The following is a 67,451-nucleotide window of genomic DNA, read 5'->3' as shown; positions in this document are numbered from 1 at the left end:
GTGCTGTGAAGACTGGGTGCCTGCTTGTTTTGTTAGCCCCAGGAAGACTGAAAGGCTTACCTTGGGTCCCGTGGCCCCAGTGGCTGGGGATAGGGGCAGAAGCTGCAGTTAATATCTCTGTGGGGGGACCAGGACACATTCAGCACAAAAGCAGGGCCTGTCACTATGCAGCAGGGGCCACGAGACTCAGGACACCCCTCGCAGGGCCTACTCCCTGATGTCACTCAGGATTTGGGCGACTTGATTGGTGATTGGGTTAAAGGGAAGAGTCAGCCTGATTGGCACCTGCCACTCTGGCTGTCTGTCCTGATCTCAGGGATGGGGGCAGCACCTGGGCAACACTAGCCAGGCTGTTGTAGGACACTAGTCAGCAAATATGAGAGAAACTCAAGTCCCAGGCTCCTTGCTGGGGCTCAGGGGCTCTAGCCCACCTGAGGACGGCTGCTGGGGCCGGAGGGGGGGCAGTCCCCCACGGGCAGGGCAAGCAGGCTCTAGCCCCCCCCTAACCCCAACCCAGGGCTTCTGGTGAGCCCCTAGGCATTCATTGTCCAAGCAAGTGAGGGTCTCCAGAGTGTGAGCCCAGGAGAGCAGCATGGCACACTTACTGAGCACACCCTCTTGTGAGCTGATGAGGCAGAGCTGGAGAGATGAGCCTGAGAGCACGGGAGACCAAGGCAGGGGAGGGACCCATACCAGGCATCCACACATCCCACTGGCATCTGGGACAGGAGTGGACAAGGGTGGAGGGACACAGATTCAATGCCCAGAAAAGGCAAAAGTGGTGGATGGTTGGCCCCGAGGCAGCCAAGGAGCCATGACTCAGCCCTGAGGCGCCTTCTGGGCCCTCTGAACTCAGCTTCTCCAACTCCATGTCACCTACAGACCTGCGCATGGTCAGCAAGGGGACCAGGCCATGGAGGGGACCTGCCTGGCTGGCTCCACCGAGCCATCACCCAGAGCAAGGTAACCAAGACACCCACCCTGGCCTTGGACTGGCGGGTCAGCACATAGCCCCTTCTTAGGCTTCTGCCCTGCCCAGGCCTAGCGGGTTGAAGAACTTGTACAGGAGGGGCTGTTGACAGGACTGCTGGGCCTGCCCTGGCCTCCCTGCCAAGGCCCTGTGTGGGGGAGGGAGCCCTGCTGTCCTGCCCTGGGGATTCACCTCCCAGCAGATGGCACACTGGGACTCTGCTCAGCAACACCTGCCAGGTAAACAGCTGAGCCTGCTGGGCCAGCAGGCAAGCAGTTCAGGCTTTCTCTCCACTTCTCCTTTCGAAGTACCCTTGTGCTGGCCCTCAGCCCCAGTCACTAGTTTACACTCATGGAATTCTCCTCCCCACTGCCCTCAGGTTTAGATTCTGCACTTGAGAGAGAATATGTGATATTTGTCTTTCTGAGTCTGTGTTTTATTTCATATAACATGATTTTATGTTATTGTCCTGCAAAGAGCATGATTTCATTCTTGTTTATGGCCAGATAATCCTCCTTTGTGTGCAGATGCTAATTTTTCTTTATCCATTCGTCACTTGATGGACACCTAAGCTGATTCCATGACATGTACATATTGTAATAAAACAAGTGTACAACTACCTTTATTGTGAGTAGGTCTGCATTCCTTCAGAATCCGGTCAGTGATCCAGTCTTGCAGTTTTGTCGAGGTTTAGAAATTATAAAGTATCAGTTAGTTATTTGTTTATTTGCAGTCCGGGGGCTTGAACACAGGCTCTGAACACTATCCCTGAAGTTTTGTGTCCAAGGCAAATGCTTTGGACAGCTCCAGCTCCACTTCCGATTTTCTGATGGTTAATTGGAGACAAGAGTCTCGGGGGCTTTCCTGCCCAAGATCCTTATGTCTGAGCCTCCTGAGTACCCAGGATTTCAGGTGTGATCCACCAGTGCCCAGCTGTTTATCTGTTTTCTTTCTTTGGGCCAGCCCTGGGCTTGAACCCAGGGCCTAGGCACTATTCTTGGGCTTCCTTCAAGGTTAGAGTTCTACCACTTGAGCCACAGCACCACTTCTGGCTTTTCTGTGTATTTGGTTCTGAGGAATTGAACTTGGTTTTTCATGGAGGCTAGACAAGCACTCTACCACTAGACCAAACTCCTGACCCTGCTTTTTTGTTTTGTTTTGTTATTCTTTTTTTGGGGGGGGTCAGTTCTGGGGCTTGAACTCAGGGCCTAGGTGCTATACCTTAGCTTTTTTTTGTTCAGGGTTAGCCCTCTACCACTTGAACCACAGCACTACTTCCAGCTTTTTCTGTGAATGTAGAACTCAGTTAAGCCCAGGGCTTCATGTATGCTAGGGAAGCACTCTACTACTAAGCCACATTCCCAGCCTGGCTTTTCCATTTCTTCAAGAAAAAAAGGCCCCAGGTATTCATTAACTGTTGGTGTGTGCACATCGGTGCCTGTGCGTGTGCATGCGAGTGTGTGTGTGTGTGTGTATGTATGTGTTGCTGAGCTTCAAATCCAGGCTTGTATGTGCTAAGCAAGTGCTCTACCACTAGGTAACACCCATAACCCAAGTATTCTTTTTTGCTAGTCCTGCCCTTGGGCTTTCTCAAGGCTAGAGCTCCACCACTTGAGCCTCAGCACCACTTCTGGCTTTTTCAGTGTATGTGGTTGAAGGAATTGAACCCAGGGCTTCATGCATGTCAGGCAGGCACTCAACCACTAGACCACACTCCTGGTTCCAAGTATGTTTTTTTAAAAATTTAGAAAGGAGGGCTGGGAGTTTGGCCTAGTGGTAGAGTGTTTGCTTAGCATGCATGAAGACCCAGGTTCAATTCCTCAGTACCACATACCTAGAAAAAGAAAAGCCAGAAGTCATGCTATGGCTCAAGTGGTAGAGCTCTAGCCTTGAGAAAGCCCAAGGACAGGGCTCAGGCCCTGAAAAACAAAACAAAAAATAAAAAAAATTCAGAAAGGAGGCCAGGAGAAGAGTGTGGCAGGGTAGTACTCTTCCATTCTGTCAGGACAGAGATGGCGGCCAGTGAGCTGGGCCCTCAGAGAGCCTGTGGCATAGTGTTGAGGAGGAAGGGGGGCCGGGGGGAGGGCAGTGATGGGTCCTGAGTGGGACCCAATACCCTCTGAGGGGCAGGCAGGGCCAGGGAGGAGAAGGGGAGTGCGGGGGGAGCTCCGAGGCTGAGCAGGGCCAGCTTGGTGGCCCAGTGGAGGACATGAAGCATCTACAGTGACTCAAGTCTTTGTCCAGAGCTGGGAGGACAAGAAGGGACAGCCAGGGAGGGCTGTGGTAGGTAGGGACAGGAGGAAACACCCTCTGGGGACCTTTCTAGTCTGAGGTGCTTCTTGGGAACCACTAGGCTGGTAGGGCTCCAGGCCACTGGCAGGATATCCAGGGGGAGGGGTGTAGCCAAGGCCATCCTAGCCCTTCCAGAGGGGTGGGAGAAGCATGTGGGGAGGGGGTACAGCAGAAGTGCGTGGGTGGGTGTCAGCCTGGGCACTGGGAAGGTGGGGACATGACATGCAGGCCAGCTTGGCCAGCTGTGAGGCTCTGTGAGTGGCCACGATGGGGAGAGCCTCTGTGGGCTCCTGGAGGGGACAGCCATAAGGGGGGGAGAGCCTCTATGGGGTCCTGGAGGGGACAGCCACGAGTGGGGGAGACTCTGTGGGCTCCTGGAGGGGACGGCCACGAGGGGGAGAGCCTCTGTGGGGTCCTAGAGCCAATGGGCCTTGGCTTGAGGGGCCCAGTTACACAGGGCCAGGCCGAGCTGTGGGCTTCTGGGGGGCCAGGCAGGGGGCTAACCCTGGAGCCTGGAACAAGCATAGTGCAGGCAGCCTGGGGGAGGGGCGGGGCCTGACTGTCCAGCCCTAGGAGTCAGGATGGCCACAGCACCAGGGGCCAGGCCCAGGGGTGGAGGAGCTGTGGGGTCCAGGGGTGGGCCTTAAAGGGGCCAGGCTGGGCATGAGTGAATGCAGACAGATGGCAGGAAGGCTGGACCTGGGGGGCTGCAAAAGGAAGCTGGAGGGCTCTGCCTGTCCCTGGAAGTACCTCCTCCCCGAATAAGTGTTTACTGGATCCTCTGTCTAGGGAGGCTGAACGCCTCTTACTTATGACTGAGCGGGAGGGGCAGGGAATGAGTGCAGCCCAGGCGAGCTGCTGCCAGTCCAGCTGGGTGTCGTGCAGTGTTGGAGGGCCTCAGACGCCAGTCCCACTGTGCCCCTATGTGCACCAAGCCCTAATGCCGACTTCCAGGTTTGTCTTCAGCTCTGGCCTGGGGAGAGGGCTGAAAGGTGGCTGGCACTGCAGTCTCCCTTGGTAGGTATCTCTCGTCCCCGCAGGCTGGCAAAGGACCAGAACCTTCCAAAGTGGTCCCAAGAGCAGCCCTGCACCTTTAGAACTGGGCGGCGGGAGGGGCTGAGGACGCTGGCCTTCCCCACCCGCCTGCCCGGCGGAGGCTGGGATCCCATCCTGTGAGCCCCCAGGCAGGAGGGACGCAGCCACAGCCCCTGGCGGGGCGGCCCGGAGAGCTCAGCCCAAGACCTGAACAACACCACCTGGGGCGAAGCCGCACCTGGATCCCGCGGTTCCGCTCCCTCGGGGGTGTGGCCCGGGCTCCGTCCCCGAGGCTCGGTCGGGCCGCCGGGGAGATGATGCAAGGAGCGCCTGACGCGGACCCCCCAGGCCAGGACACAGGCCAGGACACAGGCCAGGACCCAGGCCAGGGCAGCGGGAGGACCCAAGCCAGGACCCAGGCCAGGGCCCACGAGGGCCGGGCCCCGGCTGGAGGGCCGCAGAGCAAGCCTGGGCCGCGGCCCAGCCGCGGGGTACCGGGAGCCCGGCCCTCGTGGGAGGGCCGAGCAAAGGCCCGTGGCAGGTGTTTTGGAAAGGAGCCGCGGTGGGAGCCAGGTCCCGGGAGCCTCCTGCCGTGACGCGCCCCGTCCCCCGGTCCCCGGTCCCCGGGCCCAGCCTGCCAGTCACTCATTAAGGTTGTTTTTCAATGCTGGAGGCGGCGGGGCCTGGGTCCCCGCGGCCTGCGGAGCGGAGGGAGTCCTCCAGAGGGGAGGCCCCGGCCCGGCAGGGCGAGGACGGCGCCCGCTCCGCAGCCCGCTGCAGGCCCAGCTCTCAGTTCCTTCAGCCCAAATGCTGCTTGCTTCAGCACTCAAGGAGCCAGCCTGCAGAGGAGGGGAGGGGAGAGGGAGGGGGAGAGGGAGGGGGCAGGAGGAGAGGGAGGGAGGGAGAGGAAGGGGGAAGGGGGAAGAAGGGCAGGGAGGGAGGCGACCCCTCCCCCCGCTCCCGTCCGCCCCCGGCAGGGGGCTGCTCCCGCTGGGGCGGAGTGTTCCGGGCGGCCGCAGGCCCGGGAGGGGTCCCGGAAGCGGAGGAGGCCGGAGGCGGGGCCTGGGCGCCGGGAACTGGAAGCTGCGGAGGGAGGCGAGGCCTCCGAGCCCGCTGGAAACTGGGACGCGTAGCGGCCGTGGAGGACCCGCAGGACGCTCCCAGCCAGGACGAATCCAAGCCCGGCAGCCTCCCAGGGGCGCGGGTGCCCGGTGGCGGGCGGGGCGTCACCCAGGAGGGAGGGCGACTCCCGCCTCCCGGCCCCGCCCGCTCCGCGGCGCCCCCTGTGGGCCGCGCGGAGTGGACGCCGGGCAGCTTGGCTTCAGGGACCCCACTGGGGGGGGAGGCGTGGCGGGCCCCGAGGGGCGTGGCGAGGCCAGGGCGGGCGTCCAGTGGGCCTTGGGGGGCGTGGCCAGGGCGGGCGTCCAGTGGGCCTTGGGGGGCGTGGCCAGGGCGGACGTCCAATGGGCCTTGGGGGGCGTGGCCAGGGCGGACGTCCAATGGGCCTTGGGGGGGCGTGGCGGAGCTCGATGGGCGGGGCGGGGCCAGGGCGGATGTCCAATGGGTCCTGGGGGGCGTGCCGGAGCTCGAGGGGGCGGGGCCAGAGCGGATGTCCAGTTGGGCCTGGGGGGCGTGGCGGAGCTCGAGGGGCGGGGCAGGGCCAGGGCGGATGTCCAGTGGGGCCTGGGGGGCGTGGCGGGCCCCCCCCCCGAGGGTCGTGGCGTGGCCAGGGCGGACGTCCAATGGGCCTTGGGGGGCGTGGTGGAGCTCGAGGGGCGGGGCGGGGCCAGGGCGGATGTCCAGTGGAGTCTGGGTGGCGTGGCGGAGCTCGATGGGCGGGGCGGGGCCAGGGCGGATGTCCAATGGGTCCTGGGGGGCGTGCCGGAGCTCGAGGGGGCGGGGCCAGAGCGGATGTCCAGCGGGTCCTGGGGGGCGTGGCGGAGTTCGAGGGGCGGGGCGGGGCCAGGGCGGATGTCCAGTGGGCCCTGGGGGGCGTGGCGGGCCCCGGGGGGCGTGGCGGGGCCAGGGCGGATGTCCAGTGGGTCCTGGGGGCGTGGCGGGCCCCGAGGGGCGTGGCAGAGCTCGAGGGGCGGGGCCAGGGCGGATGTCCAGTGGGGCCTGGGGGGCGTGGCGGGCCCCGGGGGCGTGGCAGGGCCAGGGCGGATATCCAGTGGGGCCTAGGGGGCGAAGGCGGACATCTAGTGCAGGCCATGGCTGGAGACCCTGCCGGGCGGACCCCAGGCTTCCCGGATCACCGCCTCGCCCCGCCGACCTCACGTCCCATACCCAGGACCCAGCGGGGTGTAGCGTAGCGAATGGAATCCCGGCCGGTGGAGGCTCAGACCCAGTGGAATGGGAAACCCCCTGGGCCACCAGAAGATGGGTCTAAATGAGTGCTTACAGAAGTAGATACGGATTTTTAAATGAAAGAGGAAAAAGAGAGGCAAAGGTCAGTTACAGCTAGACACTCCTGAAAGCAGTTTCACAGGCACAGCCTGTTTGGAGCAGAGGTTCCAGGGCTCCCCGTGGTGAGGGTTTGCACCCCAGGTACCTCTCCTTTAGTTCAGGGAGAACCAACCCCTGTCAGACAAGTCTTTTTTTTTCAATGCACTTTTTTTCTTTTGTGGGTTGTGGGACTTGAACTCTGGGCCTGGGCGCCATCCCTGAGCTTTTCAGCTCAAAGCTACTGCCCTACTCCTGAGCATTGCCCCCTTCCCATTTTCTAGTAATTAATTGGAAATAAGAGTCTCATGTTTTTTAGTGCCCTGGCCTGGCTTTGGGCTGGCTTTGAACCTCAATCCTCAGATCTCAGCCTGCCGAGTAGCTAGGATTACAGGCAAGAGACACTGCACCCAGCTTTAACGCACTTCTTATAACAACCGCAGTAAGGCAGTAAGGGGTGTGTGTGTGTGTGTGTGTGTGTGTGTGTGTGTGTGTGTGTGTGTGTGTGTGTGTGTGTGTGTGTGTGTGTGTGTGTGTGTGTGTGTGTGTGTGTGTGTGTGTGTGTGTGTGTGCGCGTGCGCGCGCCAGTCTTGGGGCCTGGGCACTGTCTCTGAGTTAAAGTTAATGCCCTACCACTTGAATCACATCTCCACTTCCAGTCTTTTGGTGGTTATAGCTGGAGATAAGAGATGGCATGGCTGCTGTGAGTGTAAACTGTGAGTCCAGCAGGAAATCGAACCTCCAGTGCAACAGTGCAGGGATGTCAAGAGAGACACGTGAGGCTATAGGAAGCTGAGCCTGTTGTCCATGGATGTGAGCCACGAATGTGAGAAAGATTATGTGTGGCTGTGCAGGGCCTCAAAAGCTGCTTCCATCTTCTGGGGGTGCTGGGGTGTTGTGACTCCTTCTAATCCTGTGTTCCTTTGATCACCCCCCCCCACACACACACACACACACTTGGCAGGAAACTGAGTGCAGCCAAGACTAGGTACAAACTCACCCTCTACCCGGCAAACCCAGGGCTGGTTTCTTCTGAAGTTCCTGCACTGGACTGGGCTGAGATGGACATGCTGTTCCCTGGCTACCTTCCCCCCACCCCTGCCCTGCCCCACCGCAGCACGAATCCTCAGCCTCAGTAGCTGGCCTGAACCTGAGCAGGAACGTCCCGCAGCTCTGGGTATTCTGGCAGGCAAAGGGCTGGACTGCTAGAGGACACCCAGTGCCCTGCTCAGACCAATCAGGCAGTCACGGGCAGCATGTACATGTATGCGCAGGTAAGAGTCCTTGAGGGCCTGACAATGGGCTGGAGGAGGGGGATGAGAGGAGCCCCTGAGTCAACAGGGGCTGAGATCTGCAGGTATAGCTGTGGAGTGCAATGGCCAGGCCAGAGGCTCTCTGCCCATTGCCTGGGTTGGGGCAGTGAAGACCCTTGGGGAGCCCAGTGCTCCTTAGACCCAGGTGGGGCTAAGGAGAGCACCTGTTTGCGGGTGGGCACAGAGGGCCACCTGCTCCCTGCTGTATACCTCACTAATGACCAGCCTGGGCACGTGGCTCCCGAGGAGGCAGCTTTGCTGTTCTGAGTGGAACCGGGATCAGATTTCCCAAGAAGCCCAGAATAGCCCCTGGCTGTCTGCAGGAAGCCTGGCCTCCCAGCAGCCTCGTGGCCCCTGTCCCCGAGCGCATGTGCAGTCCATGTGCTGACCCCTGACATGTGTACCCGCAGCCTTGCAGTGCAGCTGGTGCTGGGCCTGTGATGATGGGAGGCACACCAGACTAGTTAGCACCCGTGGGCACCAGTGGGCACCAGTGGGCCCCAGCTTGCTGTGGTAGGCCTTCCAGAAGTCTCACAAATGAATGACAGGGCTGGGAGGGTGCCTTAGTGGTAGACTGCTTGCCTAGCATGCATGAAGACCTGGGTTCCATTCCTATACTGCCCTCCTGACCAGGAAGATATGGTGAGGTGGCTCCTGTACCCAATAGACAGAGTCTTTGGTGGGCTGGGTGGGTCAGAGTACAGCTGGGAGAGGCAGCGGGCAAGGCCTCCAGATGGAAAGAACGGCTAGAGCCCGTACCTGAAGATAACACAGACCTTTTACGGCCCTTCAGGAGATTGCTGGGAGAGCCAGTTGCTAGGAGGACATCTTAAGAGGGGACCAGGGGAAGCTGAGCTGAATCCCAGGCCATGCCCTCCTTCTGGAGGGGTGGAACGCCTCCAGAGGCCTCCATACAGGCAGGAGGGGAGTCCAGTGCTCCTCCTGCCCTGGCCATCCTGGTCTGTAACCTGTCTCTGGGAGTGGTGATCCTGGCCTGCCTGGGCTCCCATGCTGTCCCCAGAGCTCTTCACTGGGTCTCAACAGATGGCCTCTGCTGGCAGCCCTGCTGCTGCTTCCTCATGGGACTGGCCTGTGTCTGGCTTCTGTGTGACTCAGCCTTTATGCCCCTTTCAGAGTTGGTTTTTTGTTTTTTTTTTGGGGGGGGGGGCCTGGGTGCTGTCCCTGAGCTCCTCACCTCAAGGTTACCGCCCTACCCCTTGAGCCACCACGCCACTTCCCATTTTCTAGTGGTTAATTGGAGAGAGGAGTCTCCTGGTCTTCAGTGCCCAGGCTGCCTTCTGAGTAGGTCGTTAGGGTTACAGGCGTGAGCCACCGTGCCTGGCTCCTTTCAGAGTTTCGCTACCCAGAAATGCTACATTTCAGCTTGTATTGGGGTCCTGTTCTGCTATGGTACATCTTTTTTACAAACGATGCATCTGAAGAGCAGCTCTGGCAGACTGGGGTGGGGGTGGCCAGGAAAAGAGAGGCAGCACTGGGATTGGGTGGGCTTGAGACCCAGACAGCCCGGATTCCAGCCCTGGGGGCTGGCAAACTCCTTTCAGACAAAGGGCTTCCTGGCCCTAATGGGCATTTACCATGAGAAAGCTAAGACCCAGGAGGGTGGGGTGAGGGCAGCAGAAAGCAAGGGCGGCGTGGACTGGACTACACTGAAGTAGGGCCTGGGCCTGGTCAGTGGGGTGCTCAGAGTGGGGGAGGGCTCACTGGAAGGTCCAGCAGGCAGGTGTTCACCCCTAAATAGGTGGAGGCAGGGCAGACAACGGAGGAGGCTCGCAGGCTGGATGGAAGGGACTGTAACAGGGAGTGAGGGGAGCAGCAGGGCAGTGGGGGAGCAGCTTGCCAGGCCAGGCTGCTGACCTTGCCCATCTGTCCCCGGAATTTGTGGCCAGCTGACTGGACAGCAGGACACCTGCTGTGGCTAGGAGCCACCTGTTGGGCAGGCCACCCCGCCCCCAGCTCTGGGTCAAATGAATGCTCCAATCTGACTGGCATGCCTCACTGTCCCCATCTGGAGAAGAGGGGTGGCGATGCCTGGGGGACAGCTGCTAGCACATGGTCCTGGCCAGTTCTGCTACAACGCCTGACCTCTTCCATGGCCTAGACCTGGGCTCTGAGCACCACCCTGAGGATCGCATGGACCACTAGGTCACCAGATTGCCCTGTCTGCACCAGGCACCTGAGCACCTACAGTATAGCCCTTCCCACAGAGGCAGGGACTATGTAGATGTAAACTTTATTCTCCAAAAACCTGAGAACGTGTCAGGCCCAGAATTCCTAAGGTACAGGCCTGCGGGGCCACTTCAGGCTGAGGCCTCCTGAGCAGGGCGGGGCTGGGAGCCCTCGGGTTGGAGTGGCCCACACCGGACAGTTGGGACTGGCTGGAACTGCCCAGCAACAGGGCTGGGTCTGCAGCCATGTGCAGGATGACTGGCCTTCCCAAGGAGAGGATGTGGGATGGACAGGTGTCCTTGGCCCAGCAGCTGTGGCCGAATGGTTTAAGAGGAGCTCTCCCAGTCCCTTCAAGGGGCCCCAAGGCTACAACTGGGGCTGATGGACACTGGGGCCTGGCTCCTGGGGCTGTGGAGAGGGTCCTAGACCCACGGCCCCAGGGAGAGGCACTGTTTTCTGGACAGAAGCCTGCTCTTCCTCTCCGGCTTTTGTCATCTTGATGGCCTCGTCATAAGAGGGTGGCAGCTCAGGAGCACACAGGCTGTAGGCGGGAGGGGCCACGGTGTCAGGATCCAGCTCCCCAAAAGACAGAGGCAACAGCATGCCCAGTGGGTACTGCACAGAGCTGTACGCTGCAGGGAACCAGGGTGCGTCTGTGGAGTGAGGCTGGCATTCACCCAGCCCCCGCCCCGCCGGGAACCCCTCGCCAGCTGGGGGACCACCAGCCACTCACAGGTCACAGTGCTGTGCGCCGGGCTGTCACTGTCCACGGAGAGGATCATCTGGTCACAGGGCTGCCATGCTGGTGACAGATGGGTCTGCCTGTGTGCGCGCTTCCGGAGGCAGCAGAAACGCACGCAGCTGGCAGCGACTCCGCACAGGAGCAGCAGCAGGAGCGCGAGCAGCAGGAGCCTGGCGGGGGAGAGCGGGCCCCGCTGCTGGACTGCGGCCCGGGCGCCCGTCCTGAGCCGCCCCCCCCCCCCCGCGCGGGCAGGTGTCTGGAGTCCCCGGTGCCCTCGGCTGCCCGGCCCAGGCCCTGCGGGAGGCCCCAGGCTGCGGCGGCGTCCTGGGGTCCGGGGAGGGAGGCAGGCCGGGCGCGGGGGGCGCGGGGCGCCGGGGCCCGGGCCGCACTTACCCCACGTGCCACAGGCTGCTCCAACGGGCCTGCGGCGGGCACCTGCGGGGAGGGCGGCAGGTGGAGCGGGCGGCGGGGCCGCCGGGGCCTCCGCGCCGCCCCGCTCCGCCCCCCCGCCCCGCCCCACTTACTGGCTGGCGGAGTCGCAGGGGCCCCCGTCCTCCGAGCCCTGAGCCACCTGCGGGGAGAAGCGTGAGCCGGGCCCGGAGGGCGTGGTGGGGAGGGGCCCCGCCCGCGACCCAGCCCGCCGCCGCCCACCCACCTGTGGCAGAGGCAGTAGCGGCAGCAGCAGCAGGAAGCCCGGGGAGGAGCGTGGCGCCGCCGCCATCTTCCCGCGGACGCCGCGGCCGAGCCAGCTCGCCCGCCGCGGCGGAGGCCACGCCCCCGGAGGGAGCCACGCCCACCGGGGGCGCCGCGCGCGCCTGCGCAGTCCCGCTCCGCGGCCAGGGCCGCCCACCCTGGCGCCATGGCGGTTCTGCAACCTGGTGGCCCGGGCTCTGCCCCGCGTCCAGCCCGCCCCGCAGCCCGCGAGCCCGTTGGCTCCCAGCGTTCATTGACGGGCTGTGGTGGGTGTGAGGCGAGGGCCCGTGCGGGTGCGGGGGGCCCGGAGGGCCTGGGGGGTCCCGGGGGGCACTGGGGAGCAGGCCCCGGGGGCACTGTCCGGGCGCGGGGTCCCGCGCAGGTTCCGGGCAGGGGTCTCTGTCACAAGGCTGGCCCCGAAGATGGTCTTGTAGGTCTCCTTCACGTCCCCTCTGAGCTGCGGGAGGGCCACGCCACGCGAGGGGGTCCACGCGAGGGGGAGGAGGGGACCTTCAGGCAGCAGCTCCCTGACCCGCCCTGTCCCAGGGGCCCTGACGGCCCCCCCTCCACATGGGGTGGGGTTGCCCCAAGCCGCCACCTGCCCAGCTGGGGTCTCTGGCACCCGGGAGAGGCTGACGTGTTGGTCTGTGGCCAGGTGCGGCTGTGGGGTGAACTCTGCTGTCTGAAGGGCCCTGTGAGGCTGGAGGCTGCAGTCTGCCACACCACCAGGGCGTAGGGGTGGTGGTGGTGGGAGAAGAGGAAGGTGCCCAGCGCCAGCGACCCTGAGCTTCTTTGACTCAAGGCTAACACTCTACTACTTGAGCCACAGTGCCACCTCCAGCTTGTTCTGATTTATGCATGCTAGGAAAGCACTGTACCACTAAAATAAATTCCCTGATCAGATCTACCCCACTAGAGGGCTCGATGGCTCCAAGGCCCGTCTGGTCCTGCCCTGGGAGCTGTCACACAGGCCGGATTTGGGTTTCCCGCACCCCTTGGTGTCAGCCATCTCCTACTGCTGCTTCCCCAGGCTCAGGCCAGGTCTGTGCCCCCATCTGCCCTTCAGAGCCCCAGAGCTGACCCCACATCCCCACCCAGGCCCTCCCTGCCCTCGCTTCCTTCTCCAGAGCGCCCATCCTGGGTCATCGGTTCAGAACCCTCCTCAGGCGGGCAGGGGACCTGAGCTTGCTCAGAGGAGAGCCAGCAGATCCACACGAGGCTGGCAGCCTGTGCCTCCCCTGGCCCCAGAGACTGGCCAGGCCCAGGACACAGGGCACCTTGAAGCTGGAGGACACAGACTCTCTGGCAACGACGTAGCCCATGTCGAGGAGGTCCCCCTCGATGGAGCAGGTGATCATGGATGCCACGCCAGTGCCCAGGAGGGTGAGGGTGAGCGTGCCTCTCTTGGTGATGACGTTCAGCTTCTCTTGAGCCTGAGGAGCAGATGCTGTGGGGCCCGGAGCTCTGGCCCCGAGTGCTGGGCCATGGCACTCTGCTCCCCACAGGGCACTGGAGGCCAGGCTGGTGCACATGCGGGCACAGTGAGTGTCTGGAGGTGTCTGGAGTCCCCTGTGCCCTCTGCTGTCGTGTCCAGGCCCTGCTTGAGGCCCCAGGGCTGCCGGCGGGGCGCGGGGAGCCTGGGGCCCTGGCCACACTTACCCGACGTGCCACAGGCTGCTCCAACGGGCCTGCGGCAGGCACCTGCGGGGAGGGCGGCGGGTGGAGCCGGCGGCGGGGCCGCCGGGGCCTCCGGGCCGCGCCCCGCTCCGCTCTCCCCCCTCCTCCCCCCACCCCGCCCCGCCCCACTTACCGGCTGGCAGAGCTGCAGGCCCTGGCTCAGGTGTGACATGGGCCGCGAAGACGTGGCCGCGGGAGGCCCCTCCCCGCCCCGCGAGCCTAACCGCATGCCCGGCCCAACTCGACGAGGCCACGCCCACGCCCGCCCGCGCACCAATAAGAAGCGCCGCGCGCCGCGGCCCCGCCCTGCCGGCCCCGCCCCTCCACCCAGGCCCCGCCCCGCCCCGCGGGGCTCCCGCCGTGGCTGCTCAAACCAGGTCCCCGGGAGCCCTGGGGAGAGGCGGGGCCGGCGACCGCACCCCGGGACCCGCCCGCCCGCAGGGCCTCCCGGCCTCACGCCGTCGGGGACGACCCCGGGTCCCCCGCTCCTCCCCGGCAGGCGTCCCTGACGAGGGGCGGCGGAGGCAGCCTGCCCCCGGCCTCGCTTCGCGAATCCACCCGCAGGCGCCCCGTCCTCCGCCGGAGCAGCCTGCGCTCGGCTTCCCAGGCCTTGCCTGCCTGCCCTGCACCGCAGCCCGGCCGCTAGCGTTGGCTGCCGCCCCCTCTCTCTTCCCCACTGCCCCGGCTTAGCCCTGGTTTTGAGGGAGCAGCGTGGAAGCAGCAAGGAGGGGAGACCACACCAGTGGCCCAGCCTGGAGCCTGTAGGAGCGGGTGGGCAGCCAGGGTGGGTAGCCAGGGTGGGTTTGGCTGGGCGTGGCTGACCGTCCGGCCAGGCCTCCCGGGAAGCCACGCCCAGCCTGTTCCTTTCCTTGGGCCTGCAAGCCAGCCAGCCCCAGTGCGGGCAGCAAGGTGGCCCTGCCAGGCCAGGGGCCGCTGCCTGGTCTCTACTGGTGCTTGGACCAGACGGGTGAGCTGTACTAACTGGAGGGCCAAGGCAGGCGGGCCCTCCTCCAGGTGTCCAGCAGACTCAAAGGCAGTGTTGGGCGGTGGTGGTGCAGGGTACTGCAGGGTACTGCAGGTACTGTGCAGTCTTCCCTGGAGGGTGAATTCTGGCCCAGGAAGCGGCACCCAGGCTTCTCAGAGAAGTGAGAACTGCAGCTTGTAAGCCAAACTGCACCTTGGCCTCTACTTAGCTCTGAGACAGGCAGGCAGGACTGAGCTGGGCCTTGAGTTTTGCCCCTCTCTTGCCCTTGCTTGGGGCCTCAGGGGTCTTTTGAGTTGAGAGGAGCCAGGGGCCTTCAGGGTCTCTGGGCTTTGAAAGCTTTGGGCCTCTTCTGCTTCCTCCCAGCATCTCCTTGTCTGGCCCAACCTCCACCAACACCTGCCTCCTGGCTCCCTGCATGGCAGACTCAGCCCCCCACTGGTGCAGGTCAGAAACGCCCCCTCCAGGAAGTCCTTACCATGCAGACCCCACAAGCCATGCCTGTGTGCTTCCTGAGCATGCATGCGTGGGCACAGGGGCTGCTTCTCCCCCCCCCCCCCCGCTCTGTCCCGTGTCCAGCCCACCCCAGCCGGCACCACAGTCTGCGAGTCCATTGGCTCACAGTGTTTATTGACGGGCTGTGGTGGCTGTGAGGGTTGGGCCCCTGCGGGTGGGGGAGGGCCTGGAGGGCCCGGAGGGCCCTGAGTGGGGCACTGGGGAGCAGGCCTCTGGGGGCTGAGTGTTGGCCTGGCCCACTGTCTGGGGCGCTGGGGTCCCTGCTGCAGGTTCAGTGCAGGGGTCTCTGTGAGAGCGCTTTGTGTCCTAGGGTCCAGTCACAACGCTGGCCACAAAGACGATCTTGTAGGTCTCCTTCACGTCCCCTCTGAGCTGCAGGAAGGCCCACGCTATGAGAGGGCGGTCTGGCTGGAGGGGGCAAGGAAGGGGACCTTCAGGCAGCAGGCTCCTGGGGTGGCTGGGCTGCCCTGCCTGCCCTGTCCCAGGAGCCCTGACAGCCACCCCTTCACATGGGGTGGGGGCTGCCCCACACCGGCCACCTGCCCAGCTGGGGTCTCTGGCACCTACATCAAAGTCAGCAGGCGGCACCCAGGAGATGCTAATGGTCTTGGTCTGGCCTCGCTCCACAGAGCCCCTGGAAGGCTCGATGGAGAAGCCCTTGTGCTGTAGCCAGGTGAGACTGTCAAAGGCGAACTCTCCTGTCTGGGAAGCAGGGTGCATCTGGAGGCTGGCAGCGGCACCCCAGGCTGCAGTAGTGTGGGTAGGTGGGAATGAGGTGCCCAGCCTGTCACCCCGATTCTCGGAGGGAGCTGCCCCCCACCTCTGTCACAGGGGTGCCCAGTTCCTGTGCCGGGGAAGCCGGCTTTGGGGGCCATGGGCCCAGGGGTGGGGGTGCCACTGCCACTGCCCTGCTGAGATCACCTTCTTTGCAGATGGCTGCGTGGTGCGGATGCAGCCCACGTGTAGCTCTCGAGTGGCTGGAGGGGCTAGTGAGTCTGTGTCCAGCTGGGTGTAGTCCAGGGTCACCAGGATGGGCTTCAGCTCCTCAGACTCTGGAACACAAGGAAGGCCACCGCTGGGGTCTGCTGGGCAGCCAAGGACCAGGACGGGCAGGAAGTGGGCCAGGGTGGGGACACGGCCTGCTAGGGGCTCCGGACCATGTCCCCCACTTTTTACTGTGGTTCTGGGGTCCCCACCTTCCCTGTGCTCAGGGTCTGAGGAGCCCATCACCGTCAGGGACTCCACGGGCACGTCCAGCGGGTCCCCGCCCTCCACGAACATCATGTGCTCCCTGGCCGCGCCCTTGAGGAGGATCCTGTGGGAGACTTTCTGGGGAGGAGAAGCACAGCCCTGTCCTTGTGCGCTGTCCCTGAGCCCCACTTGCCAGCCGTCCCCTCCTCCCCGTTCCTGTCCCCCTGCCCACAGTCCCCCCTGCGCCTAGGCCCCCGCCCCATCCATAGCCCCTGCGGCCCAGCCTGGCTCAGGGTAGGGGGGCGTGGGGCGGGTAGGGGCCGCCCACCTTCTCGAAGAGCACCACCTGCAGCTGGTCTGAGTAGTAGAGGCTCTCGTGGTCTGGGCTGAAGGTCACGGTGAAGTCCTGCGCCTTCCCGGGCCCCAGGAGCCCCTCCACCGGCGAGACTCGGAACACGCTCTGGCCATTGTGGTTCTGGGTGCCTAGGCCGGGCGGCACAACGAGCCTCTCTTGCCACCATTGTCCCCCCACGCCGCCCTGCCCCTTCCTCCTGGTCTTCACTTAGAACCACTCCCCCTTCCCGGTCCTGTCGCCCCAGGCCTGTCCCTGGTCACCTCACTAGCTCACCGACCACTTCTGTTCTCTGAGCCGGATTGGTGAGAAACTGCGGCAGCTGCTGCCGGGCCTCCGCCCTGGTGCTGGCCAGGCTCTCCAGCTGGACCCAGAACTTGATGGGGAGGGACGAGTCGTTCTGCAGCTGCAAGAGCAAGATGTCACTGCACGCCCCCCTCCAAGCCGGTCCTGTTCAGGCCAGTGATCACGGCTGCCAGTGGGTCACGCCAGCTGGGGACCGGGTGGCTCGATGGCCCCAAGGCCCGTCTGGTCCTGCCCTGGGAGCTGTCACACAGGCCGGATTTGGGTTTCCCGCACCCCTTGGTGTCAGCCATCTCCTACTGCTGCTTCCCCAGGCTCAGGCCAGGTCTGTGCCCCCATCTGCCCTTCAGAGCCCCAGAGCTGACCCCACATCCCCACCCAGGCCCTCCCTGCCCTCGCTTCCTTCTCCAGAGCGCCCATCCTGGGTCATCGGTTCAGAACCCTCCTCAGGCGGGCAGGGGACCTGAGCTTGCTCAGAGGAGAGCCAGCAGATCCACACGAGGCTGGCAGCCTGTGCCTCCCCTGGCCCCAGAGACTGGCCAGGCCCAGGACACAGGGCACCTTGAAGCTGGAGGACACAGACTCTCTGGCAACGACGTAGCCCATGTCCAGGAGGTCCCCCTCGATGGAGCAGGTGATCATGGATGCCACGCCAGTGCCCAGGAGGGTGAGGGTGAGCGTGCCTCTCTTGGTGATGACGTTCAGCTTCTCTTGAGCCTGAGGAGCAGATGCTGTGGGGCCCAGAGCTCTGGCCCCGAGTGCTGGGCCATGGCACTCTGCCCCCCACAGGGCACTGGAGGCCAGGCTGGTGCACATGCGGGCACAGTGAGTGTCGAGCTTGAGCGGGCCCCTGCCTGAGCCCCGGTGTGGTGGGGAGCTGGGAGGGGCTGCAGGGGCTGCAGGGTGGTGGGGAGGGGGTCGGGCCGCAGCACTGCCTGGCCTGGTCTCACCATAATGCTCTCGTGGGGTGAGAAGGACAACACCAGGACATGCGTCTGTCCTGAGCGCAGCTTGTTGGAGGGGTTCAGAAGCACAAAGGGTCCATTGGGGTTCAGCACGGAGAATTCCATCTGAGGCCCCGCGTCAAGGAGGGAGACGTGATGTGGTGGGTTCTGCCCCAAACTGCTGTGACCCCAGCCTCCTCCTCCCTGTCACTGCCCTGCCCTGGGTGGCAGTGCCATTGCCCGTGCCAGCGTAGAGAAGGATACAGAGAGGTCCTCGGGGGAAATGTTTTGGAGGGAGACTTTCAGTATGCCTCGGTGTCCTGCAGTGGGGAAGGTCCACCAGGTCTCAGGCCCAGGTTCCAGGGGCGTCTTGGGTGCGGGTGGCAGGCGGCATGGCTTGGGCCCCTGGGGTGGGAATGTGAGGGACTGGCCCTTGTGGGGAGGCTCCACTCAGACTCACCCACGGCGATGTCCCCAAAGTCAAAGACCTGGCCTTTGCTGGATGTCACCACGATGGGTGGAGCCACGGAGGGGCACCAGAGCTCCAGGTACAGGGTGTTGTGGGGGCTGGGGAGGGACAAGGCCACACTGTGGGTGGGGCGGGGGCCCGGGACCTGCTCAGTACAGAGGCCAGGCGGCCAGTGTGCGGCTGGCTGGCCGGGGCCCCGCCCGACCCGAGCGCCCACACCTGAAGCTCAGAGGCTCCGACGTCGTCCTGTCTTGGATGTCACCACTGGCAATCACGCAAGGGATCACGAACTTGTCAAACTTCCCCTGGAACGTTCTGGTCAGGTTGGCCTTGGCAACTTCATACTGGGTGGAACTGGAGGGTGGTGGGGAGGGAGCCAGCAAAAGCCGCTCAAGCCTGGGTCCTCTGTTCAGGTCCTGCCTCTGGGCGTCTTAGTGGGGAACCAGCACCTTGCCCCCCAGAGGCAGAGGGGTCCAGGAGCCACACCTGCACCCTAGGGTTCTGGCTCGGACTGTCCTGTCTGGGGATGCCCAGAGGTCCTCGAGGCAGCAGGCACCAAGGCCTAGGTGATGGCTGTGCCTCCTCTACCTGACAACCTGGCATTTGCAGTGGCTTTTGTGGGGACCCCCTCTAGGGTGCTGGTGGGGTACAGTGAGGCAGCAGCTTTAGCCCCACACTAGAGAGACAGGTGCAGTGCTGGCCAGCGTTCCAGGGCCCTGAGGGTTGTCTGGGTGTGTGTGCAACGGGAGGGCTGGGGTGAGGCAGGGAGCGTCTGCTCTAAGAGTCTCCAGGCTCAGGGAGCCAGTGTGGAGGCCGTGGCCGGGAACAGCTGGTCTGTCCCTGTCTGGGGCCAGCCCAGCCCTGTCCTCTGTGCCAAGCTCCTCTGCGGAGGCCTCCCTAAGGCAGGCAGTGCCCGTGGAAGCTGTTGTGCAGGGCCGCGATGGCCAGGGACAGGCCGTCCCTGCCAGCCCACCTGCTCGTGGGCTCCTGCTTTTGCGTGGCTGTGGTTGGGGTGATGGACGTTCGTATCTGCCGGTCCCGTGATTGCGTCCGAACCGCAGACATGGACTGCTTCCACAGTTCCTTCTTCTGCATGGACATGTCCTTCCGGAACTGGAGGAGAGTGTCATGGCGGGGATGCCTGGGCCCCACCCCCCTTCTACTCATCCTCCCATGACTGGAGTCATGGGAGCCACAGGTCAGGTATGGAGCCCCTGGAATGGAGGCCTACAGAACCAGGGAAGCCGTCAGGAAGGCCGACCCCCCGGGACCCGGGCACAGGTGAGTAGAACTGCCACCGCCCTGCACACGGCAGGCGGCAGAGGCAGCCCTCGTGCCTGGGCTCGCTGTGAGAAGCTCACACGTGCAGGCCATCGGGCTCAGTGGCCCAGGCTGTGGGTCTCCAGGACCACCCCGTGTGCCAGCCTCCGGCCCGCCCTTGCCCCAGGATGCAGGTTGCCACATGGCCGTCCACTCACCACCTTCGTCTCTATCTCCTTGGTTATGATGTGCATGGCCTCCTTCCAGATCTCCTTGTGGGACAGCACAGGCTGGAAGGCCACCTGGACCAGGCACCGCTGTGGGGAGGCCCCAGCTGCCATCTTCCCTCGGGATCTGGGGGGTGTGGGCCGCAGCCCTCCCTGCCTTCCCACCCCAGCCTGCTGCCTGCCTGGAGACCTCAGGGCAGAACCACGTGTGAGGCTCCATCCCCAGTCATCAAAAAGCCGGACTGGAGACGTGTCTCCAGAGGCACAGTGCCAGCCACGAGCGGGAAAGCTGAGCAGAGCAAGAGCCGAGGGTGGAATTCTCAGTAGCTGGAGACACACGTGGCGTGAGGAGCCCGGTGCCGGTGCTGGCGTGGTGTTTGTGCGTGCGTGCGTGCGTGCGTGCGTGCGGCAAGCCCACCCGAGCCCACAGTGGCTGGGCTGACAACACCCCAGTGCTCCAGATGGGGTGACATGAGGGCACAGGGAGAGGAGGGCCGCGTGGAAGAGATGGCAGGGAGGAAGAGGTGAAGGAAGAGAGGGATGGGGCAGAGTGGCAGCCAGCATGGCCGGGCACGCAAACCACAGCGACCTACTGTGAGGGGAGAAGGGAGCCATGACATGGCCGGGAGTTGGTCCTAGTGATAGAGTGCTTGCCTGGCATGCACGAAGACCCAGTTCCATTCCTCAGTACCACACACATGGAAAAGCTGGAGGTGGTAGAGTCAGACAGCGGCCTGGGCGCCCAGGGCCCGTCTGCTGTGAGACCTCCAATCCTGCCCTCCTGCAGCCCGGGCAGCGCCTCTTGGCCGCTGGGTCAGGCTGATGGGCTCTTTGGCTCTCCTTTGGTTGAATCCCGGTAGTGAGGGTGGGCAGGGCTGTGCCCGTGATTGTGCCCAGCTCTGGAGCCCCTGCCTCCCCGCCTGCCGTGCAGCTGACCCACCTTTCCCGGCAGCACCGTCCCCACGGAGGGCGAGATGGTGATGGGCAGGTCCGGGGGCAGGAGGAACTCAAACGACGTCGGGCCCACGGGCGAGGCCTCCTCGGAGCCAATGCGGGGCAGGGAGTGTGTCAGCTTGTTCATGCTCACGTGGGAGTTGATGACATACAGCGTGGCCACAGAGGTGTCGTACAGCGCCGTGGCTGCGAACTTGATGTGGGAGTGGGACAGCTCCAGGGGCGGAAGGACCCCCACGGCCCGGCATGACACCTTGAAGCATCTGGAGGAGGCCGGGCGGGGGTCAGGTACGGGGGTTCCTGAGTCCTTCTGCCCAAGGCATCTCCAGTGAACTGCCAGAAAACTGCAAGTGGAGCTGTGGCCACGTTCCTGGCCCCTTTAACTGTTTTGAAATGGTTTCTTGTTACCGTGTGTGTGTGTGTGTGTGTGTGTGTGTGTGTGTGTGTGTGTGTGTGTAAGAGAGAGAGAGAGAGAGAGAGAGAGATGGGGTTTGAACTCCACCTGAGCACTGTCCCTGAGCTCTTCAACTCAAGGCTACCACCCTACCCCTCGAGCCGAGCCCTACTTCCTGTTTTCTAGAGGTTAACTGGGGATAAGAATCTCAGGTCGTTTAGTGGCCGGGCTAGCTTTGAACCTTGATCCTCAGATCTCAGCCGCCTGAGTAGCTAGGATTACTGGCGTGAGCACTGGAGTCCTTGAGTTTCTTTTTGCTCAAGGCTAGTGCTCTACCATTTGATCCATAATGTGCTACTTCCAGCCTTTGCTGTGTATATGGTACTGAGGAATCAAACCCAGGGCTTCATGCATGCTGCATGCTGCATGCTGCATGCTAGGCAAACACTCTACCACTCGCCCACATTCTCAATCCTAAAATGCTAGTTTCTGTAACAGAAGTTTGAGGCAAATGTGAAAATCAAAGCTCTATATTTTGACTGGAAGACATTAAGATGCTGCTTCTCTGAGATCTTTAGTTTTCTGAAGACGGAGGGGTGGGAGCAGTGAGGCTGAGCTAAAAGGTTAGAAACACGGAAGTAGGAGAGGAAATCTCCAGGCATGTCTACGTGCTGGGTCTGTCCACACCAGCTCCTCACTTAGAAGCCTCTGGTGGAAGGAACCAGGCCACTCGGTGTCCCCACAGAGACATAGAGCTGCCCACAGAGTTTGCACCTCCTGATGAAACAAGGCCGCCAGAGCCAGCGCCTCGTGGCCGGGTGCCATTCCAGGCAGGGGTGCTATGTCCAGTGACACCCCAGGGACATGGCCAGTGTCCTCTCTGCAGGAGGCTGCAGGACTGGTGATTTGGTCTCTCTCTCTCTCTCTCTCTCTCTCTCTCTCTCTCTCTCTCTCTCTCTCTCTCTCTCCCCCTCCCCTCCTCTCTCTCCTCTCTCTCTCCGCCACTCTTGGGACTTGAACTCAGAGCTTGGGCACTGTCCCTGAGCTTCTTTTGCTCAAGGCTGGAGCTCTACCACTTCAGCCACAGCCCTACTTCGGCCTTTTCTGTGTATGAGGTACCGAGGAGTCAAACCCAGGGTTTCCCGCACTCCACCACCAGGCCCCGCTACCAGCCCTGGTCTCTTCAGTGAACACCCCAGAACTAGAGGAGGAAGGAGAGCACAGCCTGCAGGTCTGCTCGTCCGCATGTGGGCCGCCTTGTTACCTGGGTGACTGGCATGCACCTGGGGCGGCAGCCTCCACTTTCTCTGAGGTTACAGCCTGGACCATTCCCAGACAGTCAGGGACTGTGCCGGGGCACAGTGAAGCACAACACAAAGGAGGGAGGCTCCGCCCCCGTGAGGAGCCTGCTGCTGGTGGATCTGGTGGTGCAAGATGGAGCCCCGGTCCCAGCAATCAAGATGGAGGAGTGGTGACCAGGGTCAGCTCGTGCTCCCTCTGCTCACAGAGGCGGCGGGTCTTTAGCACACAACTCTACTTCAAGAGGGCACACCGTGGGCTGGGAGCGTGGCCTACTGGTCAATGCCTGCCCAGCACGTGCAAAGCCCTGGGTTCAATTCCTGGGTACCACACACAGCCTTGAGAAAACCTGAGTTCAAGCCCCAGGACTGGCAAACGAAGGAGGAGAAGAAGGACTATGACAATGACGACAACTAATGACAAGGACAACTGATGAAGATGAGAGAAGAAGAGAGAGATCACCAAATGAACTACAGAAGAGCCTGACACCAACCAAGAAGACTCAAAATTGACGCATCCACAAGAGAAAGATTGAGAAGAGGGGCCAGCAGGGCCGCAGGCTCTTGGCGCTTTCCCAGCCAGCCTCCCTGCGGACAGCAGCCACGTACTTGTGACCAACGCAGCCACAGCAGCGTGCACGGGAATGCCACACGCATACCAAGCCTTGCCAGCAGCTTCCTGGAAGCTACCCCTCCACACCCCTCCCTGGCCCCACCACCCCACCCTCTTCTACTCCACCATTACCCACAGAACTCCTACACTGAATCCAGAGCATAAATCACAGCAGAAGGTCACAGATTGACTACACGGCACACACAAAAACTGACCTAACTCAGGGGAGGAAGAAGAAGAGAGGAGAGGGAAGAAGAGAGGAAAAACAAAGTGTCATTAAAATGATGAGGAAAGAGTTGGGTGCAGAGGCTCCGCCTGTAACCCCAGCTACTCAGGAGGCTGAGATCTGAGGATCAAGGTTCACTAGAAAATGGGAAGTGGGGCTTGGCTCAGGGGTAGGGCAGTGGCCTTGAGCTGAAGAGCTCAGGGACAGCGCCCAGGGCCCCCCTGACCCACTAAAAAAACAACAAAACCAAAAACGATGAGGACAGAACTGCCCTGGGCAATGACAGAGCCGATCCCAAACAACCAGAACAACGCAGAGAAACTGGGCAAAAGGCAAATGAAACGAGGATGAAAACACATTCAACATGACACCAACCAGAAGGCCGTCACTGCAACCAGTTCAGTGACAGACATGGAAGACAATACTAAGGAGGAGGCAGACCCCATGGAAAGATCAGTGCAGGACCAAAGCCCACGGACAGAGGAGGCAGGAAGGCTCCAGCTGCAGTCACAGGCACCGTGGAAAGCCCCGGTCTCCTCACGGTGTCCCGCGGTGAGTGAGGAACCCAGCCTTCCTACTGGGGCAGCCGGTGGCCTGAGCCTGAAGGCTGGGACCACCCATCCTCCCCTCTGCGAGAGGCTTCCCTGACCTCAGGACGCCCCTCTCTCCTTTCAGAGCTTCAGTGTGCAGGGCGGCTCACACAGCAGGTGGTGTTGGGGGCCTCGTTCTCTAGAGCCCGGGATGCCGTCAGCCCGTGGGTCCCAGCACAGCCACCAGCAAGCCATCCTCAGAGGCCAGGGCTCCAGCCTGCCTTGGCGGTGACCCCAGGGGCCGTGTGCCAGGGTCTAAGGAGAGGCTCAGGAACCTACACACACTGCGTGGGTCACACACACGCATCAGCCTGCTCAGTCTCCCACAGCTACAGGAAACTCACCTGCACACATGCTCACAAACCCATGTGCACTTCCATAGGTATGTGCTCGTCACGCACTCTCATTTATCTGTGTGTGTACTCACGTGCATGCACCTTTTCACACATGCTCACATACGTTCACACGCCGTCACACGCAGTGTGCATGCGTGTTTATACACAAACACAGCTCGGTGCTGGTGGCTCCCGCCTGTCATCCAGCTACTCGGGAGGCTGAGATCTGAGGATCAAGGTTCAAAGCCAGGCTGGGCACTAAAATCCATGAGATTCTTATCTCCACTGAACTTCTAGAAAACAGGCAGTGGGGCTGTGGCTCAAGGGCCTGGGCTGCAACCTTGAGCTGAAGGGCTCAGAGCAGCACCCAGGCCCAGGGTTCACGCCCCATGACTGACAACAAAAAAAAATCGGGATATACACAGCACGTGTGCACATACTCCTGATCACATGCATGCTCACACCCATCCACTGCACTCACGCCACACCGCTTATACATGTGTCCACTCACATACCTACACACACACATGCACGCTTGTGCCGCACACGTGTTCATAGCACGTACACAGACGTGTATATGCATGCGTGTTCCCACACTCCTGTCCACACACAATTGCACACTGCACACGCGTCCTCATGGGGAAGGCCCGGGACGCGGGCCTGGGCTGCAGCCAGCGCTGTGCCAGGCAGGCGGGGCTGAGGAGGGGGCGGGGCTGAGGAGGGGGCGAGGCTGAGGAGGAGAGCAGGGCTGGGGAGGGGGCGGGGCCGAGGAGGAGAGCAGGGGCTGAGGAGGGGCGGGGCTGGGAAAGGGGCGGGGCCGAGGAGGAGAGCAGGGCTGGGGAGGGGGCGGGGCTGAGGAGGAGAGCGGGGCTGAGGAGGGGAGCGGGGCTGAGGAGGAGAGCAGGGCCGGGGAGGGGGCGGGGCTGTGGAGGGGGCGGGCTGTGGAGGGGCGTGGCTGTGGAGGGGGCGTGGCTGGAGAGGGTGCGGGGCTATGGAGGGGGCGGGGCTGTGGAGGGGAGCAGGGCCTGGGGAAGGGGCGGGGCTGTGGAGGGGGCGGGGCCGAGGAGGAGAGCAGGGCTGAGGAGGGGGCGGGGCTGTGGAGGGGCGGGGCTGTGGAGGGGGCGGGGCCGAGGAGGAGAGCAGGGCTGAGGAGGGGGCGGGGAGGGGCGGGGCTGTGGAGGGGCGGGGCTGTGGAGGGGGCGGGGCCGAGGAGGAGAGCAGGGCTGAGGAGGGGGCGGGGCTGTGGAGGGGGCGGGGCTGTGGAGGGGCGGGGCTGTGGAGGGGACGGGGCTGTGGAGGGGGCGGGGCCGAGGAGGGGGCGGGCTGCCTCTCCAGCCTCCTCACGGGCTCACCTGTTTATCTCGGATTTGCAGACCAGCTCGAAGCTGTATTCTTTGGCCTTGGCAGGCTGGAAGATCACATCAAACTGCAGCGTTTCCAGCGGCAGGATTGTCCCAAAGCCGTCGTTGGGCTGGATGTCCACACACTGGCAGTGGGGACCACGAGCACCCGTAAGCCCCCCCCCCCCCCCCGCTCCACAGGGCAGGGGCGGCAGGCGTGGGGGGCGGCAGGGCGGGGTGGCGGCGAGGCTAGTACAGACAGCTAAGAGGAAGGACCCTAAGCTTGAGGCCAACCTGCGCTGTAGGCGAGACTCATAATCTTGTCCCCTGCCAAGAAGGTGAGTGAGTGTAGAGTCCATGGCGTCCCAGTGTGTGGAGTGAGGGTGAGCAAGGGCACGGTGGAGGGGTGAGGGAGTGCAGGGGACGGGGTGGGGGGGTGACGGGGGTGGGCTGGTGGTGTGTAGGGAGCACGGCCGAGTCCTCTGATGAGTGTGTGTGTGTGTAGGGAGCACGGCTGAGTCCTCTGGTGAGTGTGTGGTGTAGGGAGCACGGCCGAGTCCTCTGGTGAGTGTGTGGTGTGTAGGGAGCACGGCCGAGTCCTCTGGTGAGTGTGTGGTGTAGGGAGCACGGCTGAGTCCTCTGGTGAGTGTGTGGTGTAGGGAGCACGGCCGAGTCCTCTGGTGAGTGTGTGGTGTAGGGAGCACGGCTGAGTCCTCTGGTGTGTGTGGTGTGTAGGGAGCACGGCCGAGTCCTCTGGTGAGTGTGTGGTGTGTAGGGAGCACGGCTGAGTCCTCTGGTGAGTGTGTGGTGTAGGGAGCACGGCCGAGTCCTCTGATGAGTGTGTGTGTGGTGTAGGGAGCACGGCCGAGTCCTCTGGTGAGTGTGTGTGTGTGTGTGTAGGGAGCACGGCTGAGTCCTCTGATGAGTGTGTGTGTGGTATAGGGAGCACGGCCGAGTCCTCTGGTGAGTGTGTGTGTGTGTAGGGAGCACGGCCGAGTCCTCTGGTGAGTGTGTGTGTGTAGGGAGCACGGCCGAGTCCTCTGGTGAGTGTGTGGTGTAGGGAGCACGGCCGAGTCCTCTGGTGAGTGTGTGTGGTGTAGGGAGCACGACCGAGTCCTCTGATGAGTGTGTGTGTGTGTGTGTAGGGAGCACGGCTGAGTCCTCTGGTGAGTGTGTGTGTGGTGTAGGGAGCACGGCCGAGTCCTCTGGTGAGTGTGTGTGTGGTGTAGGGAGCACGGCCGAGTCCTCTGGTGAGTGTGTGGTGTAGGGAGCACGGCCGAGTCCTCTGGTGAGTGTGTGGTGTAGGGAGCACGGCCGAGTCCTCTGGTGAGTGTGTGTGTGTGTAGGGAGCACGGCCAGGTCCTCTGGTGAGTGTGAGTGGTGTAGGGAGCACGGCCGAGTCCTCTGGTGAGTGTGTGTGGGATCTGGACAGGAGGGAGCGGGGAGGATGGGTGGATGGAGGTCGGACCTTGGGGAGGCCGACAAAGCCGAAGACCTGGGGCAGCAGCGAGTGGTTGCTGAGTTTGATCTCCGTCCTGATGGCCTCGTAGATGGTGCAGTGGCCGAAGTCCAGGGCGGCGGGGCTGAGCCCCAGGTCGGAGGTGGTGACAATGGCCTGCACCATGAACTCCACTGGCTTTATCTGGGAGCAAAGGTCACCTGTGGGCCTCCGGCCTGGGCACCTGCTGCAAGCCCTCCCGGTAACGCCAGGGCGGCATTCTGCTGCCTCCAGGAGAGCCCCTGACCGTGCCAGGGCTGGCAGAGGGCGGGGCAGGCAGCGCCCCCCTCAGGGACAGGCCACGTGTGGCAGTGAGTGTGCGCCAGAGCCGGGAGGGCCACGTGCCGTGGGCGCAGGCCGTGGGGGGCAGCCCATCGGGAAGTGTGTGAGCCGGAGCCCCCCCCTTGGGAGCCCACGTCCGTGCAGGGCCGCCTGCAGCCCAGGGCAGGACCTGCACAGACCTGGTCAGCCACCCGGATTGTCATCGGAGCCTCCAGAACCCGGCTGTCCTTGTCGAAATATTTCCCGGCATCTTCCGGAAGGGAGTGTCTGCAAGAAGCAGGCGCAGCTGAGGGTCCTTCTGTGGGTATTCTGCTCACGGACAGGAAAACTGACCCCCAGTTGGTGCTCTTAAATCCCACAGGAGCCAGGCACCAGTGGTCACACCTGCCATCCTAGCTACTCAGGACGCTGAGATCTGAGGATGGCAGTCTGACACCACTTACCTACACGTAACCACCGGAAAGCTGCAAGTAGAGCTGGGCTCATGTAGTTAAGTGCAAAAAAAAGCAGAGGGGCAGTGCCGAGGGCCTGAGCTGAAGCCCCAGGACCAGCATGTGCACACGTGCACACAGACACGGTACACACGCTCAGAAGCTGGGTGGGGGAAGCACGGGCGAGTTCTGGGGTCCCAGGCAGACCTCCAGATGCGCTGTCTGGGTGAGCAGCAAACCCCCAAGCTATGACTAAGTGGCACAGACATATTTCTGAACAGTTACATTTAAATAAATTTCAATGGTTGTATTTCAAATTAATACAGACACTGTCACTTAAAAGAACCCTCAATGCCCCTTTGGTAATCCTAGCCAATCAGTGGGCAGACACAAGGAGGATCACAGTTCAAGGTCAGCCTGGGTAAAATTAGTGAGATCTCATCTCAGTCATAAAGTCTGAGCCTGGTGGGGCGTGCCCGTCAGGCCAGCTAGGCGGTAGGAAGGTTCATGGGCCAGGCCGAACCAGGCAAACACAAGACCTTGGGGCCAGGAGTGTGGCCTAGTGGTAGTGTGCTTGCATGGCACGTGTGAGCCAGAAGGGGTGCTGTGGCTCAAGGATAGAGCATGAGCCTTGAGAAAGCTCAAGGACAGTGCCCAGCCCCGAGTTCAGTCCCCAGGACTGGAAAACAAACAGAACAGTAACAATAACAAAAACTAAATGCAAGGGCCGGGAGTGTGGCCTAGTGGTAGAGTGCTTGCCTAGCATGCACAAAGACCTGGGTTCGATTCCTTGGTACCACATACTTAGAAAAAGCCAGAAGAGGTGCTGAGACTCAAGTGGTAGAGCTCTAGCCTTGAGAAAGTCCAAGGACACCAAGGACAGTGCTCAGGCCCTGAGCCCAAGCCCAGGACTGGCAAAAAAAAAAAAACAACTAAACACAAGACTCTGCGTAAAAGAACTAAGGATCTTGGAACAGGAAATATAAAAGTCTCAGAGCAGAGGAAAAGAAATTTTCAAGTGTGCAACATAAAACCTGGGAATAATCAAGGGCAGGCAGAAAGCAGTGTCCACGGCATGCCATCAATCAGAAGACACACACAAGACAGCAGTGCTCACGGCGTCCAGTCAATCAGAGGACACACACAAGACAGCAGTGTCCACGGAGACACACACAAGACAGCAGTGTCCACGGAGACACACACAAGACAGCAGTGTCCACGGAGACACAAGACAGCAGTGTCCACGGAGACACACACAAGACAGCAGTGTCCATGGAGACACAAGACAGCAGTGTCCACGGAGACACACACAGGACAGCAGTGTCCATGGAGACACAAGACAGCAGTGTCCACGGAGACACACACAAGACAGCAGTGTCCACGGAGACACAAGACAGCAGTGTCCACGGAGACACACACAAGACAGCAGTGTCCACAGAGACACACACAGGACAGCAGTGTACATGGAGACACAAGACAGCAGTGTCCACGGAGACACACACAAGACAGCAGTGTCCACGGCGTCTAATCAGAAGACACAGTAAGTCACAAACCCTTGCCCGGTCTGACCTCGGTTATGGCAGCCTAGCCTGGTGATGTGTGCCCCACCAGAGGGCCAGCCCTGGACACTCCACCCCTCCGTGGCCAGGCGTTTCTCAGCTCACCGAGGCAAGAATTTGAGCTGCACCGAGTAGGTTGACATGGCTTGGATGTAGCCCGTCTCGGGCAGGAGCTCCAGGTGGCCTCTCAGCTCCTTGCAGACTTCAAACTTCAGGCGCAGGGCTGCTTTGGACCTGTGGGCAGAGGGCCGGGCACCCGGTCACGTGTGGCCTCGGGCCACGGAGGGAGCCAGTGGTGTGGCTTGGCGCACACGCTTTGGTCATGTGTGTCAGGCTGGTTCTTCTCAGGGGAACTCTGATGAAAACACCTTTTTGGTGCAGTTTTTGTTTTCTCGCTTGGACTCAGCGTCCCGGTGCAGCCCTTGAGCTCTGCTTGCTCAAGACGAGCACTTTACCAGAGTCCCAGTTCCGCTCCCCTTCCGCTTTCTGGTGGTGACTGGGAGACAACAGTCTCAGGGCTTTCCCACCCCCGCTGGCTATGAGCCGTGGTCCCCTCCTGAGGAGCGGGGGTGACAGGCCGCCCCGCCCTGCTGGGACTGGATTTTTTTTTAAATCATGACACATGTGCCTTGGGAAAGGTCAGTACAGAGACACATCACCCAATTCCTCTGGCCACCCACCCCCTGTGAATGAGAGGATGCGAATTCAGGGGAGCGTGGTCCAGTGGTGGAGTGTGTGCCCAGCATGCACGAAGACCCAGGTTCGATGCCTCGTTATCACAAACATAGAAAAAGCCAGAGGTGGTGCTGTGGCTCAGGTGGTCGAGCTCCAGCCTTGAGAAAGCCCAAGGACAGCGCTCAGGTCGGGCGGTGGCTCACACCTGTAATCCTAGCTACTCAGGAGGCTGAGCTCCTCAGTGGTTCAAAGCCAGCCAGGGCACAAAAGACTGGGAGACTCTTATCTCCAATTAATCACTAGAAAAACAGAAGTGACGGAAGTGACACTGGCTCAAGGGTGTGGTGGGGACAGCCCTGAGCGGAGGAGCTCAGGGACAACACCCAGTCCAAGTTCAAGCCTGTGGCCCCCCAAAATAAACAAAAGAAGATTGGAATTCACATCCTGCCAGGGACTCCATGCAGCCCTGCCCCAGGGTCGTCCCCCCAAGTCCTCCCCCACCTCCTGTCCCCCATCCCACCTCCCTTGCTCTCAGTGACAGCTGCTTCCAAGAGGCAGAGCTGTGGCCAGCGGCCAGCTCCCTCCGAAGCGGCTCCCGAGGGACACTTCCCTGCCCGTGGGCCAGCAGCGGGTGCAGATGGCCCTGAGGCGCTGCCCCTGTGAGGCCACGAGGCACCGACCCCAAGCTGGCCGCCCGCCCCAGGCAGCCCAGCCCCCCCACGGCACTGCCCGGGTCACCAGGGTCTCGATGCCCCCAGAACGGCATCCTGCCCTGCACTGTGTGCACGGTGGATTCCAAGGCTACCATGGGCCTTCCCCGGCTAAGGCCGTGTGCGGCGCTGCCTCCTCTCCCCCAGGCCCGTCTCCTGCCCTTTCCACTGCCCTTCCTGGAGGCCCTGTCCCCCAGCCTCCTGGGACAGAGCTGGGACCCAGGACTGGGGATGCAGCCCCAGGGCCGGCCGGGCCTCACCGCGTGTGGACGAGGATGGAGTCCTGGTACAGCCGGTCGTACATGCAGATCTTCAGGTCCACATTGGGCCTGGGCACCCAGACTGGCACATCCACCGCCAGGCCGACAGCTCTGAAATACAGCTGAATTCCACAGGCCAACTCAACCCCAAGTGTCCTTCACAGGGAGAGCCCGCCAGGGACGGCGCCGCCCAGGTGGCCTCAGAGTCCCACGGCCAGGAGGACCAGAATTGGAAGGGTGATGACTGAGCAAGCGGCTTTCCCGTCATTACCCCAGTGTGCGTGTCCTTCCTTCTCCCCTCATGTGAATATCCAGGCCTGGACAGCTGCCTGGTAAGAGCTTGTGTTTCTCTCTCTCTCTCTGTCTCTCTCTCTGTCTCTCTCCCCCTCCCCGTCCCCCTCTCTCCCTCCCTCTCCCCTTCTCTGGGTCTCATGGTCCCTCCCTTTCTTGTGTTGATACCAGGACTGGAGCTTAGAGAGCCTTGTGCACTGGCCGAGCTTGCTCACGGCTCCACCACTTGCACTAGCCTGGCATTTTGCTGGCTAATTAGAGATGGAGCCTTGTGGACTTTCTGGCCTGCTGTCATGGAGGCTAACCCTTAGCCCTCAGCCTCTGCAGGAGCTGCGACTGCAGGCAGGAGCTTCTAGCGCCTGGCTGTGCTTAGCTCTGTGTTTTTTCTCCAGTCCTGGGGCCTGAATTCAGACCTGTGCGTGGTTCTTGGGCTTTCTCAAGGCTAGGGCTCTAACCCTGGAGCCACAGCACCACTCTGGCCGTTTCTCTATATATGGTACCAAGGAACGTAACCCAGGCAGGCCTCCCGTCACCGGCCATGCTCCTGGCCCTCATGCTGGGTACTGTAAGTCTGAGGTGCCAAGCATTTTGCAATTCTGCCTAGTCCTTGGATGTCCTGTTAAACTCTATGCCTGGGGCTGGGAGTTTGGCCTAGTGGTAGAGTCCTTGCCTAGCATGCACGAAGCCCTGGGTTCGATTCCTAAGTACCACATACACAGAAAAAGCCAGAAGTGGTGCTGAGGCTCAAGTGGTAGAGTGCTAGCCTTGAGCAAAAGAAGCTTAAGAGCCAGGCCTGGTGGCTCACAGCTGTAATCGTAGAGACTCAGGAGGCCGAGTTCTGTGGATCAAGGTTCAAACCCAGTCCAGACACTGAAGAACAAGAAATGCTTATCACCAGCTAATCACTAGAAAAGGGGAGGTGGGGCTTGGCTCAAGGGTAGGGTGGTAGCCTGGAGCTGAAGCACTCAAGCCTCATGACCCACAGGGGAGGGAGAGAGAGAGAGACAGAGAGAGAGGAAACAGGAAGTGGAAGTGGTGCTGTGGCTCCACGGATAGGACAGTAGCCTGGAGCTGAAGCGCTCAGGGACAGCGCCAGGTCCTCAGGTCCCAGGACCAAAAAAAAAAGGGTCAGTGCGCAGTACCTGAGTTCAGGACCCCCCTAAAAAAAAAGATAAGGGATGGATAGATGGACTCCAGCGCTCATGTGACCCCTGAAAGGCTAGCTTTTCAGGAGGCTAGGATTTGAGGATCACAGTTCAAAGCCAGCCCATAGAGGGAAAGCAATGGACAGGGGATCCTCCTCACAGGGTGGGGTGCTCCTCACAGGATGGGGTGCTCCTCACAGGATGGGGTGCTCCTCACAGGGTGGGGTGCTCCTCACAGGATGGGGTGCTCCTCACAGGATGGGGTGCTCCTCACAGGGCGGGGTCCTCCCTCGTGGTGTGGGGGACGTGGTCTGGGCCAGGGACGCTGTACTCACTGCAGGGGACTGCGGGTCCTTGAAGACGACCTTGAAGCTGTTCTCCGCCAGGCCTGGCACGGTGGGCGTGAAGATGATGGGCACCTGGACAGAGCTGAAGGGGCCGATCTCCCCCTCCGTGAGCTGCACGGGAGAGCGTGGTCAGCAGCAGGCCGCATGCTGGCCCTCCGTGGTCCCCCCTGCCGGGGGGGGGGGGGGGGCAGGACCACACTGCTGCCCTGGGCCCGTCACACACAGGCCCTGGTCCCCAGGCCTGCGCGCTGGGCAGGGACTGGGCCCTGGGCTGATCGGGGATGGCCGCCCACTCTCAGGCCCCTCTGCTGCTCCGCTCTGCCCAGCTCAGCAGGGGAAGGGTGCCCTGGTGCTGGCTCTTCAGAGGACGGGAGGGGCGCGGGAGGGGCGTGGGAGGGGTGTGGGGGGCGCGGGAGGGGCAGCGGGAGGGGCGCGGGAGGGGCGTGGGAGGGGTGCGGGAGGGCGTGGGAGGGCACGGGAGGGGCCTGGAAGGGGCGCAGGTGGGGCAGCGGGAGGGGCGGCCGACCCACCTTCCCCAGCGAGATCTCCATGTGCTCCTCAGTGGGGCCACCATTGGCCACAGCATTCACATCAGATTCTGAAGACAAAAGGCGAGGTGGGCCTGAGTTGAGGGTGGGGCTGTGAGGGAGGCGGGGTGGGGTGCGGGGAGGGTGGGGGGCCCCCCTCAAAGCCACACACTCACACTCACACGGGGCTTTTCTGCCCCTGGAAATCAAGCGCAGGTTCTGAAGTGCGGCAGGCTGGGGATGGGGCCCAGCACGCACGAAGCCCTGGGTTCCAGTCCTCAGCACCACATAAATAGCAGAAGCCAGAAGTGGTGCCGTGGCTCAAGGGGCGGAGTGCCGGCCTTGAGCAGAGGAAGCCCAGCCCAGGAGCATGCCCAGGCCCTGAGTCCAAGCCCCATGACCAGGAAAAAAAAGAGGATGAACAAGTGGACAGAGTGACCAGAAAAGGATGCCCAGAGGTCAGGTGGTAAATGGCCCAGCCTGTAATTCTCGCCACTCAGAAGGTGGGGACTGGAAAGACTGCAGTGCCAGGCCAGCCCTAGCGAAAAAGTTTATGGGAACATATGTCACAAATAACCAGGGCAAAAGAAGCGGGAGGTGAGGCTCGAGAGATGGAGCACCTAGTAAACATGGAACTAGCACTACCACAAAAGGAACCGGGAAGTCGGCCAGAAGCAGGGACTCCCCCGCATGCACCAAGCTCTGCGTTCGATTCCTTAGTACCAGAAATGCAGAAAAAGCCAGAAGTGGTGCTGTGGCTCAAGGGTAGGGAAAGCCCAGGGCTCAGGCCCTGAGTTCAAGCCCCAGGACTGGCACCCCCCAAAAAATGCCAAAGCCAAAAGAAAAAGAGAGCCCAGAAATACACTCACACCCAAAGTTGATGGATTACTGGCCCAATGCCCTGATGCACACTGGCACACTGTCCTGTGCCCAGGGCACAGCCCCAGCTCACCAGCCAGGCACACTCAGAAACCAGGTGGCACAGCCTTAAACACAGCGCTGTGGTATATGCCTTGCCACCTCGGAGGGCCGAAGCACTGCTAGAGAGGTGTGCGCAGGGCCCCTGCACGTACACACGCGCACACACGAGCCCCCCGCCACGGCTTAGAAACGGGAAGGTGGAGAATGACCATGGTCAGCAGGACAATGGACCCCCAGCGCTGTCAGGGGACCCTCTGCGCCCCGTGCAGCTGGCACGGCCCCGACCGGACACAGCACTGCTCAGGCAGCGCCTGCGGACCCCCGGTGAGCTGCCCAGGCCGAGGCTGGCCTGGCCCTCCCCAGCTGGCCCTCCCTCAGTCCCCTTCTAGCTTCAGGATTTCCAGTATCGGGGTGAGATGCTGACCATCTGCCAGGCCGGCGCACTGAGCCTCGAGCCCAGCTCCCAGAAGAGTGCACACGGCAGACCCACTGCACGGTCAGTGCGGGGAGTGTGGCCCCCGATCCCCCAGAACCATGCCCAGTGACACCCTGGACCCCAAGGCCTCCAGAGGTGGCCGGCGGAGGACTGCAGAACCCCACACCGGAGCTGGCAGCCCGCAGGAGTGCTGGGAGGCCATCCTGCCATACCAGGCTGAGCCTGCCCAGCATGAGGGCGGGAGGGGGGCTGGGGCACCCACTGCCCGCCTGCTGGCCTCATGGGCCCTCACCATCTTCCTGCCGGCTAGGGAGGTCCCCAGACTCAAAGCCCTCAGCAGGGGGCTCGGAGAAACTGGTGAGGATCTTCTCGTAGATGCTTTTGTCGTCGAAGGTGAAGAGGCTGCTCTGAAAGGGGATTCACGGCTCTCACCGGCTTCCCTGGGCCCCTGGCCACCCCGGCAGAGCCAGCCCTGTCCGTCCGCACATTCCCACAGCTCTGGCTTGGCCCCTCTGCTTCCTGAGTCAGGACCTCGATGGCTCCTCGGGCCTCAGTCCTCCTCCCCAGCCCTGACCCCAGATACCCACCCACCCTCTCCCTCCTCCCCTCAGCCCCAGTGCCCTGGGCATGGGGCGAGGGGCTGTTGGGGGGGAGCCCCTGAACCTGGCTGACCCCAAGAGGGAGGGCCAGAAGCTTCTCATGGAGGGCAGAGCCTCCCTCTGCGTGGCACCCACAGGCCACGGCCCTGCACCATGGCCCTGCACGGCCATCCCAGGACCAACATTAAGTCCCTGTTCCGTGTGGTGTCACGGCAGCCATGGCCCTTGCAGGGCAGGCCGTGGCGTTTCCCTCTGCCCTTCTGGGCTCTTTCGGGGGCCCTGTGCTCCCGCACTGCTCCTGTCACATGCCTGAGAAAAGACACCGTGCTCCGTTCCAGAGGCCGCTGACCTCGACGTCCTCCTCTCGTGCTCCGGTCTCTTCTGCTCCTTCTGCAGCAGGCAGCGCCCTCTTAGTCACGTCTCACCCGGGCGCCCCTGGCCTGGCAGAGCCGCAGGCCCCAGGCCGCCAAACCCCGGGCCGGAGCCGGGCAGAGCCGGGGGCCCGGAGCCAGGCAGCCAGGCAGTGGCCATTTACCATTTTCAGGTTGGGTTCGTAGTCCTCTGTGTCGTAGGACTCAGATGCCAAGCGGAACTTGAACTTGGTGCCCAGGCCCCCGGCATTGGTCAGCGTGATGGTCTGGGATGTAGTTTCTCCCACGGTGTAGCTGCCGAAGTTGATGAGCTCCCTGTCGAGGGACAGCTGCCAAAGGACGCCAGTAAGCCAGGCCGCAGCGGCTGGCGGGCGGGTGGCCCGCATGGCCACGGAGCCAGGCGTCGCAGGTGCTATGCGGCCCTGGCCACATTCCTGCTTGCTCCCAAGCCCAGAGTGGCTCTGGGGAGCCCGGCCTGCCCTCCGCCTGGGGAGGGGGCTCCAGGCGGGGCCGGAGGGGCTCTGTACACCATGCACTGCGCATGCAGAACTTGAGCCACCCCAGAAGTCTCGGACTCACGTGCACACGCACACACAGGCACGAGCACACGTGGTATTCTGGGGACACGGAAGTGTGCTTGGGTGAGGCCCGGGTGGCCTGGTGTTACTTCTTAGTGTGGAGCCCTCAGCCCGTCCTCCTTCCCACTCCTCGTCTGGCTGCCCTCTGCGCTCTCCCTCCCGTGTGGAACGTGGGCGCTGGGGCTGTGCAGGGGCAGATGGAGCCCTGCTGGGTGCCTGCTGGGTACCTGCTGGCCTCGGTGTCCAGACACCCGGGCATCCTGCCCCATGGCTGTGGCTGTGGCTTGAAGGCCAGAGCCCTGTCCCGCGCCTCTGGGTCAGGCAGGCCCAGGGCCGGCGTGGGGTCATGTCCCAGGCATGGGTGCTGAGCAGTGTCACTGGGTTCTGACGTGGCTTTGGGGTGGGCAGCCAGGGTGGTGGGTGTGATGACCACGGGTGGTCAGCAGAAACTCATCCCGTGACTCTCTGCTTTCCATCGTGCGTAAACCTTTCTTAATCCCCACGTGTGTGCAGGGCCCTCCAGCGTCTGCACAGAGGACTGGGCTCCACCGCTGAGGTCTGCACCACACGCCACAGGGGTCCCACAGCCGACGGCTCTGGTCTGAGGGCCCCACACTGCTGCTGGACCAAGGCCTGGGAAGGGTTCTGCCCGGCCAGTCTGTATCCTCAGTTCAGAGCTCCACCCCTGACCCTCTACACCCCCAGTTCTGAACTCTGCCCCCACCCCCTGGGCCTCCAGTTCAGAGTTCCATCCTGCCTCTCTGCACCCCCAATTCAGAGCTCCACCCCCTGACCCTCCCCACCCACAGTCCAGGTACAGCCTCACCAGGGTTCTCCTGAGAAGCACCGTGCATACAAATGGAAACTTACGGAACATTTTTTTGTTGAACATTTCAGTGGCACAGAAAATTTGCCTGTCTGAGCCAAAAACGAGACATTCCCTTCCAGATCTTTATTGATCTAAAATACAAAACACCAACCGCCATAACCATGTGCAAAATGGATCCAGATCCATAGGCTACAGCCTCCCCCAGCCCGCCCCTGCCCCCAGGAGGCACTGCCCCCTTCCCCCCAGCCCGCCCCTGCCCCCAGGAGGCACCGCCCCCTTCCCCCAGCCCGCCCCTGCCCCCAGGAGGCACCGCCCCCTTCCCCCCAGCCCGCCCCTGCCCCCAGGAGGCACCGCCCCCTCCCCCCAGCCCGCCCCTGCCCCCAGGAGGCACCGCCCCCTCCCCCCAGCCCGCCCCTGCCCCTTGCAGAGCAAGGTGCTGGAAGATCTGCCGATGTCCCCAGAGGTCCAAGCTGGCTAATGCAAGCCACTGTGTGTCCCTCCGCTTTCCAGGGTAGCGAACATTGCTGGGACAAACAGCCCGACCCTCTGACTCACCATGGGCTTGAAGGTGACCAGGACCTCACAGGACATCCCAGCAGACATGGGTCCTGGGGGGTCAAAGCTGAAAACACAGTGGCCACTGGGTCAGGTCAGCATGAGTGGCTCTGGGGGTGTGGGCTCCCGGGTCCACCCTTTCCCCTGTCCCCGTGTCCCCTGGGGGTAGGAGACCTTCGAATAACCTTTGGATGTTTGTCTGGAAAATGGGGTCCATCCAGGAGGTGAGTGGCCCCGAGCCCTGGCCCCAGTGCCAGGCGGGACACTGCTCCTGGGTGAGGGTAAGATTTTACCTAACTTGACTTTGTTTGAAGATGCACAAAATAGAAGCTTGAGATGAAAACATCCCATGGAATCGCTGAGATTTTTTTTTTTTGTCATGGGGCTTGAACTCTGGGCCTGGACACCATCCTTGAGCTCTTCAGCTTAAGACTGCAGCCCCACTTCTGGTTTTCTAGTGGTTAATTGGAGATAAGAGCCTCAGGGTCTTTAGTGCTAGCTGGCTTTGAACCTTGATCCTCGGATCTCAGCCTCCTGAGTAGCTAGGATGACAGGCGTGGGCCACTGTGCCGGCTAAGAAGACTGAGATGTAAGGATCACAGTTCAAATCCAAACAGAGAAATCTGTGAAACTCATACCTCCAACTAACCACCAAAAAGCCTGAAGTGGAGCAGTGGCTCAATGGCAGAGCGTTAGCCTTGAGCATAAAAGCTCAGGGACAGGACGGGAGTTTGGCCTGGTGGTAGAGTGCTTGCCTAGCATGCATGAAGACCCGGGTTCAATTCCTCGGTACCACATACATAGAAAAAAGCTGGAAGTGGTGCTGAGGCTCAAGTGGTAGAGCTCTAGCCTTGAGAAAGTCCAAGGACAGTGCTCAGGCCCTGAGCTCAAGTCTAGGACTGGCAAAAAAAAAAAAAAAAGCTCAGGGACAGTGCCCAGGCCCTGAGTTAAAGCTCCAGGACTGGCACAAAACTGGCACAAAACAATAATGAAACATCCTTCCCTGCAAAAGCCCTCCTGGGAGAAGGCATTTTGATGGTAGCTGCCACAGAATCCCAGGCCACACCCTCTGGCAGTGAGAGGTGCGGGTCAAGGTCACCGGCAGGGGCGCACGCGAGCTGACAGCAAGCCGCCAGGGCACGCTCCAAGGTCCATGCTCAGAGGAACTGCTAAGTGGAGCTTGTAAAAGGCACGCAATTAAAATAGAGCTGGATCAGAACCAGAGACGTGAGAGAGGAGCCAAGCACTGTCGAGAAACGCCAGCTCGTCTGAAAAAGAGCTTAGAATGTTCAGAAAAGACACACCCAGTGGGAGAGAGCCTCCCACAGCCGACGGGCCCCAGCCGAAGACCCCGGGGCTGGTGAGTGCACGCCCAGCCGTGGCCAGGCATCTCGCTCGGGCGGAGACACCTCAGAGCTGCTTCAGGAGCTGAATCTGCCACATGAGAGGCACCGCCAAGCTGGACACCGAGGTGTCCATCTATAGTCCTGCCGACGAGGAAGGCAGAGACCAGGGACTGTGGCCTCCCATCCGAGCACGTCAGCAGGTCGGGCTGGCCTTGGTTATTTTCCAAGTAGGAACCAAGGAGAAAGGGGTGGAGGCTGCGCTCGTGAGGTGGAGCATCCGCCTGGCAGCGCAAGCCCCCCGAGTTCAATCCCAGTCCCCCCGAGTGAAAAAAAGGAAGGAAAACAATGTGGCTTAGTGCTTGCCTAGCATGCATGAAGCCCTGGATTCAATTTCTCAGTATCATATACCCAGAAAAAGCCAGAGGTGCCACTGTGGCTCAAGGGGTAGAACTTTAAGTGTTGAAAAAGAAGTGTAAGGGCCCGGGAGTTTGGCCTAGCGGTTAAAGTGCTTGTCTAGCATGCACAAAGACCCGGGTTCGATTCCTCGGTATCCCACATACACAACCAAGCTGGAAGTGGCAGAGACGAGACACAACCAAACCGGAAAAGTGGCAGAGACAAAGACTGCGACGGCGACAGAGAGCGAAAGAAGCGAGCTGAGCTGAAGTGAACAGAGCCCAACCGAGTGGTGGCCGGAGTGAGCGGGGCTGGAGCGAGCAGGACTGGAGCGTGCGGGAGCGAGCCGAGCCAGAGCCAGCGGGGCCGGAGCGAGCGGGGCCAGAAAGAGAAGGGGGCCAAAAAAAAAAAAAAAAAAAAAAGAAGTGTAAAAGAAGCTCAGAGACAGTGCTCAGGCTCTGAGTTCAGGCCCCAGGACTGCAGACAAACGGTGAACCAAGAAGCATGACTGAGAGCCTCCAGGTGTCACGGGTAATTCTAAGCTAGACCTGGGGAGGAGGGCTTTGGTACACACACACATATGCATGCGTGCATGTCTATGTGTGCACACGTATGTCCCTACCCACCAGGAACCCACATCAGTCCCCATAACCAGAGCCAATTTATAGTAAATCTCTCCCTCCCTCCCTCCCTCTCTCTCGACCTCTGGAGAGATACAAGATTCTGTAAAACAGTAGGGAGAGATGGAGGGAAACAAGACCCTGTGGTTGACTTCCTTTTAGTTTTCAAGAGGACAGATGCTCTGGGACCCCTGCTTGAGAGAGGGGGCAGCAGAGGCCCTGGCAGGGCAGTCAGGGTCACACAGTAGTGAAAGACAGTGATCTTGAACTAGAAACTTAACATTTACTCTGGCTTGACGGTGCATATCTGTAGTCCCAGCCCCCGGAGGCGGAGGCAGGACTGCAGGTTCAAGGATGGCGGGGACCACATAGCAAGACTGTCTAACGCAGAAAAGAAAATCCTTTCCATGAAGCCTGGCGCTGACGAGGAAGGAAGAGACAACAGAGCTGCCTTAAAAGCCAAGGTCAATTCTGGTGCTACAGAGGCAGAAGCAGGAGGATTAAGAGTTTGAGGCTAGCTTGGGCTTCCCCGGTGAGACTGTCTCAGAAGACCAGATGCTGAGGCCTGGGGTCTAAGGAGAGCCACTGACGACAGTAGGACAAGATGGAAAAGTCATAGGCCTCATAACAGACATGAAGAGAACTAAAACGACAGGAGAATGAGCATCGCACCGGGAGCAAGACCTCCCAGTAAAAAGTCCTAAATGTATGCTAGTGAGAAGGGACGAGCTGCCCGAGCTGCCCTGGCACCACCCCAGCAGGGAGCCGGGGCGTGCACGTCGGGCCTGGCTTCCAGGGATGGCTGCTTGCAGGGTGGTGAGGCAGCTCCCCAGACTCCACCTGGAAGATCCCCCGCCCCTCTCGGGACTCGGAGCCTTACTGGATGAAGACGAAATCCCGCAGGCTTTCCTCGACGCCCACCAGCTTGCAGTAGTTGATGGTGTATGTGGCATTTATCAACGTGATCTTCTTCTTATACACTTTGCCAACATCAAAGTCCTGCAGGAGATGGAGGCTCTAGAGCTACGCAGGCCCAGCCACAGAGCCAAGAACGGCTCCAGGTCAGCTTGGTGCTCGGGCGAACCAGAGGGAGGTCCCGAGGGACAGGTTCCCCAGGGTTCCCTCGACTGAGGGCCCCAAGAGGACCCATGCCTTGAGGACATGATGAGAATCTCACCACCCATGCCAGGACACCCAGATATGGGTGTTGTGGGGCCTGGCTGGCAGGAGTGACAACAGAAGCCCAGGTGACCCCGGTCACCCCGGCCACTCCAGTACAGCCTCCTGTATACTGCCTCACATGATGCTGGGATCTGCCTGGCAGACAGGGCCGGCAAGTGACTACCTGGCCACCTGTCCTTCCCAGGAGGCCCAGAGACCCAGGGAAGAGGCCTGGTACTTCCTGACCCCTACCTCCCTAGCCCTAAGGTCTGACACGATGCTGGCTTCCCAGGGCCAAGAGTGTGGCCTCGTGGTAGAGTGCTCGCCTAGCAAGTACCAAGGTGTGGGTTCGAGTCCTCAGTACCACATACATAGAAAAAGCTGGAAGTGGTGCTGAGGCTCAAGTGGTGGAGCTCTAGCCTTGAGAAAGTCCAAGGACAGTGCTCAGGCCCTGAGCTCAGGCCCAGACAAAAGCCCAGACAAAAGAAACAAGAAAAGATTAAAAACCACAGAAAACGCAGGTTCCCCAGAGCAAAGCACAAGCCCGGGGGGGGGGGGGCGGGCGCTCACCTTGAAGTGGATGACCTCGGGCTTGCTGTTGAAGGGGCAGCCCTTGAACTCGTGGCCCGACGCCACCTGCTTGTGAACCACCCTGCTGCGCAGCTTCCCCAGGGTGCGGGCCAGGATCTCGCGGTCCATCTTGGTCCCACCCACGGGCTTCTGGTCCACCTCCTCCTTGGGTACCTGAGGGTCGCAGAGGCAGACAGAGGCCTGTGCCACTCGAGGCCAGACAGCACCTGACCCCGGCCAGGTCAGGGAGGACCAGGAGGACGCAGGCAGGCTTTGGGGAGTCATGGCGGAGCGGATTGTCTCTGGAAAACTCCACAGAAAACAGTTTCATCAAGCGGTCATGTCAGTCAAAGTCAAGTTTGGGCCAGATACACAGCCATGTGGCCACCGAAGGCCAGCACCTGGGTAGCTGCAGCTGACAACAGCCCTGAGAGCTCCCCTCTGAGGGACTGCTGGGGCCTGCCACCAGCTGGCCTTTCAGGGTGCAGAATGACCAGTGCCCAACTGTGTCCACTCCACCCCCGATGGTAACAGAGGTAGAGCCGAGGACGGAGCCCCGGGGGCGAGGACCAGGGCTCGGCACACGGCATGCCTCTAGAAATAGGCTTTCCAAAGGAGGGTGAGCGCCTGTCTTTCCCTGTTCTTTTCTTTCTTTCTTTCTTTTTTTTTGGTCGGTCCTGGGGCTTGTCCTTGGGCTTTCCTCAAGGTTAGAGCTCTGCCACTTTAGTCACAGCACCACTTCCAGCTTTTTCTATGTATGTGGTACTGAGGAATCAAACCTGGGTCTTCATGCCTGCTGGGCAAGCACTCGACCACTAGGCCAAACTTCTGGCCCTTCATGTCTTTTTCTAGAAATATGTTTTCCTGACTGGGAGCAGAGAGAGGTAGACTCCTCCCTCTTGCTTCTCACCCTGAGGCCAGCACAATAGGGTGTGGCTGAGCAGTCAGGGGGTTGGAGAGTCTCACACACACACACACACACACACACACACACACACACAGAGCAGACTCAAGGGCTCTGGGAGGGGAGGGGAGAGGGGCTGGTGGGCAGCGAGCAGCGAGGCGGAGGCAGTGTGGAAGGCTGGGACCTGGTATGGCTTGTAGTCCTCGCTCCAAAGCCCAGGAATCTCTGGCTGGGCCAGGATCTCTTCCTCGGTGTTGAGCGTGGCCAGGTCCACCAGCACAGACTCGGTGGAGAAGGCTTTCGAGAGCCAGAACTCTCTGGGGTGTTCCATCTCAATCTCCTGCTGGAAGAGACCAGCAAGCCATGTTCACTGACGCCGCCCGGGCCTCTCAGCCACACACACTTCTGGCAGTGCCTTCCCAGACAAGGGCGCTGGGCTCCTCTGTGTGGCATCACGGCGGGGGGGCGGGGTCTGCTGGTCTGCAGTGGGCGCCATGACAGAAGAACAGACAGGCTGCACTGCACAGGGGAGGGGACGGGAGGGGAGGCGGCGCATGGGGAGGGCAGGTGGTTAACCAACAGGGGAGGCCTTCCAGAGAGAGAACGAGGTGGGGAGAAAGCGATATTCCCTAGAGGAGGGATGCAGAGGGCTGGGGGTGCCTGGGGGAGGGACACGGCCAGGAAACAGGAAAAGGCTTGCTGGTGCCCTGAGGCGCAGAGGACCCTAGGGGAGGAGAACTAGAGGTGTCACCCTGGCAGACACGGCCTGCCGGCCTGCCCGGGCACTGGTGCAGAGCAGCCCGGGTGAGGGAAGGAGAGCCAGACATGAGTACAGGGGACTTCTCTCCATGAGGGCCGGGCAAGGGACCAGCACAGAGCCCAAGCAGAAGCAGCTCTGCCAAGGCTGTGCCAAGGGGGAGGTGGGCTCTCAGGGGCTCCTCAGATAGAGACCTCGTCTGGGTAACTGGGAGCCACCACCTCAGACTTCCCCTCGCAGAAGTCTGAGATGTAGCCCCAGGTCTTGTCCCGCAGGGTCTGGTGTTCTTTGGCTTTGGCGGGTCGGTGCTGTTTCTTTTTCCGGTTTTCTTCTTCTGCTTCCTCTTTCAAAATCTTGCTTACAATCTCCTGTCTCCGCAGCTTCTGCTCTTCCTCAAAGGCCCTGGGGAAGGTGCCGTGCCACCTTAGCACCTGCAGGTGGGCAGCTGGGGCGGCCAGCGGGCACAGGTGGCTCCAGGAGCTCAGCTCCAGCCAGCATGCCCCGCCTTGGGTGGGTCCAGGGTGGTGACCTGTGGGCCTGGTGGCCTCCTCTCCATACCCTGGCAAGCTCCTTTCCCAGCCCCATTTGGTCCAAGCAGTCAACAGTGCCCGCCCAGGGCCCCTTACCCCTCTCCCATAGTTTAGTGTGCTGGGCACAAGCAACACCAGTCTCTTGATTAAGGGCAGTAAATAGTATCTCCTCCCCCTTTACCTTGAATAAGATTTGAGGCTACAAGAGCCCCCCAGCTGAGCTTCAGGCCTGGGCAGCTCCAGAACCCCCTTATCTGTCATTTGGGTAGCAGCCATAAATCTTCCGCCCGATGGAGCCCCTGGTCCTCAAATCCACCCCAGGTCCCCTCCTCCTCGCTGCCTCCTAAACCCCACAGGTTACATAGGTCACCCCAGACAACAGCCAGCACTCTTCTCATGTGCGCTTCTGTGAGAGGGGCTCTGCCCATCACTCTCCTGGCAATAAACCTTTTCCTTTGTCCCCTGTACCTGGCTGTCTGCATGGTATATATATATATATATATATATATATATATATATATATATATATATATATAATTTTATTTTATTTTGCCAGTCCTGGGCTTGAGCTCAGGGCCTGAGCACTGTCCTTGGACTTTCTCAAGGCTAGAGCTCTACCACTTGAGCCTCAGTACCACTTCCGGCTTTTTTTCTAAGTTTGTGGTACCAAGGAATCGAACCCCAGTATTTGTGCATGCTAGGCAAGCACTCTACCACTAGGCCCAACTCCTGACCTATCTGCATGGTTTTTGGCAAAGTCTGAATATTATCTAACACCAGGCCTCTCCTGCCCAGCCCAGCCCAGTCCTTCTATGGGCCTTGTGAGCCGTCCCCAGGCTTGTTTCTAGCCCAGAAGCCCAAAACAAGGCTGTCCTCTGGCTCTGATACATCTCCTCACCCGCCCAGTCCCTCCCTCCTTCTTCCCACTCACTCACTCACTCACTCACGCGTTCTTCCAGTCCCTCCCTCACTCACACTCATTCACTCACACACACACTCATTCACACACTCACTCACACACTCATTCACTCACGCGTTCTTCCAGTCCCTCCCTCACTCACACTCATTCACTCACACACACACTCATTCACTCACTCACTCACACTCATTCACTCACACACACTCATTCACTCACACACATTCATTCACTCACTCACACACTCATTCACTCACGCGTTCTTCCAGTCCCTCCCTCCCTCACACTCATTCACTCACTCACTCACACTCATTCACTCACACACACACTCATTCACACACTCACTCACTCACACACTCATTCACTCACTCACACACTCATTCACTCACTCACACACTCATTCACTCACGCGTTCTTCCAGTCCCTCCCTCACTCACACTCATTCACTCACACACACACTCATTCACACACTCACTCACACACTCATTCACTCACGCGTTCTTCCAGTCCCTCCCTCACTCACACTCATTCACTCACACACACACTCATTCACTCACTCACTCACACTCATTCACTCACACACACTCATTCACTCACTCACACACTCATTCACTCACGCGTTCTTCCAGTCCCTCCCTCCCTCACACTCATTCACTCCCTCACTCACACTCATTCACTCACACACACACTCACTCACACACTCATTCACACACTCACTCACTCACACACTCATTCACTCACTCACACACTCATTCACTCACGCGTTCTTCCAGTCCCTCCCTCACTCACACTCATTCACTCACTCACTCACAGTCATTCACTCACTCACACACTCACACACTCATTCACACACTCACACACTCACACACTCATTCACTCACTCACACACTCATTCACTCACGCGTTCTTCCAGTCCCTCCCTCACTCAGTCATTCACTCACTCACTCACACACTCACTCACACACACACTCGTTCACTCACTCACTCATTCACTCACTCATTCACTCACTCACTCACTCACTCATCCACTCACACACTCATTCACTCACTCATCCACTCACTCACTCACACACTCACTCACTCACACACTCGTTCACTCACACACTCATTCACTCACTCATTCACTCACTCACTCACTCACTCATCCACTCACACACTCATTCACTCACTCATCCACTCACTCACTCACACACTCACTCACTCTCTCACTCTATCCCTCCCTCTCTCCTTGGTTGGTCATGGGGCTTGAACTCGGGCCCGGGCACTGTCCTTGGGCTTTTTTGCTCAAGGCTAGCATTCTACCACTTTGAGCCACAGCTCCACTTTTGCTTTTCTGGTGGTTAATTAGACATAAGTCTCACGGACTTCCTTGCCTGGGTTGGCTCAGATCTCGGCCTCCCACGTGCCTAGGATGACAGGCGTGAGCGCCCGGTGGCTGGCTCACCCATTCACGGGGCGTAGGGACTAACACGCCCCTTCTCTGGGGAAGCCTGGAAGGGGTCAGCCTTCCCTGCTGTGAGGATCAAGCGCCTGATTCTCCTGGCAACCAGGGCCAAGCAGGATCTGAGGGCCTCACCGCTTCTGAGCCTCCAGTTCCTGGTGCCGGCGCTGATGCAAAAGGTGTCTGAAGGCGTCCCCGCCCTGGGCCTGGATCAACTCCTTCTCAGCCTGGTCCTTCTGCTCAGCCAGCTTAGCCCTGGCCTGGCCCCAGGCTTGAAACTTCCGCAGCGTTTCCTACAAAGGGAGGCATGGAAGCCACAGCTCCAGCAGTGCCCCAAGCCCTGTGTGCGCATGCGCACGCACACACACACACACACACACACACACACACACACACACACACACACACACACACACACACACACACACACACACACACACACACACACCCTGGCAGGCCTGTCCTCGAATCAATGCTGTCATTGGGATCCCACAGTGGGCAGGTCACAAACATTCACCATTCTCAAAGGAAGCCAGGACCCTGGCCTTACGCCTGAGCAGTGGCCCTCAGGCTTGGCTCCCTCACCTTCAGTCTTCTGTGGCATGTCCCCCCCCCCAGCCCAACCCTGTCCCTGGCTCTGGAGGGTGGCACCTACTGCCCTGGGCCCACACACCTGCTGCCACCCCTCCTCCCTGGGTGACACGCCCAGAGCCCAGGCTTCAAGCCTGTGTGGCTGCCAGGCCGCAGGAATGGAGGACAGGCCTGGCTCCAGGAGCAGGGCCCCTGGTGGGCGACTGAGGCTGGCAGGGCCCCAGGCCGGGGACACACCCGGTTGGCGGTGATGTTGTTCTTCAGGGCCAGCACAGCATCCATACGCCGCTTCGTGTGCTCTCGGGACTTGGCTTCCTCCTTCTGCTCCCGCTCCCGTATCCTGGAGGGGCATTTTGAGTGACAAATGCCGGCTGGAGAGTTACAGCTCTGCGGCAGCCTGAGATGCCACTTGCTTCCCTGAGGGTAAAATGGAGAAGCCCTTCCCAGGGCCAGCTGTGGGACACAGGGCTGGCCCGCCCTCTCCAGGGCCTGTGGTGTCCACTGCCCTGCCTGGACTGACTGTGGGGACGCAGGGCTGGCCCGCCCTCTCCAGGGCCTGTGGTGTCCACTGCCCTGCCTGGACTGACTGTGGGGACGCAGGGCTGGCCCGCCCTCTCCAGGGCCTGTGGTGTCCACTGCCCTGCCCTGGACTGACAGTGGGGACGCAGGGCTGGCCTGCTCTCTGCAGGCCTTCCTGTCTACAATCCTTTCCAAAGACAGCGACTCAGAACTGAAGCTGCAGATCTGCCAGTTTCTGATGACTAGGGATCATTTGCTTTCAAAATGGGGAGTTTTCAAAACAAAAGTGAGGGCTGGGGGGGGCGGGAGTTTGTCTAGTGGTTAAAGTGCTTGCCTAGCATGCACGAAGACCAGGGTTCGATTCCTTGGTACCACATGCATAGAAAAAAGCCGGAAGTGGTGTGGAGGCTCAGGTGGTAGAGCTCTAGCCTTGAGAAAACCCAAGGACAGTGCTCAGGCCCTGAGCTCAAGCCCAGGACTGGCAAGAAAAACAAAACAAAACAAAACGGAGGGAGGGCCTTCCTAGATCCTGGGGTGTAGTGGGGGGCTTCTGGAGACTCACCGGCCCAAGGAGGCCTTCAGGAACTGCACTGCCACCTTGTGGTTCTTCTGCGCGTCTTCCAGCAGCTTCTGCTGCTTGATCCCCAGCTCCCGCTGCAGGTGTGTGTACTTCCTGCAGGCGGGACCGAACGCGGCACGTGGAGCAGCGCCAGACAGACCCACTTCACACAGGCCTAGCACCGGAGCCCAGCCTGAGAAACCGGGAGAGGCTAAAGGAGATGCTGCGGGGCTTTGGTGTGGCGTTTGGCCCTGGCCGAGCAGTGATCATGAAGGAAAGAGGCCACAGAGATGGTGCCGGGAGAGGAGAACAAGGACAGGAGGAGGGGGCGGGAGGGGCCGGATCCACAGCGAGCAGTGGCTCTGCAAGGAGCGGGGTGTGGGGACGGGGAGAGCCAGGCAGGGCTGGCCTCTGGCCTGGGCAGCCAGATTGGCGTGGATCACATCACACAAGGGGTGCAGCACAAGCCAGAGGGGGCGGGGGGGGAGCCCTCCGCGGCCTGATGGGTGGCTGAGCAGGGGCTCAGTTAACAGAGGAGCCTGGTTAGGGGGAGAGGGAGTGGACAGGATGAGGGAGGCACTGGCTTGGGGCTGCAGGGCTGAGGGGAGGCTGGGCGGGACAGCGTGAGCCCAGCCTAGGCTGCCAGGCCAGGCCCGGTGCCCGTACCGCATTCTCAGCAGCCTGTTTCTCTCGGCTTTTCCCAGGGTCTCCTTCTCCTTGTGGAGCTGATGGGCTGCGTAAGCCTGCTGACGTTTTTCTCTGACCTCTGCTTCCTCTTGGACCCACTTCCGGGCATCCTCATACCTCCCCTTCTCAAGCTCGATGTGCCACATGGCCTTCCTGGCAGGTGAGAGGCCACGTGCTGTTCCTGGAGGCAAAGGCTCTGAGGCCTGGGGCTCTCGACCGAGTGTGGGCCAACGGGGTGCAGGTTGGACACCGCCAGCTCCCTCCTCAAGGAGCCCTCTGCCTGGGCCCCCGAGATGGGGTCCCCCCACCGCCTCCCACTACAGGGAGCCTGGCGAGGACCCCCCGGCCGTGTGCACACGGGCACTCACTGGGCCGAGGCCCTTTTACTTCAGTTATCTTTTCAGGTGGGGGCTTGCTTTTGCCCAGCCTCAGATCGCAGCCCTCCTAGCTCCATCCTCCACCTTGGCAGGATTACAGCCTTGAACCACGGGCTCTGGCAGGCTTGCTGAGGGAGTCTGGATGGCCGCCTGCCTCAACTGGCCACAGGCCGAGCCTCCTGACCAAGTGCGACCATGGACGTGACCCTGTGCCTGGCCGAGTCACCTTCAACTGGGAAGAACCTGTGTAAGCGGCCACAGTGACCAGGAGGACAGAGCGCTCAGGCGAGAGCCACTGCACACGGGAAGGGCACGCCATGGGTGCCTGGCGTGGCGGAAGGCCAGACGGCTCAGCCAGGCCACCGGGCTCTCTTCCTTGTGTTAGGAAATCCCCCCGACTCCTGCTTTACTAAAAACTTAAGAAATCCGTTCAGGGGCTGGGAGTGTGGCTCAAGGGGTAGAGTGCTGGCCTTGAGCAAAAGAAGCTCAAGGACAGTGCCCAGGCCCGGAGTTCAAACCCTGGCACTGGCAGAGAGAGAGAGAGAGAGAGAGAGAGAGAGAGAGAGAGAGAGAGAGAGAGAGAGAGAGAGAGAGAGAGAGAGAGAGAGAGAGAGAAAGAAGAAGAAGAAGGAGGAGGAGGAGGAGGAGGAGGAGGAGGAGGAGGAGGAGGAGGGAGGGAGGGAGGGAGGGAGGGAGGGAGGGAGGGAGGGAGGGAGGGAGAGATCTAGATAATGGCGTCAGGTCCTGACTCTCCTGCTTTGAGACCTGTCACAGGTCCCTATAGGACGTGGCTGGGGGGGGTGGGCGCAGACATGAAATGTGCCCCCACCCACGGGGCAGTAGGGGAGCGCAAGCTGGCCTGGTCAAACTCCAATCCAGCCCAGTGCCTGGGGCCACAGCTGCATGCGCACACCAGGGCACCAGCCAGCAGTGCAGGAGCCAGGCAGCCAGGCAGGCGGTGTCATCAAGCCCGGTGAAGGCCCAGCAGCTGCACAGGGCTCCCACTAAGGTGCCAGGAAGGGGTTCAACCTGGCTGAAGGGTGGGAACAGGGAGCCCAGGGGAGGTGGGCGCGTTGTCAGCACAGCGGCGGGGAGGGAGCTGAAAAAGGCGGCTGGAAGGGCTAGAGTTCCAAACCAAAGCCTGCAGACAAGGGAAGGAGGGGCACACAGGGACAGGGCCCCAAGTGCCACAAGCTGCACTGGCTCTGAGACCTGCTGGGAGCTCCCAGCTCGCTCACCCTGGGTCAGCCCGACTTACTCATTCTCCCTCAGTATGGCTGTGGTCTTGGCCTTCAGGGCCTCCTCATTCTCCAGCTCGGTGTGCAGGCGTCTGGATGCCGCCTGGAGACGGCCCACCGCTGCCCTGGGGCACACAACACAGGGCCAGAGTTGTGCCAAGAAGTGGGGTGGGGGCCTGGTGCCTCTGGGGCCCCACTTCCTCTCCTGCCAAAGCAGACAGCAGCCGGGATGTGGCTGTCATGCGGATGGCTGGGGCTCAGGAGTGGGGTGAGGGGTGACACAGTGGGTGGACCCCTCCGCACGTGTCGTGTAGGAAGGGGCTCCAGCCGCTGGCCGGGTCCTCGGTAGAGACCGGCTCGCTGCACCCCTGCGTGGGTCTCAGCCCAGCCACTGTCTTGTCTGCGCCCAGCTGGAGCAGGCTGCCTGCTTCCTGGCCTGCCTGGCCAATGAGTGGTGAGGCCCTGGCACAGCTACCCCCAGGGCCCCCAGGACTCCTCCCTCCTCCCCAGAACCCCCCAGGGCCCCCCTCAGGCCACCCCTCCCCAAGACCCCCATCAGAGCCCCCCTCTCCAGGGTCCCTCTCAGGACCCCTCCCCCTCCCCAGAACCCCCAAGGGCCCCCCTCAGAGTCTTCCCCCTGCTCCCCAGGCCCTGCAAGGCCCCCCTCAGGCCACCCCTCCCCAGGACCTCCCTCAGGGCCTCTTCCCGCCCCCTCACAGGCCACCTACATGTTGCCCTCCTCCCTCTCCAGGGCTATCTGGGCCGCCACACTCTTCTGCTGCTTGCTCAGCAGGTTCTTCCTCTGGTGGCAGGCGCTCAGCTCCTCTCTTGAACAGTAATGGAGAAACAGGGGGGTAGTTTCTAGAAGCTCCAGAGGAAGGCAGTGGAAGGGTGGGGGGCCGGGAGAGGAGGTGGGAAGGGGGACCCAGGATGGAGGAGCTTGTTTACCCCTGTTCTGAAAGCCTGGCTAGGGAGGGGGTGGCTGCAGAATCCCATGAGGCAGCAACCTCGGGCCATCAAGGGCAAGGGGAGCGGACCTGGGTCTGGGTGGGATGGCCCAGGCATGACCCAGCCCAGCCTGCAGACTCCTGTCACCCCCCCAGAACACACTGGACAGTGGGCTGGGGCCTGGAGGCTAGGCTGGCTTCTCTGTGAGCCTTTGCCCTCAGCTACAAGCAGCAGAATGCCAGGCAGAGTGTGAGCTCTAAGGACACTGGGAGGTGGGGCTGCAGCTGAGGCACCAAGGACAAAACGTCCAGTCCCCTCGGGTCACCAGCTCTGCATCTGAGGTCTGTGTCTTGATCCTGTAGGCTGCTTGCGTGGTCTTGGGGGCGGGGGAATACACCCTCTGCTGGTGCCAGGCCTCCCCAAGCTTGGCATTTCTCTTCCCGGCACTGGAGACGTGTTTGGCACTGCTATGGCCAAGTTGCTGGGGAGAAGGCAGCATAAACCACGCAGGCCAGGTGCTAGAAACGCCCGGCCCAGGCGGCCCACAGAGGCTCCGGCCTCACCACACTGGACTCACGCTCAGCTCCTGTGGGGACTGAGGACCTGCTGGGGCCAGAAGCACCAGGGACTGAGGGAGGGGGGAGAGGGCCGAGGCTGCGGGTGCCCGGACTGTGGGGCTCGCTATGCTGTGGGTGGCACCCCACCCCTCGGCAGGCCTGACCCTGGCAGAGCTTCCAGAGGTAGGCAGGAGCGGCTGGGCTCCAGGCCCCGGGACGGCAGCTCACCGCGTCCTCTCAATGAACAAGTCTTTCTCTTCCTCCACCTCATCCAGGAGTTCCAGTGTCTGCCGCAGGCGGAACGCCTGGATTCTGTCTTGGACATTTGTCTTCTTCACCTGCGCAGAGTCAGCTCTCTGCTCCTTCGCCGAACTTGGAATCAAAAAGACCTCATGCTTCCGTGGTGTCCAGCGCCTCCGCTGTGTCTACACCCCATGTGCAGCGGGGCCCCGGTTCTTTACCCATGGGGTCCAGAGCCAGTGGGCATCTCGGCTCTGCAGGGAAGCATGTCCACCTCCAACTCTGGACCTTCCAGCTCAGGATGTTCTAGAAACCAAGGCCACAGTTAACACACACTACAGACCTAACCATCAAGCCCGAGCAGCTCAGAAGGCGGCAAGGGGAGAGGGTGCCGCAGGCGAGGACTGGGGTCTCCGGAACTCTTGGAGAGGTCTGCGCACGCTGCCTCACGACAGCCGACACTCACCATCTGCCCTGTCTTGTTTTTCTCTTTTTGTTTGTTTGTTTGTCCGTCATGGGGCTCAAACTCTGGGCCTGGGCGCTGTCCCTGAGCTCTTCAGCTCAAGGCTACCCCCCAGCCCTTGAGCCACAGCACCACTTCTGATTTTCTGGTGGTTAATTGAAGAAAAGAGTCTCCCAGTCTTTAGTTTCCGGGCTGACTTTGAACCACAGTCCTCAGGTCTCAGTCTCCTCAGTAGCTAGGATTATGGGGGTGAGCCACTGCGCCTGGTGGCTTTACCTTTTTCTCAGTAAATGTGGGAAGATATAACTGATAAATAGAAAAACTCTGAACCTTTGAAAACTTTCAGAATGCAGAGAGATTCTTAGACAAAAACTTTGAGAACACTGTCTTAAAATACCATTACAGCTCACGCCTGTAATCCTAGCTACTCAGGAGGCTGAGATCTGAGGATCAAGGTTCAAAGCCAGCCTGGACACAAAAGGACCTGAGACTCTTATCTTCTATTAACCTCTAGAAAATGGGAAGAGGAGCTGTGGCTTAAGGGTAGGGTGGTAGCCTTGGGCTGAAGAGCTCAGGGACGGCACCCACGCCAAGTTCAAGCCCCATGACCCCCCCCCCCCATACACACACAAAACAACCTCTACAGACTTGTAGCAGGACATGTGCAAATTCTACTGGGCGCATTTCTACACGTCTGCAGTATCTCTGCAGACATCATGTAGAGGTACAAGCCCTGGACCAGGAGAGTGAGAGAAGGAAGAGGGCCCTGGCTTCCTTCCAGCCTCCTGCGGGAGGCTGGGGCAGCGGGTGGGGAGGGGCGGACACACACTCCCTCCCCACAGAGCCAGGAAAGGGGCTGTGGGCGGACCAAGCGCTTGGATGGGAATGGCTGTGCCCAGCACACCACAGAGAAGTCTCAGATCATCAGAAATTTTAAAAAGAAAAATCAGGAAAAGAAACAAAAATAGATCGTATTCAGGACGGTGATAAAAATGTCATCTGAGTTCTCAGTGGTGATGCTGGAAACTAGAAAATTGCACTCCCAAAATTCTGAGCCACAATCTATCCTTTCAGCTCAAACCAATACTATCTCCTCTTCCTCTGAGAAAGGATGTGCTCTCTCTGAGGAGAAGGGAGCGAAGGCCAGCCCTCTGCAGCCTGCATGGCGCTCCCTGTGCGGGGGCCCCTCTTACCATCCTCGGTGGTCAGGAGGAGGGAGACACTGTCTTCCAGCTCTGCCCTAGAAGCGGGACTTGTGACTTCTTCCATGTTAGGAGACAGAAGCAAGCTTGAAAAAACATCCCAAAGTACACATTAATACACTCCTAATGGAAACACAAACATTTACACTTCTGGGGCTGGGAGTGTGGCCTAGTGGTAGAGTGCTCGCCTAGCACGCATGAAGACCGGGTTCAATTCCTCTGTACCACATACATTGGAAAAAGCCAGAAGTGGAACTATGGCTCAAGTGGTAGAGCTCTAGCCTTGAGAAAGCCCAAGGACAGTGCTCAGGCCCTGCGTTCTAGCCCTGGGACTGGCATAAAAAAAAATTCAGACTTTCCAAGAATGAATAGGCTTCAGGCAGGTCATGCTTGTAATCCTAGCTATGCAGGAAGCTCAGACCCAGACAGGCAGACAAATCTGAGGTTTTTGTTTTCGTATGAGGCCAATCCTGGGGCTCTGGGCCTGGGTGCGGTCCCTGAGCTTTCCCGCTCAAGGCTAACGCTCTACCACTACAGCCACAGTTCCACTTTGGTTTTTGGTGATTAATTGGAGATAAGGGTCTCACAGATTTCCCTGCCTGGGCTGGCTTCAAACTGTGGTCCTCACATCTCCGCCTCCTGCATGGCTAGGATTATGGCTGTGAGCCACTCACATCCGTGTGGCGCTTTTTTTCTAAGATAAATTATTAGCCTTATTATTTGGTTTTGAAGCAGAGTTTGGCTGTTTCCCAGGCTAGCCTCAAACCCCATCCTCTGCCTCAGCCTCTCAAATGCTGGAATGACAGGTGTGGGCCACCACACGTGGCCTTTATTTGTCCCGATGAGTGAGAGTTTGGCTCAGGGCCTGAGATTCCTGCTTGGAGCTTCTCGTTCGCGGCTGGCATTCTGCAAGAAAAGCCCCACCGCGGTGGAGGACGGGTGACGGCCTGTGGGCCCAGCAGACTGCATCCCCGTCCACAGTGTGGTGCTGCTCCCACCGGGACGTCCAAGGTCAAGGTCAAGGTCAGGTTGGAGGGGAAGGTGTGCAGCCAGGAGCGAGGACCCCGAGAGCCAGGGCGAGGTGGTCGGCGCCTCTCGGCTCTCCCGGGCTCGCGTTGCTTCTTTTCCTGTGCTGTTCTAGCCCATGGAGGAAGAAGAGCACCCCATCGGCCTGAGGACTCGCGCTTCATCTGCTGCGCCCTGGTCTCCCAGCACCACCAGAGCATAAGACCCTGCCGTGGGCAGTGCAGCCGGAGCCACTGCTGCGGGCCAGCGCCTCTTTGTCACCACGGCTCTCCTGCAGGCGCTGTGGCAGGCCACCCTGACTCCCAGACCTCCAGAACCCTGTGTCCTTCTCACAGCGCGGCCAGGAAGACGTCTGTGCCTGCACCGGTGGCCGCTCCCCCCATCAGGCCGACCCGGCCTGTGAACCTCAGTGAGTGTGTGAAAATCATTTCACACGAGGGCGGCCTCTGTGCCGCCGTTGCACGCTCCCGGCTGAACTGAAGTGATAGAGGTGTCTCCATTTTCCTCGGTGAGGCCCACTAAAAGTCTTGTGGTGGTTTGGAGAAGAGGGAAAGGAAGATGGGTGGGGTGGCTGCCCCGGCTGGTGCATTATTCTGTGCTCACCACTTTTTTTCTCTTCTTTTTGGTACTGGAGATTGAACCAAACATGACCAATAAAGGAAAGCATGAACTTGACCCCTGATGAGATACTACTACAAACTCCCTAGAGTAAAAAATACACATAATGCTGGGAAGTGGAAGCAAGGCTCAAGTAGTGGAGCATCACCGGTGAGGCAAAAAAATAAATGACAGTGCAGGCGCAGTGGCTCCCAGCTACTCAGGAGGCTGAGATCTGGCACAAAAGACTGGGAGACCCTTTTTTTTTTTGCCACTCCTGGGCTTGAGCTCAGGGCCTGAGCACTGTCCTTGGACTTTCTCAAGGCTAGAGCTCTACCACTTGAGCCTCAGCACCACTTCCAGCTTTTTTCTATGTATGTGGTACCAAGGAATCAAACCTGGGTCTTCGTGCATGCTAGGCAAGCACTTTAACCACTAGGCCAAACTCCCAGCCCAAGACAGGGAGACTCTTATCTCCAATTAATCGTTACAAAAACAAGAAATGGGGCTGAGGCTCCAGGGGTAGGGTGGTAGCCGTGAGCTGAGGAGCTCAGGGACAGTGCCCAGGCCTAGAGTTCAAGGCCCATGACACACACACACACACACACACACACACACACACACACACACACAGTGACAGTGCCCAGCTCCTGAGTTAAATCCCTAGTACTGGCACCAGATTTAAAACAAACAAACAAAGATAAATAATTAGAAAATAGCATTTTGAACCAGGCACTGGTAGCTCATGCCTGTAATTCTAGACACTGAGGAAGCTGAGGTCCGAGGATCACAGTTCAAAGCCAGCCCGTGCAGGACAGTCCATGAAACTCTACTCTCCAATTAACCATCAGGAAACTGGAAGTGGCACTGTGGCTAAAAGTGGTAAAGTGCAAACCTTGAGCAAAGTGCTCAGGGACAGTGCCCAGGCTCTGAGTTCAAGCCCCAGGACTACGGGGGGGGGGGGGCAGGAAGGGTGGGAGACAAAATAGGAATTTCAAAGGGCCACTGTTTACAATTAAATCTAAAAAAGAAAAAACCCCACAAAGAACTTCTGAATATATACAGCAAAAGCTGTGAGAGCCCTTTGGAGATAAAATGACCAGGCCCCGCTGGGGACATTAAGGCAGACCTACATAAAACTAAATGGAACAAATGACCCAGTTTCTTCCACAAATAAATGTCATGGGGTGGGGCAGGGCATTTCGGATGAAAAGAGCCCTTGGGGACAGCTCAGTCTCATGTGGCTTGGGCCTGAGTGCCCAGATTCCCGCAAAGAAGCCTCTAAAGGGCGACCACTCTTGACACCCAGCACACACTGGTGGTGGTGCAGTCTGAGAGAAATTACTGTTCATCGGGGGTAGGGTTGACAATGAGGAGCGTAAATCCACCAGCCCCAACTCACCAGCGTGGCACAGTGCGGGCACCACTGAAGCCGGGTGATAGCCGGACACTTCCCCTAGCCTCAAGTTTCTCATGATAGTGTTTTTGTTTTTGTTTTTGCCAGTCCTGGGGCTTGAACTCAGGGCCTGAGTACTGCTCTTAAGCTTTTTCAAGGCTAGTGCTTTACCAGTGAGCCACAGCACCGCTTCTGGCTTTTTCTGTATATGTGGTACTGAGGAATCGAACCCAGGGCTTTGTGCATGTGAGGTGAGCACTCTTTTACTAGGACACACTTCCGGCCCTCACGATAGATAACAATCGAAACCAGCAAATAATAAACAAATGTGAACTGGGACTTGAGGGCTTATGCTTACAATCCCAGCTACCTGGGGAGGCTGAGATGCAGAAGATCTAAGTTCAAAGCCAGGCCAAGGAAAATAACCCACAAGATTCCACCAGCAAAAAAGCCTGGCTGGCATGTGTTGGTGCTCACGTGCAGGAGGCTGACAGGAGACGTTATTTTCCAGCTCATGACCACCACCAAACCCCAGCAGTCATGCGGTTCAAGTGACAGAGTATCAGATTCAAGCAAAACAGGAAGGGAGAGACCAAGGTCCTGAATTCAAATCCCAATACTGGCAATACGTATGCATGCGCGCGCGCGCGTGCATACACACACACACACACACACACACACACACACACACACACACGCACGCCTGGATAAAGGCGTGGCTCAAGTGAGTAGCACCACATGAGGCCCTGAGTTCAATTCCCAGTACCACTACCACCAACCAACCAACAAGCAAGCAAGCCATTAAATGTAGGTTCTGGCACTGTTGTCAAGAGGACAATCCAGGTTCACCGAGCCCCGTCCAAGCAGGTGGACACATTTGTGTGCACGCCACACGGTAAGAAAGGAATGGGACTAGTGCCAAGGTGACCAAGGGAGAGGGGCCCCAGAAGCAAGATTCCATGGGAGGGAGTCTGTCCCAGCCAGGGACAGAGCCATGGGGGGGGGGGGCAGGTCAGGGAAGGAGCGGGGCCAGGTGCCGCTGCAGCTCAGCGCAGAATCTGAGCACCCTGCGGCTGGAGGGAGGGGGAGGACGGGGACCCCCCAGCAGGGTGAAGTCTGATCCAAGAGCGGTGCCGCCCTTTGTGACCCAAATTTTGGGGTTCCACCTGTGCTCTCCAAGCAAGAAGCAGCAGAGCTCCCTGGGCACTGCGGCCGCCACTGGACTTTTCTAGGACAGCTGCTCCGACAGCAGAAACTTGTTCTCAAGAATGGTCTTGCAAGCTGGGCGCGGTGGCTCAGGCCTGTAATGCTAGCGACTCAGGAGGCTGTGATCTGAGTATCGTGGTTCAAAGCCAGCCACTAAAGTCCGTGTGAGACTCTAATCTCTAATTAACCTCCAAAAAATGGGAAGTGGGGCTGTGGCTCAAGGGGTAGGGTGGTGGCCTTGAGCGGAAGAGCTCAGCACAACTCCCAGGCCCAGAGTTCAAGCCCCATGACCGACCAAAAAAAAAAAAAAAAAGAAAAGAAAAAGAAAGAGAAAAGGGTGTTGTACTGGAAGCCAGGAGTGAAGGACAGGGAGGCCGAGCTCCCGCCACCGCGCAGCCCGGGGCCTGCCTGGGCCTCGTCCCTACCTAGCTCCCGCTGCTTCTCCAGCTTGTGTCCGCAAATCCAGTCTTCACGGGAAGAGTCTGTGTCTATGTTCAAACCTCCCTCCCTCCCTCGCCCTCCCTCTCCTGCTGTTCTCAGGCCTTGAGCTCCAGCCCTCACACCCTTGCTTGTCTTTTTTGCTCATGGCTGATGCTCCACTTGGAGCTTTTCGCTGGTTAACTGGACACGGAGTCTGGTGGACTTGCTGGTGAGAAGCTAGGACCCCAGGCGTGAGCACCTGTGCTCATTAAACTTATTTTTTAGATCAGGACCGCGTCACCGTGGAGTCCAGAATGTCCCATCTTAATGACGTGCAATCACCCCCATCCCCACGGCGACCTGGAAGGCGTTCCACACAGACCCCCGCCCCGCTCTGCTGCTGCCCACTGTTCCACTGAGCTCCATCCAGACCCCTGCAGGTCCTTCTGAGGGGACACAGTTCCACTCGCCACACTTGAAGCAGAGCCACGGGAGGCCGGGCAGGGCCAGTGCCCAGGGAGTTGGCCCCAGGCCCAGCAGGCAGGGACAGCCTCACAATAGAAGGCAGGGAAGCCCAGGCCCCCATGAGTTCAGGTAGCAGAATGGTGGGGTGGAAGAACCCCAAGGAGCCAGCAAAGACAAGGCCATGGGGTCCCCTTTCTCACAGGGGCCCCGGCTGAGGCAGGGAAGGGGTCACCTGACCACTGGTGGATGCCAGTGGATAGAGGGCCCTGTGGGGTGGGCAGGGTAGGGTGTGGAACCGAGGCAGGCCAGGCTGGGAATAGTGACCGATCTGCAAGGCTTCAGCCCACCAGCAAAACACCTAGGGAATCCACGGGGAAGAAGCAATTTCTCAGCGGAGATGCTGGCAGGGCCACCTTGGTCTCCGAAGAGGTTTTTGGTGTGTCAGTACGAGGTCTTGAACTCAGGAGCTAGGAGCTGTCTTAGCACTCAAGGCGAGTGCTCTGCCACGGGAGTCACAACTCCACTTCTGGCCTTTCGCTTGCTAACTGGAGTCTCCCAGACTCTCCTGGCTTGAACAATGATCCTCAGATCTTAGCCTCCTGAATGTGAGCCCTCAACCATATGTACATATAGATATAATTTTCTTTTTGCTAGTCCAGGGGCTTGGGCTCAGGGCCTGAGCACTGGCCTTGGGTTTTCTCAAGGCTAGAGCTCCACCACTTGAGCCACAGCACCACTTCCAGCTTCTTTTTTGTATGTGGTGCTGAGGAATCAAATCTGGGTCTTCACGCATGCTAGGCAAGCACTCCACCACTAGGCCACACTCCCTGTCCAGGGGGAAAATGTATGTTAAGCAGTACTTGGGGGATCAGCCAGGGCCTCATACTGGCTGTGGCATCACTCCTGCCTCCAGCCCTGACTGTACCCTTTGAGTGTGGGGGGAGTGAGGTCATCGGGCTTGACCTCGGCCTGGCGCTGTCCCTGAGCTCTTCAGCTCAAGGCTACCACCCTACCCTGAGCCAAGCCCCACTCCACCGTCCTTTTGTGCCGGGCTGACTTTGAACCTTGATCCTCAGATCTCAGCTTCCCAGCTGATCCCAGCTAGGATTACAGGTGTGGGCCACTGCACCCGGCCTGACTATTTTTCAGACAGGGAACCAGGTGTGACACTGTCCTGTCCCAATCGCGCCTGGCCGGCTGACTGCCTCCTGTAACTCAGCGTTTAAGGAGGGCTGGGGGCATGGGCACTGCGGGACTCCTCCCTGCGGTAAAGCATCTGGAACGCATCCCGGACAACAGCCAGAGCTGGTCAGGAGGCCTGCGGAGGGGCAGCGGACTGGGGTGTTCACACCCGATTTCTGGGTTCTACTGACCGCTGAGTGGACATGGGCGGGGAGGCGGGAGCGGGGAGGCCTGGAGCCCAGGGAGGCGAGAGCGGAGAGGCCCGGAGTGGGGAGGCCCGGAGCGGGGAGGCCCAGAGCGGGGAGGCCTGGAGCGGGGAGGCCGGGTGCCCAGGGAGGCGGGAGCAGGGAGGCCCGGAGTGGGGAGGCCTGGAGCGGGGAGGCCCGGAGCCCAGGGAGGCGGGAGCGGGGAGGCCCGGAGTGGGGAGGCCTGGAGCGGCGAGGCCCGGAGCCCAGGGAGGCCTGGAGCAGGGAGGCCGGAGTGGGGAGGCCCGGAGCGGGGAGGCCCGGAGCCCAGGGAGGCCTGGAGCAGGGAGGCCGGAGTGGGGAGGCCCGGAGCGGGGAGGCCCGCCGGCTCCCCCGCAGGCACGCAGCGCCCCTGCCCCGCCGGGCCCCGCTTCCCCCCGCCCCCCACCTACCTCCGTGCAGGCCCCGCACAGCCAGCGCGGCCCAGGCGCAGACACCCGCGGGAGGCACGGTTAGGAATGGTCTCCATGGCAGCGCCCGCGCGCCCGCCCGCGCGCCCGCGCCGCACCACCTGCGCAGGCGCGGCGCCCACGGCGGGGGGCGTGGGGGGGCGGAGCGGGGCAGAGAGGGGCGGGGCGGAGAGGGGCGTGGCTGTGGGTAGAGAGGGGCGTGGCTGTGGGTAGAGAGGGGCGGGGTAGAGAGGGGCGGGGTAGAGAGGGGCGGGGCGGAGAGGGGCGGGGCGGGGTCTCCGCGAGGACCCGGGTCTGGGCTGGAGCGCTGCCTCTGTGGAGGGCGGGTGCCTGGCGGCCCTGGGCCTCCCCCGGCCGCTCCTGCCGGGCCAGCCGCCCTGCCCAGGCCCTGTCCCCTGTCCCCTGTCCCCCAGGCTGGGCATGGCAGACGAGGCAGCCTCTCCAGGCCCTGTTCCCTGTCCCCTGTCCCCTGTCCCCCGTCCCCCAGGCTGGGCATGGCAGGCGGGGCAGCCTCTCCAGGCCCTGTCCCCTGTCCCCCGTCCCCCAGGCTGGGCATGGCAGACGGGGCAGCCTCTCCAGGCCCTGTCCCCCGTCCCCCAGGCTGGGCATGGCAGGCGGGGCAGCCTCTCCAGGCCCTGTCCCCTGTCTCCCGTCCCCCAGGCTGGGCATGGCAAGCAGGGCAGCCTCCCCAGGCCCTGTCCCCTGTCTCCCAGGCTGGGCATGGCAGGCAGGGCAGCCTCTCCAGGCCCTGACCCCTGTCCCCCGTCCCCCAGGCTGGGCATGACAGGCAGGGCAGCCTCTCCAGGCCCTGTCCCCAGGCTCAGGGCCTGCCCTGGGCCTGGGCCCTCCACCCTCCCTGGCCCCCAGGCCGGCTCGGACGCCTGGCGGCGGGTTCCAGGCTCAGGCCATTGGAGGCTTCTTGGGGTTTTGGCATCCCTGGGCTGCAGCCATAGTTTCAGGGTAGGTGCACTCTTCTTCCCAAAAGGTGGGGTTTTTCCTCTGCAGTTGCTTCTCCAGGCCTTTCTGCATTCATGGTAATTCACTTTCTACTAGAGAAGGAAGGTCAGAGAGCAAAAGAGGCCAGAGACAGGGAGCTGGCAGGGGAAGCAGCCGCCCTACCCCCGCCACAGTGCGGCCCTGCCAGGCTGTGCTGCGCCCCGAGTCCAGGCTCCTAAGAGAACGTCTCCAAGATGGGGAACAGGGCATAAATAAGTTTATTTAGAGGAGCAGTGAGAATACACACATGTGTTGCTATAAAAATGGTTATCTTGCCGAGCGTGGTGGCTCTCGCCTGTCATCCCAGCTACTCAGGAGGCTGAGATCTGAGGATCAAGGTTCAAAGCCAGCCCAGGCACAAAAGAACCTGAGACTCTTATCTCCATTAACCTCTAGAAAACAGGGTGTGGGGCTTGGCTCAAGGGTAGAGCTCTTCAGCCTTGAGCTGCAGAGCTCGGGGCAGCGCCCAGGTCGAGTTCAAGCCCCATGACCTCCCATACCTCACACACACACACACACACACACACACACACACACACACACACACACACACACACACACTCTGGTTATCTTGCCAGGCACGGTGGTTCACGTCTGTCATCCTCACTACTCTGGGGCTGAGTTCTGTGGATCACAGTTCAAAGTAGAAAAATAGGACACATATTTCCAATGAATCAACAAAAAGCTAGAAATGGAGTTGTGATACAAATTAAAGAGCATCAGTTTTTGTTTTTGTTGGTTTTGGGGCTTGAACTTGGGGCCTGGGCACTGTCCCTGAGCCTCTCTGGGCTCAAGGCTAACACTCCTTCAGTTTTTGAGTGATAAGAGTCTCAAGGGGACTTTTCTGCCTGGGCTGGCTTTGAACCTCAATCCTCAGGTGTCAGTTTCCTGAGTAGCTAGGATGACAGGCGAGAGCCACCACACCCACCAAGGGCACCAGTTTTAAGCTTAAAACCAAAGTGACAATACCCAAAGCCCTGAGTTCAAGCCCTAGGACTGGTGCACGCACACACACAAATTACCAACCAGGGGTAGGAGGACATAACAGAAACTAAATTTTTCTAAGTGTGCACGCTCATTTGTCTATACAAGTGTATAATTATTAAAGCAAAAATAAACCACACAGAAAAGAGTCCTAAAAACCAGAAATAGAATGAAACAAAAGAGCCATTCAAGTTAAGGGCTTAACTAATCAGAAAAAGGATCTTGTCAAATGATTTAAAAACCCAATGTGATAGAGTTAAGCTTGGTGTACACACTTATAATTCCAGTACTCAGGAGGTTGAAATGGGAAGACCTCAAGAGACTATACTAGATTATATAGCAAGATCCTGTCTCAAAGACACTTAGGGGTGGTGCGGAAAGATGGCAGACTGGAAGGCTCTATCAGTCTCACTCAGTGAGTGAGAATAATCCAGTGACACAAAAGTAACCATAATGCCTGGCATGGTGGCTCATGCCCATAATTCTAGCTACTGAGGAGGTTGAGGTCTGACAATCGCAGTTCAAAGCCAGCCAGGGCACTAAAGAATGTGAGACTCTTATGTCCAGTTAACCACCAGAAACCTGGGAGTGGTGCTGTGGCTCAAGGGGTAGGGAGGAAGCTTTGAGCTGAAGAACTCAGGGATTGCACCCAGGCCCAGAGTTCAAGTCCCACAATACCCCCCCCCCCAAAAAAGTGACCATATTCTGAGGTGGAAAAGAGTAGAAAAGAAAGAGAAACCACAAGAAGGGTGAGGGGGTCCTGGATATTACAGGGAAGCCATCGCAGCAGAAGGAAAAGCTGCAATGAGTTTAAAGCCTGCCCTGCCCTGCCCTGCCCTGCCCTGCCCTGCTGACTGGGGCAGGGACCCTGGGGTGGTGGTACCCAGGAGCATCTCCCGGAAGCATGAGGCTGCATCTTAGATCCTGCATTCACTTAACAAGAACAATCTATAACAGTTGCAACGGCTTGCCTTCATTAGAGCTTACCAAACACCAGTCCGTGGCTTCATTCCTGCAGCAGCACGGAAATGGCACAGACATTTCTCCCTGGAGACTTACCTCTTGATCTGCACACTACCACCTCGCCATCACACCATCTTAACGAACCTGCTAGGAACAACCAAGCGAAAGGACCCAGGAGACTGAAGTCTCCACAAATGCTGAACCCAGGGCTATATGAATCCCAGTGAAGAACCGTGAAATCCATAGATAAACAAGGCAACAGGTCTCCCCTCAAGGACACTGAGTGCCCCGAAAAAGAACTTGGCAACACAGTTCAAACAATGGGCTTAACAAAACAACAAGAGGAGTCAATGAAGAAAAGGAACATGAAATAGTTCAAAGAGGATTTAATCAAAGGAAAGACACTGCAACCAAGAAGCCAGTGGAACGAGGAATGCAAGGTATGGGAAGAGAATTCAATGAAGATATCAATCTTGAGAAAAACGGAAATACTTGGAATAAACATCAAAAACTCAACTGGAAGACTAGGTAATGGAACAGGAGAAGATAAAAACAGGCCGCCCAACTTAACCAACCAACACTGAAAGAACACTTACAAGCTAACCTATGAAACTTATGAATTATGAGGACAAACTGAGGAAAAGAAAAAAAAAAGATCAAGGCATTAAGAACCGGTTCAACAAAATAATGGCAGAGAGCCTTGAGAAAGAGAGGGCCATCTGTATGTCAGATGCTTACAAAACTCCAGACAACTTTAGAGAAGAAACATCCTTAGGTACATTATCATAAAAACATCAAATATTTAGAATAAGGAAAGAATAGTGAAAACTGAAAAAGAGAAGAGACTTACAAATAAAGTCCCATTAGAATAACAGCAGATGAGTCGGCCGTGGCAGCTCTCGCCTGTCATATTAGCAACTCAGGAGGCTGAGATCTGAGCATCAAGGTTCAAAGCCAGCCTGGACACAAAAGGACCTGAGACTCATCTCCAATTAACCTCTAGGAAATGGGAAATGGAACTTGGTTAGAGGATAGAGAGGTAGACTTGAGCTGAAGAGCTCAGGTACAGCGCCCAGGCCAAGTTCAAGCCCCATGATCCGCAAAAAAGAAGGAGGAGGAGGAGGAGGAGGAGGAGGAGGAGGAGGAGGAGGAGGAGGAGGAGGAGGAGGAGAAGAAGAAGAAGAAGAAGAAGAAGAAGAAGAAGAAGAAGAAGAAAGAACCACCACCACTACCACCAAGAGATGGCTCAACATAGCATGAAAAGATATAATTCAAGCCTTGAAAAACAATTGCCAATCTAGATTATTATACCTGGTAGAGAACTAAAAACCTTTCATAATAAAAACCAAAGCAATTTAGCCACTGGAATTAAATTGGAGCGCAGCAGCAGCAGAATTACAGAGAATACTAAGACTCAAAAAACACACTGTCAAACAACATGTGGGTTGTTAAAGAAATAGAGAAAATTGTTCCTGGAAATTAATGAAAAGGAAAGCACACTCCACTAGAGCATCTGAAGTACAGCAAAGGCAGTGTCACAAGAAAAAATTTGTAGTCGTGGGTGTCTACATCCAAAAACTAGAAAATACCAGGTCATGCCTGTAATCCTCGCTTCTCAGGAAGCTGAGATCTGAGGATTGTGGTTCAAAGTCAGTTTGGACAGGAAAGTCCATGAGAGATACACACACACTCTCTTCTTTTTGCCAGTCCTAGGGCTTGACTTCTGGGTCTGGGTACTGCTCCTGAGCCATGCGGCTTAAGGCAAGCACTCTACCGCTGGAGCCACAGCTCCATTTCCTGCTTTTTCTGTGGCACCAGGGAATCCACCCTAGGGCTTCCTGCATGCTAGGCAAACACTACCACTAGGCCAAACTCCTGGCCCCATTAGACTCAACTCCAATTAATCACTAGAAAGCCTTACATGGAACTGTGGCTCATGCGGCAGGGCACCAACCTAAAAGCCTGTGTTCACAGGGCCCTAAGTTCAGGCACAATTTTAATTTCCACTCACTGTTACTGGGGGCACGTGTCTTAAATTGTGCTGAACGAATTGTGCTGTAATTGCCCTCCTGTTTGACCACCTTCTCCTAGGGTGTGTTCCCCCCCCCTTCTCTTTCTTTTGTTTTTAATCCAGTATTAGGGTTTGAACTCAGTGCCTCATGCTGGTGTTCTACCAGTTGAGCCACACCTCCACTTCCAGCTTTTTGCTAGTTAAATAAGAAGCGTCTCAAGGACTTTTCTTCCCAGGAAGGCCTTGACCTCTATCCTCTAAGTCTCCGCCTCCTGAGCAGCCAGGATCACAGTTGTGAGCTGAGTTCCTGGCACTGGCAGGGCCACCATGTATCCCCTTTCACACCCAACACCTAGACCCGTGTCTGGCTCGCAGCAGGATCACAAATGCTGTACATTTCCGTTAATGAGCTGGGCACCAGTGCCTCCTTCCCAGAACCCTAGCTGCTCGGGTGCTGGAAGTCTGCGGATCCTGCTCCCAAATCAGCCTGGCAGACGCAGCTTTTGAGGTTCCACAAAAGGCAGAAGTGGAGGTGTGGCTCCAGTGAGTGTCAGCTGTGGGCAAAAAGTCAGGGGTACCGGCACACATGCGAAAACTCCTTCTGGAGATGCATGTGGGTCCAGAGGTCCATCCTTGAGCAAGTTCAACCACGGCAGCCCGATGGCAAGCATGGGAAGGACGGCACAAAACGTGTCTGTCTTTCCTTCTTATGACGGCCTGAACTCAGCCTGAGCTGAGCTGGACCCAAGGATTACCAGGCCAGCGCTTTACCACTTGAGCCGGGGCGCTGCGGGAGCTCTGCAGCCCAAGGCCGGCCTCCCCTGGCTCCATCTCCACCTCCCCTGGCTCCAGCCCCGCCTCCCCTGGCTCCATCTCCACCTCCCCTGGCTCCAGCCCCGCCTCCCTGACTCCATCTCCACCTCCCCTGGCTCCAGCCCCGCCTCCCCTGGCTCCATCTCCGCCTTCCCTGGCTCCAGCCGCGCCTCCCCTGGCTCCATCTCCGCCTCCCCTGGCTCCAGCCCCGCCTCCCCTGGCTCCATCTCCGCCTCCCCTGGCTCCAGTCCCGCCTTCCCTGGCTCCAGCCCCGCCTCCCCTGGCTCCAGCCCCGCCTCCCCTGGCTCCATCTCCGCCTCCCCTGACTCCATCTTCGCCTCCCCTGACTCCAGCCCTGCCTCCCCTGGCTCCAGCCCCGCCTCCCCTGGCTCCAGCCCGCCTACCCTGGCTCCAGCCCCGCCTCCCCTGGCTCCATCTCCGCCTCCCCTGACTCCATCTTCGCCTCCCCTGACTCCAGCCCCGCCTCCCCTGACTCCAGCCCCGCCTCCCCTGGCTCCAGCCCGCCTACCCTGGCTCCATCCCCGTCCCCTGGCTCCATCCCCGGCCCCTGACTCCAGCCCCGCCTTCCCTGACTCCAGCCCCGCCTCCCCTGGCTCCAGCCCCGCCTCCCCTGGCTCCATCCCCGTCCCCTGGCTCCATCCCCGTCCCCTGACTCCAGCCCCGCCTCCCCTGGCTCCAGCCCCGCCTCCCCTGGCTCCAGCTCCGCCTTCCCTGGCTCCATCTCCACCTCCCCAGACTCCAGCCCCGCCTCCCCTGGCTCCATCTCCGCCTCCCCTGGCTCCATCTCCGCCTTCCCTGGGTCCAGCCCGGCCTCCCCTGGCTCCATCCCGCCTCCCCTGGCTCCAGCCCCGCCTCCCCCGGCTCCATCCCGGCCTCCCCCGGCTCCAGCCCCGCCTCCCCCGGCTCCATCCCCGCCTCCCCCGGCTCCAGCCCGGCCTCCCCCGGCTCCAGCCCCGCCTCCCCTGGCTCCATCTCCGCCTTCCCTGGCTCCAGCCCCGCCTCCCCTGGCTCCATCTCCGCCTTCCCTGACTCCAGCAGGGCCTCCCCTGGCTCCAGCCCCGCCTCCCCTGACTCCAGCACGGCCTCCCCGGCTCCATCTCCACCTCCCCTGGCTCCAGCTCCGCCTTCCCTGACTCCATCTCCACCTCCCCTGACTCCAGCCCCGCCTCCCCTGGCTCCATCTCCACCTCCCCTGACTCCAGCACGGCCTCCCCTGGCTCCATCTCCACCTCCCCTGGCTCCATCTCCGCCTTCCCTGACTCCAGCACGGCCTCCCCTGGCTCCATCTCCACCTCCCCTGGCTCCATCTCCGCCTTCCCTGACTCCAGCACGGCC

At 60.0% G+C, this 67,451-nt stretch overlaps 3 protein-coding genes across 4 annotated transcripts; all 3 read right to left on the bottom strand.

The window, feature by feature from the left end:
• Window positions 1-10,411: 10,411 nt before the first annotated feature.
• Window positions 10,412-11,755, bottom strand: Tmem52 (transmembrane protein 52). Of its 2 annotated transcripts, XM_090336001.1 has the most exons (5): window positions 11,637-11,755; window positions 11,506-11,552; window positions 11,375-11,416; window positions 10,973-11,151; window positions 10,412-10,871 (listed from the first exon to the last, which is right to left on the bottom strand). In XM_090336001.1, exons 1-5 carry the CDS (start codon window positions 11,700-11,702, stop codon window positions 10,606-10,608), a joined length of 600 nt encoding a protein of 199 aa, XP_090192127.1. In that variant the 5' UTR covers window positions 11,703-11,755; the 3' UTR covers window positions 10,412-10,605. The 2 variants fall into 2 exon arrangements, with proteins under 2 accessions (XP_090192127.1, XP_090192126.1); XM_090336000.1 differs by having other exon boundaries at window positions 11,506-11,755.
• A 169-nt stretch (window positions 11,756-11,924) lies between these two features.
• LOC150062625 (cilia- and flagella-associated protein 74-like) lies at window positions 11,925-13,580 on the bottom strand. The gene is made up of 3 exons (XM_090334039.1): window positions 13,485-13,580; window positions 12,952-13,107; window positions 11,925-12,131 (listed from the first exon to the last, which is right to left on the bottom strand). Exons 1-3 carry the CDS (start codon window positions 13,578-13,580, stop codon window positions 11,925-11,927), a joined length of 459 nt encoding a protein of 152 aa, XP_090190165.1.
• A 1,371-nt stretch (window positions 13,581-14,951) lies between these two features.
• Cfap74 (cilia and flagella associated protein 74) lies at window positions 14,952-52,268 on the bottom strand. Its single transcript, XM_090335999.1, has 39 exons — window positions 52,183-52,268; window positions 51,938-52,022; window positions 51,705-51,848; window positions 50,700-50,798; window positions 49,992-50,096; window positions 48,336-48,509; window positions 47,673-47,783; window positions 46,829-46,931; window positions 46,136-46,293; window positions 43,308-43,515; window positions 42,541-42,687; window positions 41,453-41,626; window positions 40,602-40,720; window positions 37,360-37,426; window positions 36,846-36,935; window positions 35,562-35,726; window positions 35,336-35,416; window positions 34,720-34,834; window positions 33,074-33,141; window positions 32,532-32,654; window positions 30,761-30,882; window positions 29,221-29,349; window positions 27,305-27,392; window positions 26,814-26,987; window positions 25,358-25,491; window positions 20,536-20,812; window positions 19,587-19,685; window positions 19,082-19,221; window positions 18,328-18,462; window positions 18,100-18,206; window positions 17,904-17,959; window positions 17,646-17,765; window positions 17,257-17,412; window positions 16,669-16,798; window positions 16,369-16,523; window positions 16,046-16,178; window positions 15,771-15,901; window positions 15,417-15,551; window positions 14,952-15,257 (listed from the first exon to the last, which is right to left on the bottom strand). The coding sequence occupies exons 2-39, from the start codon at window positions 51,982-51,984 to the stop codon at window positions 15,156-15,158; spliced, it is 4,821 nt and encodes a 1,606-aa protein (XP_090192125.1). The 5' UTR covers window positions 51,985-52,022; window positions 52,183-52,268; the 3' UTR covers window positions 14,952-15,155.
• Between the last annotated feature and the right edge of the window lie 15,183 nt (window positions 52,269-67,451).

This window comes from Megascapheus bottae, chromosome 6 (assembly GCF_031878675.1).
Source record: "Megascapheus bottae isolate mThoBot1 chromosome 6, mThoBot2.hap1, whole genome shotgun sequence".
Classification (NCBI taxonomy): Eukaryota; Metazoa; Chordata; class Mammalia; order Rodentia; family Geomyidae; genus Megascapheus; species Megascapheus bottae.
This window is presented reverse-complemented; position numbering and strand designations above follow the sequence as displayed.

Excerpts from the sequence above, each read along its gene's own strand:
- Tmem52 (XM_090336000.1), bottom strand. The coding sequence starts at position 11,702 with ATGGCGGCGGCGCCACGCTCCTCCCCGGGCTTCCTGCTGCTGCTGCCG. Across the intron at positions 11,152-11,374 it reads AGCAGCCTGTGGCACGTGGG|GCTCCTGCTGCTCGCGCTCC; the intron begins GTAAGTGCGGCC and ends CTCCCCCGCCAG. Across the intron at positions 10,872-10,972 it reads GGCGCACAGCACTGTGACCT|CGTACAGCTCTGTGCAGTAC; the intron begins GTGAGTGGCTGG and ends GGTTCCCTGCAG.
- LOC150062625 (XM_090334039.1), bottom strand. The coding sequence starts at position 13,580 with ATGCGGTTAGGCTCGCGGGGCGGGGAGGGGCCTCCCGCGGCCACGTCT. Across the intron at positions 13,108-13,484 it reads GCCTGCAGCTCTGCCAGCCG|GCTCAAGAGAAGCTGAACGT; the intron begins GTAAGTGGGGCG and ends TCTGCTCCTCAG. Across the intron at positions 12,132-12,951 it reads CTGTGTCCTCCAGCTTCAAG|CTCAGAGGGGACGTGAAGGA; the intron begins GTGCCCTGTGTC and ends GCCCTCCCGCAG.
- Cfap74 (XM_090335999.1), bottom strand. The coding sequence starts at position 51,984 with ATGCTTCCCTGCAGAGCCGAGATGCCCACTGGCTCTGGACCCCATGG. Across the intron at positions 43,516-46,135 it reads GAACTGGAGGCTCAGAAGCG|GGCCTTTGAGGAAGAGCAGA; the intron begins GTGAGGCCCTCA and ends CACCTTCCCCAG. Across the intron at positions 27,393-29,220 it reads CAGCTCAAATTCTTGCCTCG|ACACTCCCTTCCGGAAGATG; the intron begins GTGAGCTGAGAA and ends TGCTTCTTGCAG.